Source organism: Mesoplodon mirus (genome assembly GCF_964341445.2).
Source record: "Mesoplodon mirus genome assembly, chromosome: 3".
NCBI classification, from domain to species: domain Eukaryota; kingdom Metazoa; phylum Chordata; class Mammalia; order Artiodactyla; family Ziphiidae; genus Mesoplodon; species Mesoplodon mirus.
The window spans coordinates 22,854,108-22,925,841 of NC_138978.1; the positions used below are offsets into that span (position 1 = coordinate 22,854,108).

General features: G+C 43.9%; 2 protein-coding genes and 1 pseudogene across 3 annotated transcripts; 1 reads left to right on the plus strand and 2 right to left on the minus strand.

Annotated features, from left to right (window-relative positions):
• Window positions 1-30,283: 30,283 nt before the first annotated feature.
• Window positions 30,284-36,392, minus strand: SYF2 (SYF2 pre-mRNA splicing factor). The gene is made up of 7 exons (XM_082612558.1): window positions 36,288-36,392; window positions 35,960-36,070; window positions 33,927-34,052; window positions 33,396-33,513; window positions 32,958-33,048; window positions 31,493-31,591; window positions 30,284-30,708 (listed from the first exon to the last, which is right to left on the minus strand). The coding sequence occupies exons 1-7, from the start codon at window positions 36,312-36,314 to the stop codon at window positions 30,543-30,545; spliced, it is 738 nt and encodes a 245-aa protein (XP_082468684.1). The 5' UTR covers window positions 36,315-36,392; the 3' UTR covers window positions 30,284-30,542.
• Window positions 36,393-39,338: 2,946 nt separating this feature from the next.
• LOC309799093 (pre-mRNA-splicing factor SYF2-like) lies at window positions 39,339-47,479 on the plus strand (annotated as a pseudogene). The gene is made up of 8 exons (XR_014296146.1): window positions 39,339-39,342; window positions 39,854-40,071; window positions 40,197-40,397; window positions 43,603-43,726; window positions 44,315-44,431; window positions 44,542-44,631; window positions 45,466-45,564; window positions 46,871-47,479. The product of XR_014296146.1 is annotated as a pre-mRNA-splicing factor SYF2-like (transcript).
• Window positions 47,480-51,269: 3,790 nt separating this feature from the next.
• LOC309799454 (arginine/serine-rich protein 1-like) lies at window positions 51,270-55,128 on the minus strand. The gene is made up of 5 exons (XM_082612632.1): window positions 54,972-55,128; window positions 54,159-54,729; window positions 53,589-53,740; window positions 52,316-52,399; window positions 51,270-51,740 (listed from the first exon to the last, which is right to left on the minus strand). The coding sequence occupies exons 2-5, from the start codon at window positions 54,667-54,669 to the stop codon at window positions 51,603-51,605; spliced, it is 885 nt and encodes a 294-aa protein (XP_082468758.1). The 5' UTR covers window positions 54,670-54,729; window positions 54,972-55,128; the 3' UTR covers window positions 51,270-51,602.
• Window positions 55,129-71,734: the final 16,606 nt, after the last annotated feature.

Sequence of the window (71,734 nt, forward strand, 5' to 3'; positions counted from 1 at the left end):
TTTAGAATATATACCTAACCACGTGGGGGCCCCGCTCGGCCACAAAAATCATTTGAGAAAAGAAAGACTTCATTACGTCACTACTGTCCTTTGGTAATTGTGCAGGAAAAAGGCAGGTGACAGATGACTATTACCTGCAGGGGCCAGGCGCTCCCCAAAGCAGATACACACTTGGTATGAGGAGGGCGCTTCGTTCCTGGGGGCTGTCATCTGCAGGGAAACGAATGCTCAATTGTCTGTATCTGGACTCACCGCAGCATTCCACTGGGGCAGCTTCCTTACTGGTCTTGGGAAGTTCTAGAACAGATTTGTTTTTCCCAGTCTGCAGCATGAAAGCAGGATATAAGAGGTCGTTTTTATGAACCACAGTGGAGTGTCTGTTGAAGGATGTGCCATGCGTGGAAAGGTCTGGATGGGAACATTATACAGTTTTAGGCACGGCTGAGATCAAACCACCATCTCTTGGTTTAAAATATGGTTGACTGGGCTTCCCTAGTGGCTCAGTGGTTGAGAGTCCGCCTGCCAATGCAGGGGACACGGATTTGTGCCCCGGTCTGGGAAGATCCCACATGCCGCGGAGCGGCTGGGCCCGTGAGCCATGGCTGCTGAGCCTGTGTGTCCGGAGCCTGTGCTCCGCAACAGGAGAGGCCACAACAGTGAGAGGCCCGCGTACCGCAAAAAAAAAAAAAAAAAAAAAAAAAAAAAAATATATATATATATATATATATATATATATATATATATATGGTTGACTGCCCACCCTTCCCTCTGCAAGCCGAGCTCACATGCAGAAGGACTCAGGACTCAGGCCCTCGTTGCATTTCCAGAAGGTGGTCGAATATGCCATCTAATGAGAATGGGATATGAGGAAGATAGATGAAGAGCTACATAAGCCGAAGAGCCAATTCCAGCTGATTCTCCATCTCTCACCTTCCTAAAAACAACAAGAATCGTTTTCATCCCTCACCACGTACCAGGGAGGCAGGGGAGCAGGTGACCAAGCCCAGTGCTTGGGAGCACATGCTCTCTGGGCAAGCTCCCTGTGCCTCATTTTCCTTGTGGGTAAAACGTAGATGATAATAATCATATCCGACTTCCTGGGCTGTTGTGAGGATTTAAGGTGATTACCCAGGTATGGCGTTCTTGGTGAGGGTATTTGGCTCATGGCAAAGGGTCCACACACAGGACTTATTTGTAGTGTATTCACCTGTTCCAGGCACCAGGTAAGCCTTGGCCTTCACTATTTCATTAAACCATCACGGCACCAAATGAGGTAGGTATTTTATTCTCCCCTTTTACAGAAGAGGAAACTGAGGCTCAGCCAGGTAAAGTGGCTTTGGCCACGGTCACACAGCCTCAAAGCCTGGTAGGCCCCTAAGGGTCACAAAAGCAGCTCTATTGGGGGCAACTTCCAGGCCAGGGGCCCCCACAAGGGGTCTTTGTGTGGGCAGGGCTCCCCTATCCTGAGCCACAGCCTGGTCCCCAGGGCCTCCTGCTCCAGCCCAGGCCAGGCTCTGCATCTCCACCTGTGAATGAGGCTCTGTTGAACCTCTTCTCGCCCGTAACCCAGCTACTAATTCCCACCCTAGCTAATGTGCTGCCAGCATTTCAGAACTAACCAGCAAATAAAAAGCTTTTCGCTCTCCATCAGCCTCTTAGGGCCTCTCAGCCACGTTCCCTCACCTGTCAGTTTCACTTACGGAGGCAGACCTGGGAATGGAACCACTCACCTCAGTCGACCACGCTGTTACAGATGTGTTTCATGGAGATGGGGAAGAGGGTAAAGTAAGTGTGTGTGTGTGTGTGTAAGTATGTGAGTGTGTGTGTACATGGGTGTGTGTATGTGTGTTTCCCAAGGCCTCCTGGTGCTGTGCCCAGAGGAACTGAGCTGAGGGATATGGTGGGGATGGGCAAGGGCTCCTGCCACTACTTACTGCTTCTGGAAGGCTCCAGGATCACCTGAGAGACCCCCAAACCTGAAAGCCTCTGCTTTCCTACCTGAGCAGGCAGAGGAGGGGGGTGGACCATTGTCTTCATTTGGCAAACGAAGAAACTGTGGGAAGGTGTGTGGGCCGACATCCTGGCCTCTTTTCCACACCCAGCACTCCTGATGCTCCTCCACTGCCTGGGCATCACGGGTTGACTGCCTGTCCCAGCCATGTGGCTGCCTTGCTCTGTGCCCCGGAGCAAGGCACTCAGGCTCTCTGTCCTTAGTCTTAGTGACAGCCAACAGCTGACTAGGCACCAAGCACGTTATCCTCATGACAGCCCTCTGCGGAGGGGATCTGAGAGCTGAGCATCCCCATTGTACAGTTGAAGCAACTGAGGCCCCAAGAGATTAAGTAACTAAACTTTTACACACATCTGTGTTTGTCTCCTTAAGATAAAATCATGGATGTGGAAAGGCTGGGCTGAAGGGCACTCACAATGAAGGCTTCTAATTCATCTTACCAGTGACCCTCCATAAGGGTGGTACCAATCTGTGCTCCTACCAACCAATTTCCCTCTTTGTTTGAAAATCTCATTTCCACCATTCTGGGGACCTCACCTGCAATTTCAAGTCAATCCCTTCACCAATTCTGCCAGAGGTCTCAGGGGTCCCAAGAGACATCCAGGTGCTCAGCTAAGTTGTCCCAAGCTCCCCAGGTGACAGACAGGTTACCCCCTCCCCCTTGCATGCACACACAAGCACACACACAGAGGTGTGCCTCAGCTTCTGGACACAAGCATGTATGTGATAAACGACTTCTATTGAGTCTGTTCAACAGGCTATGGGCTGGGGCTCCTCACAGAGCCCTTCCAACCCAGTGAAGAAAGTCAAACTCAAATAACAGTAAGCAGGTCCTGACACAGACAACAAACATCCTTGAGATGGGAATGGGGGCGCCCTCTGAGGGATGGGATAGGCAGGGTTTGAATCAAGCCAGAGGAGGTCCTCCAGGCAGGAGGGGGCCTAGAGTTCCATCAGTTCTACTTTACAGAATAACTCCTCAAATTGGAAAACTAAGCAAGATGCTGCCTAGTTCCCAGAGAGCCTTTTGAGATGGAGCAGCTCTGCAAAAACATTTTCCAAACTCATTAGCCCTGCAGAAGTCCAGTTTTGCTTGCAGAATTTCCCCTGGCCCTACCAACACTCTGTACGATTGCTCCCCTTTTCATTCCATCCGTCCCCCAGGATCTCTCCAACCTCTTCCCACATCACCTGGCAAAAGGAAGGCTCAAACATTTGCTGCCCACAGCAAAGAACTTGAACTTGGGTTTGGACGTGGTGTGAGAGGTAACAAGCAGGGAACCACCCTGGGTTAACAGATGTCCTTGCCCCTCATCCTCCACTGCCCGCCACCTGACCTTCATTAGCCAGCTTCTGTTTTCTCTTAGACCCCATACCTGGGACTGTTTTTCATATCTACAGCCAGGACGTGCTCTGCCTGGCTCTGTACCCCACCTACATCCCAGCCCCCAGAGCAAACACAAGCCAACAGCTGCCCAAAGCAGCTGCCTTGATTTACAGTCAAGCATAAGCACTGCAAATTCTATTTCCCCAGAAACACATGAAAAACTTGGCTCTTTCATTTGCTGGCACAAATCTACTCTTTTCTATTATTCCTCCCTCCCCAGTGTCCTCCCTCACCTCCCATCTCTGCCCCATTCACCAGCACATAAATGAAAAGCTGCAGTTGCAGGGGCAGGGAGACTAGACAAACTGACTCATCTTGAAAATCAGCTTCCTTCTGAGTCTGCATGTCTCCAGAAACACACATCTGTTATCACACGTCAAGGGCAGGAGGGGGCGTTCGCTGGCCTGGCTTGTTTGTTAGGCAGCTGGAGGGACCGCACGCTTCAGGGTTCAGCAGAGTTGGAGAATCCGTAGTCCCCGCACCCATCCCGAGGGCCTGGAGCCATGCAGTGGAGTTCCTTCAACCAGCCTGCCCACGGAATCCTCACCCATCTCCCCACTCCCTCCCGACCCATTCTCCCGAAACCCCACCATGTCCCATGTCCGAATCAGATGTATTTGGTCACTCCAAACAGGAAAGTCCTCTTGACCACCCATCCCCTGCAACACACATACACACAAACACACACACACACAGTCTCACCATCAAGCACAGCCCAGAAATGTCAGCACTACAAGGCCTCAGAGCACAGCCACAGGCCCGCAGCACCCTTCCAAGTCCTCTGCAAAAGTGCTCCCCCTCTAACCAACTTGTCTGGATGTTGGAGTTTGTTAGGCTGGGTGGGGGGCGTGTTTCGTAATTTAATGTGGCTGTTGAGTCTGAGGACTTGGAGGGCATAGAAACCTGATTAGGACATTTCACACATCACAGGAGGAACCCATCACCTTGACCAGGGCCTTCTCAGCTGGCAGCTCACAGGTCTGTGATCTGTGACAGGATCAATACTGCCCAGAGGTTGGGGGAAGAGTTGGGCAGCGTTGAATTTGGTAAGAATCTAAAGTGTCCCCCACCCCAACCCAGCATCCCCTTCAGGTCCACAGGGGAAATGAGAGATCTAATTAAAGAGTTCTGAGAGTTTGAGGATGGTGGAAATAAGACCCTGGCTTTCTCAGGCTCACTTTTCTTCCTGAGAGCCCTAAGCATTTTCACAAAGACAGTCGTGTCTGTCCTAAAGAGTTCTGTGAAGGTAGAAATGGACAGGAATTGCATCATGGAGTTGTACAACAAAGTTGAGGCCCAGAGAGGTTAAGTCACTTGTCCAAGGTCACACAGCATGATAAAAAAAAAAAAAAAAAAACTGAAGTTGGCTGTTTCTTAACAGTTAAACAGACACTTAACATACAACCCTGCCATCCTACCCCTGGATATTTACCCAAGAAAAATGAAAGTATATGTCCACATAAAGACTTGTACCCAAATATTTATGGTAGCTTTATTCATAACAGCTCCAAACTGGAAACAACTCACATGTCCATCAACAGGTAAATGGATAAACAAAGTGTGGTATAACCCTACAATGGAATATTACTCAGAAATAAGAAGCAAGAAACTACTAGGACATGAACAACGTAGATAAATCTCAAAAAAAAAACATTATACTAAGTGAAAAAAATCAGACTCAAAAAGAAAAAAAGTACATACTATAGATTGCATTTATACAAAATTCTAAAAATGCAAACTAATCAATAGCAATAGAAAGCAAGTCAGTGGTAACCTGGCAAATAGGAGGGATGGATTACCAAGGGAACTTTCAGAGGTGATGGATATGATCAGTATCTTGACTGTGGCGATGGTTTAACAGATGCATTAATATGTTAGAAGTCAAACTGTACACTTTAAATATGTGCGGCTCACTCTATGTCAATTTTACCACAAAAAAGCTGTAAAACAATTTACTGGCAAAAGGAGAAGGGGAGACAAAGCAAAGAGGAAGTACAAGTAGAAAAATAAAAATGCTAGAAATGAAATCAGGGTGCAGAATGTAAGGCATGCTGCCTGCTAGAGGCCCAACTCAAATTTATTTCTAAGTGAAGGCAAGGAGGGGGAAAAATGATTTTAACACAATAAAATAGTGTCCAGGAAGCTAGAAATAAAAATGTTTGGGTAAAGCCCAGTAGGTTCCCAATCCTGAGCACTTCTCTGGAGCCTAGTCATCTACCCCCACTGTCGATAAGATTCCTAAATCCTAAATTCCTGTTGGTACAGGTAGAAACAGAGGTGTGCTGGTAAGTGTTTAACAACCGGCTCCTGGGGTGGGGCCATCCTGGTTGCAGCGTTCGCCAATTTCTGGGGTATAAATACTCTCACCACAGCCAACATCAAACTACTAATGTGAAGTCTTTGGGCACAGGCTTGGGAAGGGATGCACAGTAACATCGTATAGTGTTTCCACCACAGATACAACAGCTGTAAATAACCTCAAGACCATAGATAATAACAAAATATAGGGAAATAATTAGGAAGTGGTGAGTTTTGAATACTTCTTGTCCTTGTTTTTAATATAATTTAATTGTAAGCTTACATAATGTAATTTATAATGATGGCTGGCTCATAAAATTCCTGATGATTTAAGGAGTGGATCTCGAGCTGGTACCAGCCAGCTGTAGCACACCACTGGGCAAAAGCTGGAGGATGCCACTGAAGACAAAGTCTCCACGTGACCCAAGGCCCCATGGTTGGATGTGGGACCAGAGCTGGGTAGCAGGAGAGGGTGACTGAACCCACCTATCAGACATGGATGTAGGTGGCAATACAGGTGGTGCTAAGGCAGGGTCCCTAACAAGGAGCTAGTCAGCTACTCCCTGGAAGCCTCGGAGGGATTGAGCACCTCTGAATATTAAGTGAGGGGGCTTCTGGCTGTGCACACACTTCAGAAAGGCCTTCATGCCCTGATTGTCTGGCCACAGACTCACAGAATCCAGGGCTGGATGCCCGGTGGGTCCCTAATGCACATATGGCATCTTTGGTAACTCTTTGCTTGAAGACTTCTGCCACTGGGGAACTCATGACCTCCCATCATTCGTTTACCGAAGATTGAGTGAGTGCCCTCTCTGTGCCAGGTGCTATAGAAGGTGCTGACCACACAGCCCTGAACAGGACATTGGTGACTCCCGATAAGGTGAAACTTAAAGTCTGCTCCAACGACTCATACAAAATGACACCGGGGGCTTTGGAGTCTGAACACCCCGGGCCCTCTCTCAGCTCTGTATCATCCTAGCTATGTGACCTTGGGAAATTGTTCACCCTCTGAGACTCGGATTCCTCACTCAAAAAATGGGACTAAGAGCCCCCTGTCAGATCATGTGTAAAGTTGTCTGATACATAGCCTGGCTCACAGCATGTATTCATGTGGGCTTTGTCCTCCAGAGCCACACAGAGAATGTCTGGATCCTTCTGTACATGAGATTCGTCCAAAAAGGTGGAATGAGCCCCAATAATTAATAATAATAATAACGGACACAGATTGAATTCTGTGCCTCAGGGACTATTCTGAGGCTCTCTGTGTATTCATTCATTTAATCCTTTCAACAACCATGGAAGATGGGCACTTCCATCATGCAAATGAAAAAATGGAGGCCCAGAGAGGTTTAGTTACTTCTCAAAGTCACACAGCTAGTAGGTCATGGCATAGGACTTGAACAGGGGAAACATCTTCAAGCTGGACATTCCCACCCCCTGAGGTGGTTTCAGGTATCACACCACCCTGTTTGCCCTCCCTAGTTCCCACAGACTCAGACCCAGACTCACTGCTGCACACAATGTCCCGGCACCCAGGGCGGAAGGAGCAGGGCTGGTGGTCCCTCCTCACTGTCGCGCTCACCCCATCAGTGGTTTCCAACCGCTGGGTCCCAGAACCTGCCCCCCCCCACTCTCTGCCCACTTGGACTCTCACTGGTCCAAGGTAAAACATGTTCTAAGAAAGTCACTAACTGTTCTTTCTTGGAAAATACTGTTCTTTAACGTGAGACTATGTCACTTCCCTTTTTTAAAATGTCCTTCCTTTTATGATATGATAATGGTGGTCTATTTTTGGCCCCAGTTTTAACATCCTCAACTGGCAAAATAAGAAGTTTGTCACCCCAAGGGGTCCCAAGACTGAGAGAGGTGGCCCTTACCAATCCACAAGGCCCAAAGTCTGGGGGGCTTGGCTGCTCCCCTTCAGCCAGACCCCCACCCCGCACGTCCCCCATGTCCTGACGCTCCGCCACTCTCCTGGCCCCACCCCCCCAGGCACCACGCTTACCTCTCCCTTGTCTACCTGGGGGTGACCCCCCGATGAATTCCAGAGAGAAGCACCCACACCACCACTGCCTGACCCACTTGCAAAATGATCTGGTGGCTTCACCCACTCAGCAGTGGGCACTGGGGGCAGAGGTGACAGGTTGGCCGTGAGGGGCCCCTGTAGGTGGGAGAGGATGTAACACTTCACCCTTAGAGGAGACAGGAGGGATGGTCTTGAGAGCTTAGCCTGAGAACATCCGTCCCCAGCCTACAGGGCAGGGGGCAGGAGGAGGGGACAAAGGGAGCACTGCTGCCGGAACTCAGGTGCCAGTGGGCACGGGGGAGCACCTCTGGGACCTGCAGGAACCGTGGGTAAAATCCACAGAGGGCCTCTCTGTCCCCCGTCCCCAGCGGAGGGCTCTGACCAAGCTCCCTCCTCCCTCTCACACCCTCAGTGCACACGCACACATACCCACACACTTTATCACACAACTCGCATGCACAAACATGGAGCCACACTATTTCATACACTCACATTCACTAAAGCACACTCACACTCTCACCTCCACACCTTCTCACACACCCTCCCACACACTCACACCCTCTCACACACTCACACCCTCTCACACGTGCTCACACGCCCCCTCCCGCGGGTGGTCCCTGGGACCCATCTTTGAGCCATAGTACCGAGGACCCCCAGGCGCGGGGCCTGCACCCAGCCCCGCATGGCCCCCCTCCCCACCCCGATCTAATGTGGATTAGGGAACCAGCCTTCCTGTTCCTCAGACACAGACCCTGCTTGGGTGATCAGAACCTAAGGAGGATTCGCTCTCTGTAATCAATGTGGCAGCTGGTCTGGTGGGGGAACAAAGGGAAGCGCGCCGGGAACAGAGCAGCGCCTGCCAGGCCTCCACCGCCATCCAGCGCAGCTCTCGAGCTGCTGGGCCCATGAGCAACTCAGGCCAAAGTGGCTCCTCGGGCATGTAACAGATGTGAGGCCACCAGGGGGAAGTGCCAAGGCCTCAGTTTCTTTTGGCCTTCAGGTCACAGCAACTCAAAAGGAGTGCCGGCATCCATGAGATGTTTTAAACTCATGACTAGTTAGGCCTCCTGAGAAACACCACCATCCCAGCCTCTGTTCTGTCTGCTGTCCTGGGGGCCCAGGGGTTTGCCTCTCATGGTTGCAGCCCAGTACCTTGCCCAGGAACCAAGTGAAGAACTAAGTCACCACAGAATTAGCTACCTCATCCCACTGGATCCTGGCTGCAGCCCCAAGAGTACCCATTTTGCAGATAGCAAACTGAGTCTCAGTGAAGTCAGATTACTTGTCCAGTGATCAGCCTCTGAGTGGTAGGAGCCCAAAGTGGAACCCAGGCCAGTCACCCCCCAAGCCTGAGCTTCTGAACGTCATGCCCATGAATGAAATAGTAGACACTCTGGTGGGATGAAGTTTTTAAAGTTCCCTGGGTGATCCTGATGAACAGCTGGGTTTGGAAACATCCATCCCGGGTGCAAATGCTCCCATCCAAACTCCCAGTGCATGCTGGACTTTCCCAAAAAATCGTGGCCTCTTTCTGCTTCCTGATAAAATAGCATCCTGTATGGAGAGCTTACTCTCCACCAGGAACTGCTCCGGGGACTTTACATGAAGGGACTCGTTGAATTCTCCCTTCCAGTCTTTCCAGTCCTGTGATATAGGAATTATTATCCCCATTAGACCGATGAGGAAACAGGCACAGAGCCATTAGGAGGCACAGCCAGGAAGAGGCAGGGATTGCAAGCCAGGCGGGGCAGCTCCACCTCCACCTGAGGCAGCGACCCTTAGCGCTGCCCCCTGGCACTTGGCTGGGCTGCCGGGCCCGGGCAGCAGCACTGTCGAGCACTGTGATTTTTATCTTGACAAGTGGCCTTCTCACAATTGCTATTTCCCCTCCACAGCCCAAAGCGGAAATGAGAAGGGGAGAAAAAGAAAGAGGGCGACAGCAGGGCCTGATGGATGTGCCCGGCTGGATCACACCTTGAAACCAAAACTTCATTCCCTTTGTCTACACCAACAATGGGTGCGAGGGGCGGCAGGAAGCACAAGCGGTCCACCCCACCCCGCAGGGGAGCTTGGCATACCTCCGGGCCATGTGGGCACCCCCTGCCCGGGAGGAGCGGGAGACACTGGAGGGGCAGGTGTACACAGGGTCCGGATGGTGAAATCACGGAGGTGGGGGAGCAGGCAGCATGACAACCCTGGGGAACCGGCACTGGGGAGGCCCCAGAGCACCCAGGACAGGCTGGAGAGAAGCCTTTCAGATCATCACACCCTCCCCCACTAAACAGCTCTGGAGTCACTATCAGGACAAAGGTTTCCTAGGTGGCCTCAAGTCTCCTGAGAAGCTGGATCAACAGACGTCCCAGGATACAAGACTCGGGGACCTGGCCCCGCCCTGGTCAGTCTGCAGTCGAAGTTTGTCTCTGGTTCCTCTGACATGTGGTGGGGGGGGCCTGTCTAGGGCTACAGAGGTGGGATCCAGTCTTCGAGGGGCTTCCGGGAATGAAACACACACACTCAAAGTGACACCAGGCAGGTGGTCTCACCACTATGCCTGGCAGGTGTGTGTTGGGTGAGTTGGTGATGAGAACATCAATAAAAAGCTAACATTTGGGCTTCCCTGGTGGCGCAGTGGTTGAGAGTCCGCCTGCCGATGCAGGGGACACGGGTTCGTGCCCCGGTCTGGGAGGATCCCACATGCCGCGGAGCGGCTGGGCCTGTGAGCCATGGCCACTGAGCCTGTGCATCCGGAGCCTGTGCTCCGCAACGGGAGAGGCCACAACAGTGAGAGGCCCGCATACCGGGGGGGAAAGAAAAGCTAACATTTATCAACCATGGACTATGGGCCAGACACGTGAGGATTATCTCTTGTAATCCTCCCAACAACCCTACGATGAAGGCACTCTGTAAAAACCCCTATTTTACAGATGAAAGATTGAGGCCCAGAGAGGTTAAGTAATATATCCAAGTTCACACAGCTGGTAAGCACAGAGAGAGGATTTGAACCTCGAAGCGTGGCTCCAGAAAATGAATACAAACAACGATAGGAATTCAGAGGACTGGAGATGGGGACCACTCAGGGGACGCTGGGGGCGTTCGCACAGAGCAGAAGCAATCTGGGTGGGTGGAGAGGAGGCAATGCCCTGCCCTTGCCTGTGAGTTGCCCATTGGGAACCCTAGGCATCCCCCTCTGTGTTGATACATTCAGCCCCAGGTTGTCCTAAATGGGCAAAGCCAGCCCCAGGCGGAGCAGAGGCAGCCCAGGGAGTGAAGCAGCGGGAAAAGGGCCCACGGTGGGCAGTGAGGAGTCACCCGCCCCAGTGGGGAGAGGCAGGCCTGGGAGTCAGGCTGAGATTGAATCCTGACTCAACCCCCTGACTGGAGGTGCTGAGTGCCTCCATAAATGTCAGCTGCCACTGGGCCCAGTAATGAATCACGCCGACAAAGCATCACTCTTTTGGACCCACCAGTGTGGGCACCTTTTGCTGCCTCGGGTAGGTGAGTCAGCGTCCTCCCTCCAACGCTTCCCCTGGTCACCTCTGGCTCCCGGTAACTCAGCTGTAAATCCTCACCCCGTACCACGTAGATGTCCGTCTGCCCCTGGGAAACCCTGCTGAATTTACGAGCTCACAAGTCCAGATTCACTGGCGAGGGAAAAAGGGATCGTGTTGCCCATGGGGGACCTGGTGCTCAGAAGCCATAAAGCACGCTGGTGACAGCGGCCTGACGGGTTGAGGGCCCTCCCGGGTCATTTGCGCTCGGCTTAATGGCCACGATGATGAGGCAGGCGCTGTTCGAGAACTCCACGCGGGCCACTACTGAAGCTTTAAATCAGTCACAGGAGGTTAAGGGAGCAGCTGCCTCTTTTCATCTTATTTTTGGGGTGCCTGATTGCAGCCCTTTTCCCTTTTTCCCTCTTGTTCCTTCTCGTTTGTCCTACCTTGGCCCACGAGATGGCCACAGCATTTCGAACACACACATCGAATTCTAACTTGGGGACACAGGGGAGCCACTGCATTTCCCAATCTTTTTTATTGTCTTTGGAACAATAGTCTGCTGTGTTCCAAAGCACACAGGCTCATCTTGCATGGGGCAGCAGAGGAATGAGGGCACTGGGGGGTGCGGCGGGGTCAGGAGGGCGTCCAAGGCAGCAGCAGAGAGCAGCCCGTGGGGCAATGCAGATCTGGGGGCAACTCCGGGAAGTCGGGTCCTCCGTGTCTCCACCGGCCCTGCCAGCCACAGTGTGATCTGGGCTACCTCCCTTTGACACCTCTCTCCCTGGACCCAACTGCCAGCCCATTAAATGGCCATTGAAAGGAGGAGCTAGCGCTAGTCTTCTTGCCTTGTGCTGGGGCAAAGAATATCCTGGTCTTATACAGGGAGTAATCTCAAATTACCAAAAGCCAGTGCTTTTATTTGATCTAAGACTCCGTGTGTGTGTGTGTGTGTGTGTGTGTGTGTGTGTGTGTGTGTGTGTGTGAGATAGAGAGAGAGAGAGAGAGAGAATTAAAGGCAAAAGGGGGTATTATATGAACTATCCATTGGCACAAGGAAAGAAAGAGCTAGCATCTCCGGCTGGCTGTGAACGCTCTTTAATTAAGCAATAAATTTGGAACCAGGGAAATGAGCATCAGTAAAGAAACACTCTGTTTAATTACCCATTCATCAGTTTGGCTCTGCCAGGGCACCTGTGCCAAGACACGCCAGCATATGGTCACTCAGGACAGAGGTTGCCCAAGTACACATTCCAATTTGGTTCCAGCTCATGCCATGTTGAGAGACAGAGAGAAACAGAGGCCCAGAAGCCAAGAGAGACAGAGGCGGGGAGACAATGACGGCGCAGAGCAACAGCTATAATTCCATCAAAGGGCTCTGGTGACACTGTAAACCACCAGACACAACCAGAGTGGTTTGTCACTAGAGCCCCGGTGGAATTGACTCAGAAGGCATTGTTGTAGATTTTTCCAACATGAGGCCAAAAGAAAGAGGCTGTGTGTGTGTGAAATACTGTTCTCTGTCATCTCCAGCCCTGCATTGCTGTTGAGGAGCAAACCCTGAGGTTTTGATCCCAAGTTCAATTCCAAGTCATTGCCGTTGAGCGGCCGAATGACACCCTGTCTGCTCTTACACCTCGGATTCAGAGTCCAGCGGGGAGTGAGGCAGGATCCCGGGGGGGCAGCTGGACACCAGGAGCCAAAGGCTTCAGGACTCTATTTGTGTGTCCCTGGGGGACCTTGGAGCTCTGGGCCTGATTCCAGAGCTGAGGCTCCTGAGTCTGCTCCACGGAAGCCAATCACAGGACTCCCCAAAAGCCGGGGGCCAGGATGCTGGGAAGAACTGGGGAGGGGGTGGGGAAGAGGCTGATCAATATGAACTCTTTCCCAGCTGCTCACTGTGTGAAAGGCCTCTGGGAGTCTGGGGTTTGGGTTCTGGAGCATTTCTAGAATCCAAGAGAAGAGCAAAGTGAGGAGGATTTCAGGCACCAGAAAGGGTCCTTCGTGTTACTACGGTGCCCCAGGGGTGACTGGAGAGGTACCTCCCACCTCCATCAGGGATCCCAAACCTGTCACTTGTTTCCAGAACTTTCTCCCCATGTGGAAGAATTTCTGGAGAAGTATGTATTATGGAGGAATATGTATTTCTGTCTGTGTAGGGGGATGTGCTTAGGGGATGGACCAGATCTTTCCTGCTTTGGCCTCTGAGCCCTAAAATCTGCTCCCATTAACAGCTCTCGCTCACCAGACAGCCTCGTGATGTGTGAAGAATAAGTGAATCTGAAACTGCAGAGGAGATGGGCTTCCAAAGACTCGACTTTAAAAATTAAGGTGAGGGGCTTCCCTGGTGGCGCAGTGGTTGAGAGTCCGCCTGCCGATGCAGGGGACACGGGTTCGTGCCCCGGTCCGGGAAGATCCCACATGCCGCGGAGCGGCTGGGCCCATGAGCCATGGCTGCTGAGCCTGCGTGTCCGGAGCCTGTGCTCCGCAATGGGAGAGGCCACAACAGTGAGAGGCCCACGTACGGCCAAAAAAAAAAAAATTAAGGTGAGGAGGAAAGCATTTGGCAAAGGACATTTCAGGTCTGGCCAAATTCAGGGCTTTGAAAAAATGTCTTGTGATGTTTCACTAAACCCAGAGCAAAGCTGTCAGGGCCCGGCTCTGGTCATTATAAGTTATTTGTAGCTTGTTTCTTTCCAAAGCAATTTTCTTTTATCTGCAAGCTAAGCTCTTCTGACCCAGCCTGATTTCTGCAGCTGTTGTGCCCAACTCCTGCCTTCAACAGCTGACAGGCGTTTGGAGACAGTTCTGGAAAGCGGCAGGAATGTGAGGGTCCTGGCTCCAGTCCGAGACCCCAAAAAGACCCTGGCCAGCTCTCTGCATGCTCCAGAAGCATCCAGAACAGTGCCACGGGGCCGGCATGCACATGGGACACAGCAAATCAGAGTTCTTCCAGGCGGGGCCCAGCCAGGTGAAGTCACGCCCATTAGAAGGTCAGTACCATGTGGGACCCGAACTCTTGACAGGCAGGGGCTCAGGACAGATGGCAGGAGCGCAGGGAAAGGGAAAGATGGAGCCTGGGCCTCTGAGGCGAGCTTCAGCACACAGGCCAAGTTGAGAAGACTTGTGGCTGGTGGTTGGGTCCTTAACCACACCACCCACTCATGGGGCTGCATACACACTAAGTGAGCTCCTGCGTGGGAAGTTTCCTCTACAGGGAATAGGTCTTTAGGCCTCTTCTTAGAGCCTCTCCATCTTTTTTAAGTTTTGTGATCTTCTTACCCCCGTCAGTCCATCCTCTGTTAAAACTGGATCAGTGTGTGCTGCTCTCCCATGCCTCACTCCATCCCCATGGACCTGCCCAGCCAGCAGACAACCTCTGCGGCTCCCAGGTCCCTCAAGGTCATCAGCTTCCATGTCCACCTCTCACCCATACAGGCTGGAGGGCACTTGTTGGGAACAAGTCCTCTGGAGCCTTCCAAGAGGTCAGTCTCACAGGTAAATAAATCCCCTGGGAACATGTCCTCTGATCTGCCTCGCCTCCAGGTGATGTGATCCTAAAGACCATGTCACCGACCTGTGTCCTCCAACAGGGTGGCTGGACTGGGAAGGAAGGCGGAGGGTTTTAGGCCATGAAAGTGTCCAGTTACCCATACCTGATGCTGTATAAGCCATGACCCTACTCCACCTTCAGTACCTCCTGCAAAAAATAAGGATGGAGGAGATCGAGGCCCTCAGGGTGGGTGTTTCTCCAAAGGCACCCACTCTTATTTATTCTGATTTGTACACCTGTCAACACTTCCCAAGATAACAAACTAAACACCAAGGAATAAAAGAGCAATGTGCTCCCTGGCACATCTATTTCCAGATGCCCTTGTAGGATTCTCTGCTCACCAAAAGGAACTCTGCCAGCTGCCAAAGTCAGTCTGAGGCTGGAGGTGGGGGGCCATTCCCAGGCCGGGGTAATTTGTTCTTCCACAGGCCGACGCTGAAAGTCAAGACCTAGAACAGAGTCTAACAAATTATCCTGGCCCATGGAGCTTGGTTTTGTCTGATTCTCTTCCTGTTGCCCAACGGTGGCAAGTTGCAGGTGCATCTGTTCTGAATACCGGCCTCTTGTCTTTGACGCCCCTGGCTAGCGTCTCTGAGATGTTTAGTCAGAGCCACCAATGAGACCGACACGGCTCACACAAGGCTCTGCTAAAGACCTCCATTTAACTTAATGGACGAAACAGGGAACCATTTCTATATGATTAATTAATTAGAGTCTTACTAAGAAGGATAATAATATAACAATTTAAATAAGACTGCAAGGCCTAGCTGCCAGTTCATAAAAAGAACACCAAGAAGAGCACAATTAGAAAGACATTCAAGGCAGAGGGAACACGAAATAGTGGATCCAGCTCTGACTAAGGCCACGCTTAGTTCATGAGGTTTCAAGTCCAGGGTCCACCTATTTGACCTAAAAGTTACCTGCCTTCTCTGAGCGGTTTCCTCTCTCAATAAATGGAAGCACTGAGATATATCTGTCAGTGCTGTTGTGGAAACCCAGTAGATGCCATGCATGAAAACTGTCCAGAAAATAGGCGTAAAATGCATGGAAACATTGCTCAAGAAATTCCACCCTAATAGCATGTACTAAGAATAGAAATAAATGGAAAGAGGTCTGACGAACATGGTCCATTCTGTTTGATCAGCAAACATCTTATTTTTCACTGCACTTTTAACCTGCTTGCCCACTCCAAGTCCTTTGAAAGTAAGTGAATGAAAAGTCCCCATAAGAATCATCTTAGTTGATTATAGATGAATAAATAGTTGTTATTTGCGGATGAGTCAAGATGATTCTAGTTAGTAGATTTGCTGGTTGGTATTTGGATGTGGGGGCATTTGTAGCATCTCAGTGTCCCTGCAACCCTCACGCAGCCCCCTCCTCTCCCCCATACTGCTCCTCCTTTCTTCTCCTCACCCCTCACACTTTTGCCCATATTACTACTCAAGGTCTCCCACCTTGGGTCCCTCATCTGTCCTGCGTCTTGTGACCCAATCCCTCAAGGCCTTGCTAGATAACTCTTTATCTAAACCTAAACCTTTTTCTGTAAAGGACCAGACAGTAACTATTTCAGTCTTTGCAGGCCATACAGTCTCTGTCACAACTCCTCAACTCTGCCTCTGCAGTGTGAAAGCAGCCATAGACAAGATGCCAGTGAGTGTGGCTGTGTTCCAATAAAACTTTATTTGCAAAAACAAACGAAGGGCCTGATTTGGCCCAAGAATCTAAATAGTTCTTTGGTGTTATGGGATTATAATGGTTAATATATTGGATCTAGAGGTTCACTTCCTCACTTCCTTCTGGGGTTTTTTATACTTTAACCCTAAGTCACGATTAATGGGGGACATTTTAGACACTGGGAAAAGTCCAGTATAAAAGATATTGAGAATGGGTGCCTTTTAGTGTCTCTCAATCACAATACTTGTGGCTAAAGCCCACCAGACTTTGTCACCTGTAATGCTGGCATTTTCAGATCACAGAAAGACCTAAGCTTAACTAGATCAATGGCTCTTAAGCTTGAGAGTATAACAGAATCACCCAGAGGGCTTTTTATAAATTTATTTATTTTTGGCTGCACTGGGTCTTCATTGCTGAGTGTGGGCTTTCTCTAGTTGTGGCGAGTGGGGGCTACTCTTCACTGTGGTGTGTGGGCTTCTCATGGCAGTGGCTTCTCTTGTTGCAGAGCACGGGCTCTAGGCGCATGGGCTTCAGTACTTGTGACACGTGGGCTCAGTAGTTGTGGCTCGCGGGCTCTAGAGCGCAGGCTCAGTAGTTGTGGTGAATGGGCTTAGTTGCTCCGAGGCATGTGGGGTCTTCCCGGACCAGAGCTTGAACCCATGTCCCCTGCATTGGCAGGAGGATTCTTAACCACTGCACCACCAGTGAAGTCCCTGGAGGACTTTTAAAAACACAGATTACTGGGCCCCATTCCCAGACTTTCTGATACAGTAGGTCTGGGGTGGAGCCAAAAGATTCACATTTCTAACTAATTCCCAGGCAATGCTGATGTTGTTGGTCCAGGTACCATGGTTTGAGAACTGCTGGGTTACATGTTAAAAAACCTAGAGGTATACTGCCACCTAGTGGGTAGTTCTTAGTGGTACCCTACACCAACTATTTGATTTTTAAAGTGTACTAAAAATTACACATTTTTGCCATGGAGAAGAATCAAATTCATAAAGCCAATTTGTCATTTGTATACTTTGGATTCCATAACCATATTCCAAGCTTCTTTAAAGAAATGAGATGTCACTTTATTTATGATAACATGGCAGCAATTTTAAATCAACTTAAACTAAAAACAGATTATTTTCCACAGGGGGAAAAACACTTAAAATATCTAAATAGAAAAAACCACTGCTGGCTCTGTTCTCTGGCCGCTCTCCCATTGTCCAGATGCACATACCTCTTCTGAAAGGCAAAATCCACACCCCAGCCCTCCAACCCCCTATCGATGAACCACTTTGACCTGGTGTAACTGAGGAAATTCAGCAGGAGATTAGCCAAAACGAACCTGTTTCAGACCCTGGACTTTGTGATCTTTGCACACACAAAACAGTAGCAATGGTAAAGGACCCTGTTAATGGGTAACTTGGAAATGTTTGCATTCCAACATACTGACAATGCAATGACCCACTCCCACCTATTCATCCCAGTTAGTTTCATCTAACTCCACCTGGCACAAAATGAGGGGGTGCTACAGTTGCCAATAGCAGATGACTTGGGATACCATGCTTGGCGGGCTGCTGGATCATTGTCATTGTGGAGAAACACATTAGGGCTGTCTGCAAAGGATGGCCTGGTACCAAGAGCACGGAAATGACAGGGACCGGAACGATTTTTGATGCCAACAGTTTATTTTTGATCTCCAGATGCAATGCAGCTGACAGCTAATTAGTTTGACTTAGATCTACACAGATCTTCCCCTTTTTTCCCACACATGCTGTGGGCATGCTAGTGTGAAAATGTGTCTGCCTGGGGTTGCGCTTTGATTGAGAATTCTCTGGAATGAACACACTTGGAACCCCTGAGAAGCCTGGAGCCCCAGCACGTGGACCATCTGGTGAAGACAGTCTTTTTCTCTCCTGCTTGGCCCAAGAGCAGGTAATGCAGTGGCAGTCTTTATTCCAGTGGCCGATTCCAGCCTAACAAAGCTGGCGTAAATCATGCAGCTTCATTTTTTCGAGTATGAGGCCACCATTAACTGCAAACCTCAGTGGTCGAGAGCTACTGGATGTGAATTCTGTGGCTATTAATGAAAAAGCAATCGCGGTGCATTAGCTGGTGAGCTGTTTGGGAGGAATAAGGAGGACGTGCAGAGCTACAGTTCCAGGGACAGCAAGAGCAGCAAGACCCTCCCCTCTCCTGGCCCCAGAGTATCAGAGCTACATTTATGCAGCCCTACTGTGCGCTGAGCATTTTTAGAAGCACGTGTAGTCTTCACAACAGGGGCTAGTGTTATCCTCATTTTACAGTTGAGGAATCTGAGACATGAAATTGATGGCCCCAGATCAAGCAGCTGGTATGTGGAGAAGCTAGGTTTTGATCCCCGAAGTCCTTCTCCAGAGACCATGCTCTGAACAACTACACCTTACGACTTCATGAGCCCGGCTTGGTCTAAGCCATTCATGGCAATCCAAGCCCTATTGACTGGTCTAGGGAAAGGCAGGTGTGGCCTTCACTCCCCAGAAGTAGGATTATGTCTCACCCCCTACCAGGACCTCATAGTGGACTGAGTGGGTCTCCCTGTCCCCTGACTTTGGGCTTGGCCATGTGACTTGCTTCAGCCAATGGGATGTTTCACCACGTGATCCAAGCTGGGGCTTGAAATGTGCTTGTGCCATTGGTGTACCCCCTTGTCCTCATGGGCCTCAGAAGGAGATTCATGGAGCCAACCCAGACTGGAGTGAAGCCCAGAGCCAGGCCCAGCTGAACCCAGACTTAATCATCAAACCCCGGCCACCCCACTGGTTGTATACATCATGCACTGATACAGCTCACCATCATGTTCTAGTCCATGATACTCTGGGAAATGTTTCTAGAATAAATTGAGCCTCCAGAGGAGAAATATTTTTATACCTTACCCCTCTCTTCTTCCCTGGGCACTGGTAAGAGGACATTGTACCTAGTTCTAGGCACCATCTGGTGACCACAGGAAACAAACACAAACACAAAAAGCCAATACACTAAGGATGCCAAAGTAGAAAAAAGGACTGATCCTAGGTCCTTGGTGATCTTTCAAGCCACTGAACAATTGCCTACCTCCACATTTTTTAAAATTAATTTATTTTATTTATTTATTATTTTTGGCTGCATTGGGTCTTCGTTGCTGTGCGTAGGCTTTCTCTAGTTGCGGCGAGCAGGGGCTACTCTTCGTTGTGGTGCTCATTGCAGTGGCTTCTCTTGTGGTGGAGCATGGGCTCTAGATGCATGGGCTTCAGTAGTTGTGACTCACGGCCTTCATTAGTTGTGGCTTGCAGGCTCTAGAGAGCAGGCTCAGTAGTTGTGGCACACGGGCTTAGTTGCTCCACGGCATGAGGGATCTTCCTGGACCGGGGGTCAAACCCGTGTCCCCTGCACTGGCAGGCGGATTCTTAACCACTGCGCCACCAGGGAAGCCCAACCTCCACATTTTTTGAGACAATCTTCTCTTTGTTCCAGCCAGCATTATTTGGAATTTCTATTATTTACAGCCAAAGCCTTTCTTAACTGCTATTGACTCTCTTAAGTATGGCAAAGAAGAACTTTTACAGAAGCTGTATCTTCACATCTCCCTCTATTTTCTTTAAGTTGGTCAAACCTCTCCAAAATAGCAGGAGGGAAGTCACAACTTCTTGCTAATGTCAGTCAATTGATAACTGCTGCCACTCTCCCTGGAGTGATCAGTTTAGAGCTGCCCACGTGAGAAGCAGCTTAACTAAAATCAACCCTTAAATTTTGTTTGTTGATGTAGTCAAACTTCTAGAACACTTCCTAACATACAGTAGGTGCTCAGTATAGCTTGTTAAATGAAATTTTTAATTGAGTTGTTGATATTTCTCTGGATGGGCCATCACATGTGTCTCTTGGGAATCTGCTTTGTCTTCTCAAGAAGCCTCTTGGAAATCACACCAAAGTGAATTTTGTGAAGCCTGCACACTAAACAGAACTTCCAAACTCAATGGAAGTCTTCTCACGATATGATTACAAACAGAAATCATAACAGCTTTACTGAAATATAATTCTCATACCATAAAATTCACTTTTTAAAGTGCACAGTTCAGTGGGTTTTAGCATATTCACAAGATTGTGCAACCATCAACCATAATATAATTTTAGAACATTTTCATCATCCCAAAGGAAACCTCATAACCATCAACAGTCATTCACCATCACTCCCTCCCCCAGCCACCCAGTCCCTGGCAACCCCTAACCTACTTTCTGGCTTTATGGATTTTCCTATTCTGGACATTTCATATAAATGGAGCCATACAGTATATGTGGTCTTTAGTGTCTGACTTGTGTCACTTAGCAAATGTTTTCAAGATTCATCCATGTTGTAGCAGGTATCAGTACTTTATTCCTTTTTATTGCTGAATAATATTCCATTATATGGATATGCCACATTTTCTTTATCCATTCATCATTTGATTGCTTCCACGTTTAGGCTATTATGAAGAATGCTGCTACAAACATTTGCTTACAAGTTTTTGTGTGGCAATATGTCTTCTTTTCTCTTAGGTACATACCCAGGGGTAGAATTTTTGGGTCAAGCTCTATGTTAACCTTTCAAGGAACTTCCAGACTGTTTCCCAAAGCAGCTGCCCCATTTTATATTCCTGCCAGTGGTGTATGGAGAGTTTCAATTTCTCCATGTCCTCACCAACACTTGTTATATCTGTCTTTTTGATTATAGCCAGCAGGTGTGAAGTGTATCTCCTTGTAGTTTTACTTTGCATTTCTCTGAGGGTTAATGGTTTTGAGCATCTTTTTTGTGTGTTTATTGGCCATTTGTACAACCTCTTTAGAAAAGTGTACAGACATAAATTTGATCTTATTTATATAGTCTAATTTTGCTGAAAACTTTTGTGAGGCTGCATTATGAAACCATAAATCTTTTTTCCCTAATAATATACAAAATATTATGAAAACCTGATTAACTCACATGTCACTGATTTAGAATGGCTGTATCCACAACAAAGGAAAAGATCATTGTTTTCTCAGCCACTAAAATCCCATCTCTTAGCACGTCTAGCAAAATAAAAAAAAAAATCAGTCTATAGAGCAAAAGTGTGATCAGAATTAGTGAAATGTTTAAATGTTAAATGGCTTTTAGAATTCCCTTTTCTTCTTTTAATTACATGTAGTAACAGAAACTACTGTGTACTTTAAAATTATAATGTCCCACTTTTTAATTTATCTACTAATATTTTTTTCTGTGTTGCTATATGTCAAGCATTATACCAGATTTATTCCAGCTGCTGGTTCATTTAAACTTCACAAGAACACTATGAGGTGGGTAGCATGTATTAGTTAGCTATGCTGTGTAACAAATCATCCCAAAACTTAGCAGCTTAAAACAACAGCCATAACTAATTAGCTCTCATAGTTTCTGTGGCTAAGACATGGGCAGGATGGCTTGACTCTGCTACACAACATCTGGTGCCTCAATGGGAAGACCCAAAGGCTGGGGACTGAAAGAGCAAATATCACTCAAACGTCAGGCAGTTGATGCTGGCTGTTGATTGAGACCTTCACACTGCCTATGCATGTTCTTCTTGACGTGGTGGCTGGATTCCTGAGAGAGAACCAGATGGAAGCCATATTGCCTCTGTGACTGAGCCTCAGAAGTCACTCAGTGTCACTTCCATCACAGTTACAAAGGTCCACCCAAGTTCAAGTAGAGGAAACACAGTCCCTTCCAGTTATGGATCGCAGTATGCACTGTGATGGTTACTTTTATGTATCGACTTGACTGGGCCACAGGGTGCCCAGATTGAACATTCTTTATGAGTGTGTCTGTGAGGGTGTTTCCAGATGAGATTAGCATTTGAATCAGTGGACTCAGTAAAGCAGATTGCCCTCCCCAATGTGGGTGGGCATCATGAAATCTACTGGGAGCCTGAATAGAACAAAAAGTGGAGGAAGGGAGGATCCATCCTCTTCCCACCAGCCTGTTGAGCTGGGACATCAGTCTTCTCCTGCCCTTGGACTGGAACTTACCCCTTCAGCTCCCCTGGTTCCCAGGCCTTCAGACAAAGACTGAATTCCACCACTGGCTTTCCTGGGTCTCCAGCTTGCAGATGGCAGATCATGGGACTTCTCAGTCTCCAAGATCATGTGAGCCAGTTTCTTATAATAAATCTATCTACATAGAGAGATTTATATAGAGATTGTATATATACACATGTACATAAAACTACATATACATGTGTATGTGTGTGTATTGGTTCTGTTTCTCTAATACACATGCCCCGACAAAATTCATATGTTGAAGTCCTAATCCCCATACCTCAGACTGTGACCTTATTTGGAAATGGGGTCATTACAGAGCTAATCAAGTTAAAGTGAGGTCAGTAAGTTGGGTCCTAATTCAGTATGAGTGGTATACTTATAAAATGGGGAAATTTGAAGACAGTTAACACACACCCAGGAGAACACCACATGAAGATGAAGGCAGAAATCAGGGTGATGCTTCTACATGCCAAGAAATGCCAAAGATTGCCAGAAAACCACTCAGAGCTAGTGAAGAGGCATGGAGGAGATTCTCCTTCACAGACCTCAGGAGGAACCAGCCTGTTCTTGGTCTCAGACACCCAGCTTCCAGAACCGTGAGGCAATAAGGGTCAGTGGTTCAAGCCAGCCAATTTGTGGTACCATCAGCCCGTATCCTCAGATGCGGAATCCACAGATATGGAGGGCCAACTCTGGAACTTGAGCAATCCCCTGCAGATACCAAGGGATGACTGTACTTTATCACAGCAGCCCTAGGAAACTAATCCACCACCTCTTGATGGAGAATCATCAACATCATATTGTAGGAAGAGCTTGCAGACGGGGTAGTTAGGGGTGTGGCCATATTTGGAAATTCCAACCTGCCACAGCCCATCCCCTGGCCAACAAAATTTCACCTCCCTCCCATAGGCAAAATACACTAGTCCCCTCCTGCAAACCGCCAAGTCTCATCCCATTACAGCACCAGCTTAAAGTCCAGGATCTTATCATATAAATCATGTCCAGATGGAGTTGAGACTTCTGGAGTTCAGTCAAGGAGCACAGCTCCTCTGGATCTGAAGTGTCGTCAATTAAATAAACCAGTTATCTACCTGCCCCCACGGGCCACAGGCAATAGGGGAACAGGTCATTAACATCTTCTCCTTTTTGTCATCCTCATTCTTTGAAGAGCCTGAAACTATCAACTCTAAAACTCCATCAAATGTCTCTCTCAAATTGTATTCTTCCCTCATTTCCTCCCTCCTTTTAGAACCAGATGATCTCAGAGTTGGAAAGGGATTTAAAGTTTAAGCTGGCCCTGCACACAACCTGGACAAATCTCACTCTAGACATGATGTTGGGCTAAGAAAGTCAGACTCTGAAAACTAGATACTGTATGATTCCACTTATGGGAAGCTCAAAACTGGCAAACTAATTTGAGGTGATAGAGGTCAGAATAATGGTTACCTCTGCGGGATGGTTTGACGGTGAGAGGTCATGAGGTATCCCTCTAGGTTTGACCTGGCTGTAAATATGTAAAAACTTCATCTTAAGATTGTGCATTTATGTAAGTTATACCTAGTTTTTTAACAAGAGGTTTAAGTTAGTTCTGTGGTTCCCATACTTAAGGATTTCATGAACTGATCAAACTCCATACTTCCTTCCCCACCTCCCAATTAGAAGAAATAATTTTCTAAAGTGACTATGGATTCATGTTATAACTAGGAAAAAGCCGAATGCTTTCTTCTTGGGTTTAAAAAAGTACAACTGATTTTGAAACTATGCTCCTCAAACCCCACAAGGAAGAGCTAAACAGTTGCCATGATCACTCCAAAGGGCTGTTTAATTGTCCCTGCTTTCCTTCCCCGCCCCTGTCTGCTTTCAAGCTCTGTCCCTGTGCACATGGGCCTCTAAGCAACAGGTGAGAGACAGACCCCTCCTTATTTGAGGGCTTCTATTACATTAATAAGAATGAGAAATGCCAAAGCAGGACTTTGTAAAAATTGTGGTATATTTTAGATGTTTTACTTTTACATACATGTGGTGACCGATATCCTATGTATGGAAGACTCCATACATTGTAGAGTATACCTCTGAGATTGTGGGGTATTTTCTGCATCTTTCCCCAAGGAGTCATTTCTAGCCAAAGAAACACACCTGCCCTTCCCAACACACACCACACATACACCACACACCACACACACACCACACACCACTCACTTGCATGTACACACACAGGTTTCAACCAGGTGAGATGTTGTCAGTATCTCCCAGTTTCTCGTGGTCCCTCCAGCCTGTTGAGCTCCCTGCAGGTTTCCAAACAAAAATCCGACAACCTCATCCGCAGGGACAAGATTGGATCCAAAGCTAAACTATTCATTCAAAACGTGAACATTTTTATAGATAAGGATTTTTTGTTTGTTTGTTTTTGCTTTAATGATTTGACCATAACTGCTGGTCCTATTGTAGCAAAAAATCCAGGAGGGACCTCTGATTCTCAGATCCCTGGGTTCTGCAAGTAGTTGTCGTTTGTCAGAAACTGGACTCTGTGGACTTCCCTGGTGGTCCAGTGGTTAAGAATCCACCTTCCAATGTAGGGCACGCGGGTTCGATCCCTGGCTGGGGAACTGAGATCCTATATGCGGCAGGGCAACTAAGCCCATGATGCGCTGCAACTAAGACTTGATACAGCCAAATAAAATAAATAAATAAATAAATATTTAAAAAGAAAAGAAAAGAAAAGAAACTGGACTTTGAGTCTAACTGCCTTGGATTGGAGAAGCAGCCCAAGGAGAGCTCAAGGTTAAATCTGCATTAGTGGTGAGCTTCTGAAGAGAGCTTGCCAACGGAGCAAGGAGCAGTGCTGCAGCATGCAGGCCTCAGGAAAGGCCTGAGGAAGGGTGACTTCAAAGCTCCTGGGTTTCCTATCTCTTCAAAACTTCAGATTGGCAGAAAGAGGAAGTCTCCACTGGTCCTAAAAAAAAAAAAAAAAAAAAAAAAAGACTTTTGGGGGCAGGGAGCAAGTCACACAGAAATCCTACCTCCCTTGGAGATTTCTGAATGTTCAATTTGGCATTATCTTGATTTGGAAGTGAGGAAAGTACAGGAAATATCCATGAGGACAGTATGTATTCATTTCATTATTACTATTATAACTCACATAGTACCCATTATAAACCAGACATGTCTAAGCATATTACACTCATTCAATCCTCCCAACAACCCTCAGAAGTAGGCATTATTAACAAGTTTTAGAGCTGGGGAAACTGAAGCACAGAGTAGGTAGTTGATGTTATGGACTGAATTGTGTCCCCCCCGATTCATATGCTGAAGCCCTAACCCCCAATTTGACTAGACTTGGCGATGGAGCCTTTAAGGAGGTCCTTAAGGTTAAATGAGGTCATAAGGGTGGGGCCCTAATCCAGTACAACTTGTGTTTTTATAAGAAGAGGCAGAGACACCAGGAATACACATGCATAGAGAAAATGCCATTAGGACAGCAAGAAGGTGGCTGTCTGCCAGCCAAGGAGAGAGCCCTCGCCAGAAACCAACCCTGCCAGCACCTTGAGCCTAGACTTCCAGCCTCCAGCACTGTGAACAAATACATTTCTGTAGTTTAAGCCACCTAGTCTGTGGTATTCTGTTGTGGAAGCCCTAGTGAACAGCGCCAGTGACTCGCCCAAGATCTTTTGCCTGGTAAATGGAAGAACTGAGATTTGAATCCAGACTGTATTGACACCTGAGTCCATGCTTTTCATGGCTATTGTACAGTGTCTATTGCCCTGAGAAAGGAGAGTCCCATTGGAGAACATGACGGTGACCACAGGAACTGCCAGCATGCATAAGCATTTACTCTGCACTGGCCCACCTCGCTAAGTGCTTTGCATGGATTATCCATTTAATACCAACAACAATCCTGTGAGGTTATTGCTATTAACCTCCCCCCCCCCTTTTCACTAAGGCCTTAGGAGGAATCCAGTGGGGACAAACTCACTCCAGAGCCAGCTGAGAACACTATGCTATACCACAATTAATTATAACTATTAGAGATCATTTTGTTATAGTCAGCTTCACCACCTGGCCAAAAGCTATTCAACTGGGTTTCCCAAGTATGAGAACACAGTTGAGCCAAGTGAGAATTATGAGCCAATGAGGAAGGTGTCCCCACTGAGATAGCACAGTGTTGAAGACAAAGGGCCAGTGGAGAGGCAGCTCTGCCCTGAGGGGCAGGAGGGGATAGGAAGGAGCACTGTCAGAGGGGCATACCCATCCAGGACTGCTGCAGCAGGGCCACAGGACCACTGTTTGCTCCTTCTCTCTTTGAATAAGCAATGGCTAACGGGGACTCAGCAGCAGTCAGGTTGGGGTCAAAGAGGGGTTGCTCACATTGCCTCTGTCTCCAGCCACACCCTCTACATCCCCCCAAATAGGCCTCGCTTCCTTTTTTAGGCACTCAATTTCATCAGTCCCATGGATGGGTTAGGAAGGACTGACATAAATCATCTCCATTCTGCTGGCACAGCATTTTCCAAAGGGCAAGATGTGTCTCGCAGGTGGGCCCCCGAGACAGGTAGACCCTTTTCAAATCTTTCTCAACCTTGTGACTATGTCAAGGAAAAGGCTTGGTGCTAATATGTCTTTCATAATGCCTCTCATATTTGCTCATACTTGAACAAAGAGAGACCAGACTTCAGACCCAGAGCCTTCCATGGGCAGCAGTGTCTGCTTGGTAAATCCAAATTACACATACAGGGTCCCACATCTTACTGATGCCCTGTTCACTTTTTAATTCTTTTACTTTCTATGTTGCCTTTTGGAAGGTTTCTGTTGCTGTGTCTCCAAGTCCACTACTTTCTTTCATGATGTCTAATCTACGATTAAGCCCATACAGTACACTTTTCATCTCAAGACATGTACTTTTCATGTTGAGAAGTTCGATGTAGTTCTTTTTTATATCTTCCTGTCTCTTCTTAACTTCTTGAACATGTGGAGTACAGCTATAGTAACTTTGATTTGTCCTTTTTTTTTTTTTTTTTTTTTTTGGTGCCCATACTGCGCAGCTTGTGGGATCTTAGTTCCCCAACCAGGGATTTAACTCAGGCCCTTGGCACTGAGAGTGCAGAGTCCTAACCGCTTGACCGCCAGGGAATTCTCTGATTTTCCTCTTAATTCAAACATCTATGTCAGTTCTTGCTAAGTTTAGATTGATTTTTCTTCTCATTATGAGTCCTACTTTCCTGTTTCTCTGTTAGATGCTGGACATCATGAACTTGATGTTTTTGGGTACTGGATATTTCTGTCTTTTTTTACAATGATTCTTAATCTTTGCTTTAGGCTGTAGTTAAATTATTCAGAAACAGTTTCTTTCAGGTCTTAACTTTTAAGATTTTTACGCAAGACCCAAGCAGTGCTTAGTCTAGGACTAATTATTCTCCACTACTGAGGCAAAACCTCACTATACTACTCCATGAATTACGAAGTTTTCCAGTTCAGCTGGTGGAAAACACTATTCCTGGCCACACGTGAGGGCCAGGTGATATTCTCCCCTCAGCCTTGAGTCGTCTCCTCACACATGTATTCTGCCTGATACTTGAAGAGACCCCTGCGGACTTTCAGAGTTCTGTGTGTGCAGCTCCCACCTCTCCAACACTCTGTACTGTAAGATCTTGCCACTGTGGTGTCCCCAGACTTTCAGCTCTATCTCCTCAACGAAGGGCACCCCTGGGCTCTGCCTGGGTTCTTCCACTATGCGCCACAGGCTGGAAGTTCTCTAAAGACAGTACGCTGAGGTGATCATAGGGCTACACCTGTTTGTTTCCTCTCTTAGGAACCACTGGCCTTCCTTGATTTCCATTATCTTGAAAACTGCTGTTTTTTAAAATTTCAAGTGGCAAGGTAAATCCATCCCGTCACTCCATCTTGGCTGGAAGTAAGTCTTAACTTTTTTTTTTTTTTTTTTGAAGTATAGTTGATTTACAATGTTGTACCAGTCTCTGCTGTACAGCAAAGTGACTCAGTTATACTCCTGTTCATTCTTTCATTAGATTTTATAATTTTCTTCACGTAGGTCCTATGACTTCTCATTAAATTTCTCAGTAGATTCTCCTATGACTTCTCATTAAATTTGTCTCAGTAGATTCTTATTTTTATTGCTATTGTAACTATTTCCTCCCATCTCCATTTCTATGTATTTATTTCTACAGCGGAGAAAAAACTATTGATTTTTGTATATGTAACATTTGTCCTGAAATTGAAATATGCATTGGTCATAAATTTATTCAGCAGCGAGGAACAGGAAGATGAGAGGTAGGCATCTGGTGCTGGTGCAGCTGCTCAGCAATGCCAAAAGGAATGCAAGCTCTTCTCCACTCTCCTCAGCACATTGACTTTGTCCTCATGCTTGTTACTTCATGGCACAGACGGCTGCTAAAACTCCAGGCCTCACATTATGTGATCCAAGCTGGAAGGAAGCGGGGGAGTGGCAACTCCCTTACCAGGAAAGCAAGATTTCTCAGAATAGATTGTGTCTTATTAGCCAGAACTATAACATTTGACCACCTGTAACAGCAAGTTGGTCTGGGGAAGCAAATGTTTAGCTGGAAATTTTACCACAAATTCACCAAAAAAATCAGGGTTTGGTTGGTTATGAAGAAAAGAGAATTGATATTGGACAGGTAACTAACACGTCTACAGGCTACTCTTGCATTCTTAGGATAAACCCTGCTGGCTCATAGTGAATTATTCTTTTAAATACCTTGCCAGATTCTTTTTGACAATGTTTCTTGACGTGATTTTGTTTAAGGCTATTGCAATACTCAGGACTAAAGACCTGAACTAAAGTTGTGCAAATGGGAAAAGAAACGTATTTATTTTCAGGGGCAGCATCAAGGCCCTGTGATCAGACCTGATTAACTGCACATCGATTAACTGCGAAGAAACAAAATAAGAGCAGAAATAGAAAGTACTACATACATTTTAAAAGGGAACCATTACCAGTGGTATTACATGTTCATGAAACACAAAAGCTGAAGTATTTGTGGAATTTTCTCTGCATTTCAGATTTTTCTTAATTTGGAACCTCCTAATTAGGTACTCCGTATTGTTACCATCACATAGAAAAAAATTATACCAATCTTTCACTCCTGACTTTTATTAAACTATTATTGCGATAATAGTACTGTGGCTTTTTAAGTTTTTATCTTTCAGATACATACTGAAATATTTATAGACGAAATTATATATTTAGTATTGGCTTCAAAATAACACAGGAGTTACACAGGGAAAAGTGGATAGAAATAAAGACAGAACAAAGATTGGCATAAATTGATAATTATTGAAGATGGGCATTGGGTATATGGGATTCACTGTACTATTCTGTCTTCTTTTGAATATGTTTGGAATTTCCTATAATAGAAAAAATTTTAATGTTTGTGGAATGGAAGCATGTATATTTGTGTATATATAAATGTACAAATATTTGTTTTAAATGATAAATTGTTTAGTAGGGATTCTATTCCACAAGACATTTCCTTTTTTAAAAGGGAACTGTGCATAGTCACTATTCATGGGAGGACAGTTCTGCTACTTCCTGAACGTGGTCCTAAGCAGCCCAGGTAGAGCCTATACCCACCCTCCAGCAGCCACTGCCCCCTTCCTCATCACCGTCCTTAGCTTCGGAGTCTACAACCCCAAATAGTTCCTGAGTCCAGCTCCAGATTTTGTCAAATTCATAAAAACATTCAAAGTAACAATGACTGCATTTACGTATGCTGCCAGCATTCTTAAAGCCAAAATGCTTCAAAGATTCAACAGTCATACACATTTAAAATACATAGAAAAATAATAGACTTTATACAAAGTAGATTTTTACAAAACAAGTACATTACAAGAAATACATCTTATATCCAAGCACAAAAATGTGGAAATATACATGGAAGTAGAAGTTTAAGAAAAAACATTTATTTTTAAATGCTGAAAGGGAAGGCATAGACCGAGTTCTGATTTACTGGTGTAACTCTGAAGAGAACTTCAATTTGCCAGTAGAAATTTTTACTCCATTCTCAAGCTTCTTAACAGTTCCTGAAGGATTAGACAGCTGTTCCTCTTTCCAAATTCTGTTTAATTTCAGCTGTATATTTCCCATAGAATCTTTCTGCCTTCTTGTTGAATTTGGCATTCCTTTCGTTAATGTAGTCAATATCTGCATCATCATTATAAGGACGTCTCCGACTGTATTTGTCTCGTTTTTCAATTCTGGGAGAAGAAAATAATTTATAAAATTCAAAACTGCCTCTTTTTCGGTCTTAATAAAACATGGCCAAATAGAATAGAATCAGTACACTTAAGACTAACACTTAAGGAAGGGGCCAGGGGAAGCTGAGTTTCATCAAGATGAAGTTGAAACTGCCAATTAACAGCACAACCCTGGGTATGAACCATGAAATTTAGTAAATACAAACTCATCCTTAGAATGTTTCTAGAAGAGCAATGCTACACTGCTAGGAACTCGACACATGAAGTATCACTTAACAGAAAATGATTACAACAGTAATTATATTAATAATAACCACAGCTAATATGAACAGAGTACACAGTATATACTAGACACTATTCTTAATCCTTAAGTGTATTAGCTCCTATAATATAAATTCATTTTGCTCTACCTGATCAGCATCAGGAAACACACTCCTGTCAGTATTAAGAAACATAAATATACGAAGATAGATTTACTAGAACATTTGTACTTCTTCAGATCAAAGAGTGGAATGGTCGTTAAAGTAAAAACAAGAATAATTTCTTAAAGAATTATTTTCTTTATAATTTTCAATTATAACAACTCAATTCCATCAATATTTTGCATCTTCATTCCAAATCATAGGCACTCAACCCATCCTTACTGTCTGTCCCCAAAACCACTAGAGATGCTAGGTCAGAAATTAGGAAGTATAATATCTGTCTTCTCAATTCATTCTAAGCGTATTATGTCCATTTTGTCATTAAACGTTTAGAATTTCAGGCTGCTACACGGAGTACTCACTGTTTTTCCAGGTCTACGACCATCCTATCAATTTCCTCTGTGGAAGGCACATGTGTCCCATGAAGAAGACTGTTGGATGTTGGGTAAAACTCTTCTTCACTGGAAAGATGGCAACAGGGACTTGGAGTAACACTGCAAGTGCTCCACGTTTTCAAACTAAACTACCATTCGCGATGAGAGATAAAATACTTACGTATCTTTATACTATGGGATCTTACCTTACCTTTGAAAAGTAACACAGAATTGGAAGGGACACAAGTAAGAAATCACTTACGCCAACACCTTCATTCTACAGATAAAAGAGCCCAGGGCCAGAGGTTAAAGGACTTGCTTCTAGGCTCAGGATATTTCTCTTTCCACTACAGCAGGCCAACAAACTGCAGCATGTTTCTATAAACAGTTTTACTGGGACACAGTCCATTTGTTTATATCTCCTCTACAGGCTGCTGCTGCTTTCACATCACAAGGACAGAGTGGAGTAGCTATGACAGAGACCACATAGCCCACAAAGCCTAAAATATTTACTATCTGGTCCTTTACAGCAGAAGTTCACCCATCCTGGCACTAAAGCATTCTGCGTCCCAAAATATCTGAATAACTATGATAATCTGGGTATTAAACTCTCAACACCCAGTCATAGTACGCTCAGCTAGAAAGATAACCAAGTGGTTAGCTTAACTGCTGTGGATGAGCATAAATAGTGTCATCACGACCAGAAACTCTTTTTTTGTGTGTGTGTGTGGTACGCGGGCCTCTCACTGTTGTGGCCTCTCCCGTTGCGGAGCACAGGCTCTGGACGCGCAGGCTCAGCGGCCATGGCTCACGGGCCCAGCCGCTCCGCGGCATGTGGGATCCTCCCAGACCAGGGCATGAACCCGCGTCCCCTGCATTGGCAGGCAGACTCTCAACCACTGCACCACCAGGGAAGGCCCAGAAACTATTCTTAAACAGCTGTTGGTAACCCATATCCAAGCACTGCAGTCTGTTTGTATTTATGTATGTACGTTTATATACATGCACAAGTACATCAATATCACTTCAGAAGGGCTTCCCTGGTGGTGCAGTGGTTAAGAATCCGCCTGCCAAGGCAGGGGACATGGGTTTGTGCCCTGGTCCAGGAAGATCCCACATGCCGTGGAGCAACTAAGCCTGTGAGCCGTTAACTACTGAGCCTGTGCTCTAGAGCCCACAAGCCACAACTACTGAGCCCACGTGCTGCAACTACTGAAGCCTGTGTGCCTAGGGCCCGTGCTCCGCAACAAGAGAAGCCACTGCAATGAGAAGCCTGTGCACCGCAATGAAGTGTAGCCCCCGCTTGCCGCGACTAGAGAAAAGCCCGCGCACAGCAACAAAGACCCAATGCAGCCAAAAATAATAAAATAAATAAATTTATAAATAAAGTGTAATGTTTTAAAAAAAATCACTTCAGGATGAAAAAGGACTGGCATTAGTCCTGTCAACTTACTGCTTTTCTCTCAGTCTCTCATATGTTTCCATGTCCGGTTTGATCTGTTTGGTCAGCCGATGGTACTGGCGAAGCTGGGCAGCAGCATAATCTAAAAATAAAATGAGAATCGGAAATGATATATTTCCTTGTATGGTCATTACTATTCAGAGAAAAATCAAAATTATTATTAGCAATATATGCACTAATCTAAGCAGAGCCTCTATCCTGAAGATGCTGATAATACAGGCTTTAATTTTAGCACAGTGAATAAAGGGAGCCAGCTGCCTCAAGCACAGCCTTTTTTACTTCTGCCCTATGAGATATGTTTGTATTTTTCTTAGGAGTAAGCTTCTTAGAGAATACTCCATGAAGGGGTATATCCTTTCTTAAAACCAGAAACACTGAAGGCAACGCTTATCTCACAGGCTCATTCAATAAAGTAAAGGTGAGTTTTACCTGAAAATCCCAGGTCAGGATTTTTCCTCCTCTTTTTCCTCTCCCATCTTTCTGCATCTTCTGCACTGATCTCTAGCAACTTCACTTTCTCGTAGTCTTCCCCTCTTGCTGCACATTCCTGAAAAAGAAAAGAAAAAAACTAATGCCTGCCCAAATGATTCAAGCAATTATTTGACCTATTTTAAATAAAGATATCAAGCAATACATTAAAAATGATTAATATTTGAAGGAAATTTGATAATCTGCTATGATATATAAGAAGTGAGTATATCAATCTAAAAGATAATACTTATTCAACATTTTTCAGGTGTCAGACCCTCTTTTAAATGTTTTACATGCATTGACTCATTTAATTCATAATTAACTCAAATAATTATTACAGGCCCCATTTTACAGATGAGAAAACATAGGCACAGAGAGGTTAAAATACTCACCCAAAGCTTGGCAGCTGGTAAAAAGCATTTTTTACTTTCTTAATACTATAGAAAGATTGGATAAACCACTTATGAAAATAGCGGAGTAGTTCCTAACCTTTTTCTTTTCTTCTTCTTGTAGTTCCCATTCCAAACGAGCTTTTTTGGCTTCCCAATTTGCAGGTAACTTAAGTCTTTTATCTTCTTCAACAACTTCCTGGTGATTTAATTTACGAGCTTCATTCTAAAACCATAAACGCAAAAAGGCTATCGGCTGAAACATGAAAATAAATCCAAACAAATATTTCCCTCTTTGAGGAGGGTCAAGACACGCTAACAAGGGGACTCCATTTTACCCTAAAAGAGAACCATCAGAGGATTTTAAGCAAGGAAACGGCCTAATTAGGTCTGCATTTGTATACAGTCAAGAAATGTGTTGAGCTGCACTAGTTTGCTGTGCCAAAGGCCTGGGCGTTAATGTCTCACATTATGAGAAAGATATTCTACTTTCAATTCTCTTTTAATCCTGACTGATGCAAAGAAGCAGCCTCAATTTGGGGCTGGGGGCTTTAATACCTATCATAATATCTCTAACCTTTCCCAAGTCCCCCCTCCTCTTTAGATATTTTAGTTTACATCATGTCAAGTGAAAGGCATTTTCCATTTAAATTACTGGATGTAGAGTCTGTTTTAAAATAACTGCATAAAACAAAATGAGTATACCATCTTAGGGACAACTTAAGTTAGATGTTTCTTGGGTTACAGGCTGGTGGCCGTTAGTCCAGGAAGACATGTCTCTTAATACCCAACCCCATGTTCTTTACACAGTCCCTCCAAGCAAATATGTAAGTGTGTTGAATTCTTTACTAGATTTTTCTGGGTAAAGAGAAAAACCCGGAACATTTCTCTCAACAACCATCCCTCACATACTCTTAGCTCTGGCAATGCCCTCCAGTTGAAGACACCAAGAACACATGTGTAGTCAAACAAAGTTGTGTGTATTGCATTGAAGGAAACAGCAAACCATGGGGAACTGGAGGCATTTCAGTGAGAGGGTGTTAGGAGGAGCCACTTACAGGATTTGAGTTTGTATCAGGTGACTGGAGGGAAAGGTTCAAGGAAGCATGGTTGTGCCCTGGATGAGGCCCTGTCAGAAAGCCAGGGCATGCTATGATCGGGTATCTTCAGTTTTAACACAGGAAGCAGGACTAACGGAGTGAGGCCAGTGCTGTATTTGTCACTGGGGTTAGCAGAGGTGGGTGCTGTGTGGTCCTTTCTGTGGTCTGAACAGTTTTGTTTTTGTCACGCTGTGATAGTCAGAGTGATGTTGGAGTTTTGTGAAACCATGGCCAAGCTATCAGTCAGGCCCCTTTGAGGTGAAACAGTCAAGAGCCGCTTTTTTGTTTCTCAGCTCCAACTGCAGCCAGTTGTTTGCTGGACTCCTATCCTTGATATGAATTCTCTTCCTTTGCATTTGTTCCCTCTGCTTAGATATTTCTTCCTCAAACTTCTTTATTTATAACATCTTAGTCATCTTTATAGCAGTACTTTAGGTGTCACCTCTTATACCAGGCGCTCCCTGGGGGCCCCTAAACTATACCAATCTCTCCTTTACTGCACTCCCAAGGCACTTTGCTCCTAACTCAAGCATGGCATTTATCACAATATAATTTCTAGCTAGAACGTTGTCTCCTCTACTTAAGAGCAGAGGATGTATCTTACTCATCTAGTTCCCCACCTACTAGCTGAACCACTGACCCTATAGACTTCCCGAGATTTGCTGATTATTTTGAATGAAGAGGCAACCAGCTCTCTTACTGGACAAGTTTCTTCCAGTCTCTAGCTCCACATATTTCCCTAGGTAAAATGAAGAGTTTACTAGAATCATACAACACGGAGGCGGTTAGTAACAGAGACCCCCAAACTAGCCCAACTAAGTTAAAACAGATGGGGGTGAAAGAAAGCTTGGTGAAAGCATGTCCCTTTCCAAAAGTGACTACAATGTGTTGACAGGTTGAGAAGCATCGGGACCGAACTTTCATGCAGCTCTGCGAGTCTGTCACACGCGCTGGTGCGGCTTCCTCGTCCCTCCACAAACGCGCACGGGCCTAGCCACGTGACAGGTCTCAGCTGGCCTCTGGGGCGACTCACCCGCTTCAGGTGCAGCTCCCGGAATTTGCGCAGTCTCTGTTCGCGCTTCTGGGCGGCCAGCTCCTCGGCCGCCGCAGGGGGCTGCTGTTCCTCCGCGCCGTCTACCGGCACCTGCGGCGGAGGACAGGCTGGAGTTGGGGCCGGTTAGGCTTCTCCCCGCAGAGCCCAGGCGGATTACCCGCGGGTCCCGACAGCCCAGGCCGACCCAGGCCCCAAAGTATCTGCGCCTTCCTGGCCCGGCACACAAGCACCTCCTCCACCTCTCGCCCTTGCCGTCCCTCAGAGCCCTCCCCAACTAAAATACCTGGAAAGAGCCGGCAGCACTTACCTTCTCTGCTACAGTCGCAGCCGCCATCACAACCTTTCCTCGCCCACTTCCGGCAACAACCCAGAGCACTTCCGCCAGCCTTCGTACTGCAGCGTCAATACAGATTAATAACCTACTATAAGCCCCGCCCCTTCCTGTCAGCCTCCGGAATTTAGGACCAATCCCTGCCCCTCTTGGCAGTGAGACGTTTTTCAATTGGGCAGGGCCTTGCGCAGCCGCAAAAGGCCTCAGAGGCGGGGGCCGGAAGGGTGGAGGCTAAGAGAGAAACGCTGGGGGTTTCGGTAGAGGGCGGCTAGGGAGGAATGGTGGAGTTGGGAGCCTCGTGGAAAGTCACCTCAACTGTGTGCTGCGAAAAGTGCTTTCCATTCAGCGCTTAACCTGTGTCACCTCTTCCGAGGCAGGTCTCCCCTGACTACGTTGTCTCGCGTAGGCCCTTAGTACTGTCATATGGTACCATTTTCATTCTCTTTAATATATGTAAGATGTTTTTCTCGTCTGTTCGTTTTCTTTTCACCCCAACGACGTGGTAAACTGCAGGAGAGCAGGACCCGTCCCATCCTGTTCGTTCTTCCATGCTCAGCGGTGAAACTGCGCCAGAATTAATAATAGTGCTAAAGTTATTAATATAATTCAGTTAAGGTGCTGGATACAAGAGAAATACATGAAAATAATTTTTTTCTTCACTAAAACCATTAATTAGATGTGGAAATGAAAAAGTAATCCCCCAAATGAAAAGATACCTGGGTATAAGATTTAAACGGTAATATGAAGAAAAATACGAAATAAAGTACAAAGAAATTAAATTTCAGTAAGTGATGAAGGATTTTCTGATTGGAAGACAATAGAAAAATAATATCACAAAAGAGTATCTCGAATGAGTATAAATGTAATATTATTCCATCAATCTCAGTGGGTTGTTTTTGTTTTTTTGGAACTGTAAAATGTTGTGACAAAAATCTGAAAGTTCAGTGAAACACTATCGGTGAGCCTGTGAAGTGCTACCAACCAGTGTTCTTGGATTCTTTAATCAATAGAAATTGATGAGGCCAGATGAGGAATTCAAGCAAGGCTTGAATTGGGACTCTTGCTGCAGCAGGAGGGAGTGAAAACAAGTAACAGGTGCCCTTGTTAGCTCCCTGAGGGAGTGGTGGAGAGGGGGCACGCTAGCTGGTCCTTTTAAATGGTAGGGGCGGATCCATAGGTTGGGCCAGAGGGTTGGCTTAGGTGGTCTGCCCACCTGCTTGGTGGTGCTGTGTTCAGGGATCATGCTGCAGTAGACTGCTTTTGCTCCTGATATCTCAGAAGTGGCAGTTGGGTTTTGGGCCTTTGTGTATTGTGTGGTTCATAATTTGCCCCAGCTGCTCATGTACCCAGTTATATTTAGTCCCTTATTGTTTCCTTGTGGTCCCAAGTCCCAGCCTGTCTCAGTAGGACTGAAAATTGGTACAACCCTTAGGGAGAGCAATTTGGCAATATCTATAAAAATTACAAAGGCATCTAATCTTTGACCCAGCTATCTGGGAATTTATCCTACAGGTACAATTGCACAGGCATAAACTGACTTACGTACAAGGTTGTTCATTTCAGTTTTTTGTAAAAGCAAAAAATTGGAAACAACTCAAATGTCTGTCAATAGAAGACCGGTTAAATACATGATGGTACATTCGGGAGAAACTGTAAAAAGGAATGGGGCAGGGAATTCTCTGGCGGTCCAGTGGTTAGGACACTGTGCTTCCAATGCAGGGGGCATGGGTTCAATCCCTGGTCGGGGATCTAAGATCCCACAAGCCATGCGGCACAGCCAAAATAAGTAAATTAATAAATAAGGAATGGGGCAGCTCTCTGTATACTAATTTGGAAAGTTCTCCAAAGTATACGAAATGAAAAATGCAAGGTACAGAACTGTGTATATGGTTATAGTATGCTACATTTAGGAGGCAATGGGCAGGGTTAGGGTTACTAAGAACATATTTTTGCTTTCCAAGAAGCTAATATAAGTGATAATCTGGGGGATTTACTATATATATACATATATAATTCAAATCATATTAATATATTTCCAATTCCAAAATTAAAAATTAATTTTTACAGAAACAGCCAAGAGTAGTTTTGGAAAAAAAACTGAGAAGGAACTTACCTTACTAGGAATTAAAACTTAATAAGAGGCTTCAGTAAAAACATTTGCACAGAAAATGACACATAATTGGAACAGAATAAGGTCATGGGTTCGGTCCCCATATGGGCCACCAAAAAAAAAAAAAAAGGAACAGAATAGAAAGTTCACAAGTGGATTTAGTGGGAAAGTCATGCTTTCTAGAATAGAAGAGAATAAATGGTCAGGATATCTATTCCCTGACTGGATTATGGGTTGGCTGCATTTCTTTAGTCACATCTTCTGTCTGAAGACTTTCTCCTATCCTATCCTTCCTTCTTCTTAGGATTAGGGGTAGCAATGGCTCCCCCTTGTTGCTAGCCCTGGAATGCTTCACTCTTTTGTTGGTTTCTCTTAACCCAGTCTACAATTTTGTAAACAGTCCCTTTATTAAACTCTCCTTAATTACTTGGTTTGAGTATGTAGGGCTTTGACGGATAAAATATTTTTACAAACCGTGTAATTCTGGTTAAGTGATCGTACTGAAAATAACTGACATTTCTGTATTCCTAAAGAATAAAAATACGTGTTACGACTGCTCTGTCAAATCATCCATAATGTAGAAAAAATATAAGCTTATGACTGCTAGATTTGCTGCTTTCATAGTTGTTAAGAAACTTGTCTCATTTAAATTAACTGCACTAAACAGTCAATTCCACGCTTATTTAATTACATTTATGTAGGCACCACAAAGAAGAAAGTATGAAAAGCTGTAACAGGGGACACTGACCCTTAAGGTGGTGAAGGTTAGGGCTTCCCTGAAGAAAAACATTTAAAGACATCTTAGGAGGAGGACACACCTAATCCCAACTGGTATATTGGTCATTTGCCATGGGCCAGGCACAAGTCACAAATATTTCACAAATATTGTCGAATTTTTCCTCAAACTACTCTGTAACATGGGTATTGTCTTATTATTTTTTCATAGATGATGAACCAAAGAATAGACGAGTTAAATAGAGAATGGTTATACAGTTCATTACTGAATGAATGGACAGATATACGAAGAATGGTGTCCTATGCAGAATTTTGAGAAGTCAATATCTCACATTAATCCAAGAAATCTTTCTGCATCTCGGAGATGCTTGAGGAAGAGATCCCAAATACCCTCGGTCAATTTGTTCCTTCCTTTCTTCATTCAAACAGTTCGGGGCACAGGGAATCCGCTCTGAACAAGACAGAAATAGATCCTGTCCTCTTGGAGCTTCCGTTGTACCGGGCGTTGTACCGCCACGCAAAGGTTAAGACAGGATGCTGTGATGGTGCCTGTAGGCCTGCTTTGGTCACTTGATGGGCACAGTCTGTGCTCTGGGTTGCTTTCTCACACTTTTGGTGGCGTTTTCTTCCTTTTACCCCTCTTCCTCGAGCAACACGCTCAGACGATTCCGCCGCGCTGCCCTGGTTCTCCACTCAGTGCGCCTGCGCCCAAGCCTGGCCCAATCGGATACAGCCCAAGGCTGTATCGAGGGCGGGATTGGTTCCTCAGCTGGGGAAGCAGAAAAGGGCGGGGCTTTGTCCAGAAACCTGTGGCTGCTGGCTGACAGAAGTGAGTTGGAGACTCGAAAAGTTGTCGCAGGAAGTCTGGGGGAAAAACGCTACCGGGTGATGGCGGCAAAGGCTAAGGCAGAGGAGGTGGGTGGGGCTGGTCTTGACCAGCGGTTGGGAGTGTAGGAGCGTTTGCGGCTAGACGAAGAGGTGGTGCCAGGGAGGCAGAGAGGGGGGCGCAGACACTGTGGGGTCGGGGTCAGCGGTGAGAGCGCCCGGCCTGTCGGGAACCGCGGGGAATCACCTGGGCCGTCCGGGAAGAAGCCGAACCGGCCCCGCCTCCAGCCTGTCCTCCGCCGCAGGTGCCGGTAGACGGCGCGGAGGAACAGCAGCCCCCTGCGGCGGCCGAGGAGCTGGCCGCCCAGAAGCGCGAACAGAGACTGCGCAAATTCCGGGAGCTGCACCTGAAGCGGGTGAATCGCCCCAGAGGCCAGCTGAGACCTGTCACGTGACCAGACCCGTGCGCGTTTGTGGAGGGACGAGGAAGCCGCACCAGCGCGTGTGACAGACCTGCAGAGCTTCATGAAAGTTCGGTCCCGGTGGTTCTCAACCTGGAATCACACTGAAGTCACTTTGAGAACTTTTAAAAGCTAGACATGCTTAGGCCTCACTTCCAGAGTGTCTGATTTGATCAGTTTCTAAACACAGACGTTGGTTTTTTTGTTTTGTTTTTTGTGTGTGTGTGGTACGCGGGCCTCTCACTGCTGTGGCCTCTCCCTTTGCGGAGCACAGGCTCCGGAAGCGCAGGCTCAGCGGCCATGGCTCACGGGCCCAGCTGCTCCGCGGCATGTGGGATCTTCCCGGACCGGGGCACGAACCCGTGTCCCCTGCATCGGCAGGCGGACTCTCAACCACTGCGCCACCAGGGAAGTCCCAGACGTTGGTATTTTTTTAAGCATCCTCTCCTCGCACCCTCCTCTCAGCTCAAGTGATTCTGTCAAACCTTTCTTTTTATGGAGGGGGATACCGTGGACCAGAAATGGCAAGTAACTTGTCTGTTGTCACGCAGCAAGTTGGCGTCATTCATCCAAAAACAGCCCCTCCCCTAATGGCCTCTAGTGTGCTATAGCCAACTATCAACAGATGGTGTTGATACAGCAGTAAATATGGTAAGGCTTCTGCCCAGTTATGGAGGCAGATCCGTAACCAATAATTACTTCACGACTTGGTAAATGGTATGTTAGAGGGAAGAACAAAGTGCCTCAGAAGTGCAGAGAAGACTGACAACTAGAGACTACGGTGACAACTAAGCTGCTTGAAAAATGAGTAGGATATTATTAGGCAAGTAAAGAGTTTGGGGAAGTGTATAGAACAGTAGGAACGAGAGCAAAGGAAAAGTCCTCATTAGGATAGGAGGTCAGCAGGCAGCTGGAGACAAGAGGAGGTATGTGTGAGGATGGTAGTTATCTCTATTTGTGCAGAAAAACGCATTCTAAAAACTAGTGGGACATACTTAACTCAATTGAAATACTGTAAAAAAAAAAAGGAGGCCGGATGATATGTGAAGAAGCAATGATATAATTCAAACATCCCCCTTTTGCAGTTTTTAATGAGTCACTGGATCACAGTCAGTGGCTGTGAACATCACAAAAAGGATAAAATCAGAGATTATGTGTCTCCTGATAGAAGTATGTAGCACCAGTTTCATATAAGTAGACTTGCTAAAAATAAATCTAACCTGAATTGGGGACTTCCCTGGTGGTCCAGTGGTAAAGAATCTGCCTTAAAATGCAGGGGACGCGGGTTCAGTCCCTGGTCGGGGAACTAACATCCCACGTGCCACAGGGCAACTAAGCCCACGTGCCACAACTACTGAACTCGCGCACCTCAACTAGAGCCCGTGTGCCACAAACTACAGAGCCCACACGCTCTGGAACCCGCATGCCACAACTAGAGAAGAGAAAACCCGCACGCCACAACTAGAGAGAATCCCGCACACCACATCGAAAAATCCTTGCATGCCTCAACAAAGATCCCGCGTGCCGTAACTAAGACCCGACACAGCCAAACATAAAATTAAATAAATAAATAATAAATAAATCTTAAAATAAATCTAACCTGAATTGGATGAAGCCACTAGATCTACTGACCAATTTACAGGAAATACGGGGGTCAAAAAATACGTTATAGGACATTATAGGGAGGCAACTAGCAGATGCCACTTTGGGAAACAATAGGACAGTCAACACAGTCATTTTCAAACTCCTCAGAAAAGCAATGGATAAAAAAGATGGAAAAGGAAACTATACATTAAATAAACCTTAAGAGGGGTACATACATATTGACTAATCGCAACATGTGGGACTTGTCTGAATTCCAATTCAAACAAATTGTAAAAATAATAACACTTATGAGACAATCAGGAAAATGTGAACACTGACAAGATATTTGATAATAAGGAATTATTTCGGGAGTGTGCTGATGGTATTGTGGTTAAAGAGATGTTACAATATTATAGATAGAAAAGAAAACCAGCTAGAAATCAGGAAATTTGGGTTCTTGGCCTAACTCTGCCACTAACTCTGTCACCTAAAACTTTCTGAACTTCATAGATAATAGAATTAGATTGTAATCCTTCTCATACCACCTTCATGGTTTATACTGTAAGTGTGACCACCTGTCCACTTGCTCAGTGTTTTTATTTTTTTAATAAATGTATTTATTTTATTTTTGGCTGCATTGGGTGTTCGTTGCTGCACGTGGGCTTTCTCTGGTTGTGGTGAGCGGGGGCTACTCTTCATTGTGGCGCACAGGCTTCTCATTGCGGTGGCTTCTCTTGTTGCGGAGCATGGGCTCTAGCCACGTGGGCTTCAGTAGTTGTGTGCGCAGGCTCAGTAGTTGTGGCTCGCGGGCTCTAGAGCGCAGGCTTCAGTAGTTGTGGCACTCAGGCTCAGTAGCTGTGGCTCGAAGGCTTTAGAGCGCAGGCTCGGTAGTTGTGGCACACGGGCTTAGTTGCTCCGAGGCATGTGGGATCTTCCCGGACCAGGGCTCGATCCCATGTCTCCTGCATTGGCGGGCGGATTCTTAACCACTGCGCCACCAGGGAATGCCCCCCTCTGTTTGTTTTTAAAGGGAGACTAAATGAGGTGTTAAGATAGGTGTTTTTAGAGGTGTTAAAACTGAAACTTTGTCTTCAACCCAATCTGAATTAAAAAAGGAATGAGAAATGGAATCACTTTCTCAGTATGTGACTGACATTCAGTAGTATCTAAAATCCTCTCAAGTACCTCTGTACAGTGGATCTCATACTTTGGGAAATGCTGTTTCAATCCAATCCTAAGCGACTTGCTTACATCACACAGCCAGGGAGTAGTCAAATCAGTATTTCTCAGGCCTTCTTACTCCCAAACTATTGCTCTTTCCATCTTTACCACATGGTTCCTTGAAGGCAGTAAAATAATACTTAAAGGTATAGATATTGGTGTTTACCTCTCTTCCCCCTACATGAAATCTCTTCAGTACAAACACACTCGCACACAAACTTCTCCAGTGGCTCCCTTCCTTTCAGGATAAAATCCATAAGTCCATTTTGGATGGCCTACCATACAAGAAGATAGGTAACATTTATTTGGATTTGTTTCCATACCTCTGCTGACAAACTTTGTGTCCTGGTGGTAGAATGAAGCTCGAAAATTAAATCACCAGGAAGTTGTGGAGGAAGATAAAAGACTTAAATTACCTGCAAATTGGGAAGCTAAGAGCTCGTTTGGAATGGGAATTGCAGGAAGAAGAAAAGAAAAAAGTAAGTACACTCGTGCCACCTTCATAAGCTGTGGATTCAAATATTATACTGTGTTTTGTTCAGGTGGTATATTGCATGGTAGTTAAGCATTAAGCATTCCAGCTCTGGTTTCCTCATCTGTACCTTAGAGAGTTGTGAGAATAAAATATGTAAGACATTTACAACACTGCCTGGCACATAGTTACAGCCACATAATGGATATTAGGGTAAAAGGTTAAGCTACAGTAACAAAAGCTCCAACAATAAGAAAAGGTAAACCTTATGAGTCTCTCCTGTATCAGTTCCCAGTTGAGCAGCCCAAGTCACCTGGCCTGATGCAGCTGCAAGGGACGTTGAGAAATGGGCGGCCATGAGCCCAGAAAGGAAGCGAGAAAGGATTTTGATGGACATCTAATGTGTCCCCTCCACAGCTATTTTTGGTGTCAGTTTTATAGATGTATTATTTCTTACAGATATAGCAGATTCCACAATTTTCTTTGTAAACTGGCCATTTTACTGTCTTGATGGCAGTCTTTAGGCCTTTGATTTGAAAGGAATTAAGGAATTGTATAAGGCAATAAAGCTAATGTTTTTTTTCCCTCGTTTTAGGAATGTACAGCAAGAGGGGAAGACTATAAGAAAGTGAAGTTGCTAGAGGTCAGTGCAGAAGATGCAGAAAAATGGGAGAGGAAAAAGAGGAGAAAAACCCCAATCTGGGATTTTCAGGTAAAAATGGCTTTTACTTTATTGAATGGGCCTATTAATGGCCCATTTAACAACAAGTCTAATAATGCCCCACCCAACATCTAAAATAGTATGGGTTCTCATTTTTTCAGATTATGCTGCTGCCCAATTACGCCAGTATCATAGGTTGACAAAGCAGATCTGACCTGACATGAAACATATGAGAGACTGAGAGAAAAGCAGTAAGTCGATGTGATTTAAAAGCATACATTATATATGTTACTGGAAGGCCTTGAATTTAAGAGTGCTGATTCTGGAGCTTTGCTTCCTGGCCTTGGGTCCTGACTCCACCACTTAGTAGCTGTGTCACACAATTTTTCTCTGTTTCCTCATCTGTAAATAGGGAATAACAACAGTGCCCACCTCACAGGGTTATTATCAAGATTAAATAAATTCATACAATGCCCTCAGTCAGTGCTTGGCACATAGAAAGCACTGTATATGTATTGGCTATTATTTGTTATCATTATTACTGTTGCTATTACCCTTATCCACAGGTAAGGGACACAGTAATACTTTCTTTCGTCATGCACAGTAAACAGTGCTAAACTGCACTCCTTACCTAATTATGTAAGACAGGTACTGTGCTAAAGATCAAGACTGTTTTAATAGTGATAGTGTAGAGAGTGGAGAGGGCTGTAAATTGTGCCCTCAATTGAGCATGTTACTCAAGCTCTCCCACTGTATGAACTTCGTTAATTCCATTAACCTGTGGTCAGCTAACTCATTTGGGCTTTGGAGGGTTTTTTTTTTTTGGTCACACAGCATGCAGGATCTTAGTTCCCAGATCAGGGATCGAACCCACGCCCCCTGCAGTGGAAGCATGGAGTTTTAACCACTGGACTGCCAGGGAAGTCCCAGGAGTAGATATTTCTTAGATATCTTTTCTTTGGTCTGAATTCTATTTCTTTGAAATAAAGTATCTCAAAGTTTTCCACTTTTGACCACTAAACATTGTCCAGTTCTGAAGGTATAGGATCTTTTTTTGTGTTACTCACCACTTCACTCTTTTTCAGTGGAGAGGAGTTCTACCCAACATCCAACAGTCTTCTTCATGGAACACATGTGCCTTCCACAGAGGAAATTGATAGGATGGTCGTAGACTTGGAAAAGCAGTAAGTACTACAAATGCAGCCTAAAGTTTTAGTAGTGATTCATGCTTAATAACAAAATTAACTATATGGTCTTGAAGTGTAGCAACTGGATTGAAGTTAAGGAACTTTTGAATTATTAGTTTGAAGAATGGTCCCATTCACCACCACTTTTATATGTGTGTGTGGGTTTTTTAAACATTTTTATTGGAGTATAAGTGCTTTACAATGTTGTGTTAGTTTCTGCTGTATAAAAAAGTGAATCAGCTATATGTATACATACATCCCATATCCCCTCCCTCTTGCGTCTCCCTCCCACCCTTGCTCTCCCATGCCTCTAGGTGGTCACAAAACATCAAGCTGATCTCCCTGTGCTGTGCAGCTGCTTCCCACTAGCTGTTTTACATTTGGTAGTGTATATATTTCAATGCTACTCTCTCATTTCGTCCCAGCTTACCCTCCCCCCACCCCACCCTCCTCCTCAAGTCCATTCTCTACATCTGTGTCTTTATTCCTGTCCTGCCCCTAGGTTCATCAGAACCATTTTTTTTAAGATTCCATATGTGTTAGCATACAGCATTTTTTCTGACTGACTTCACTCTGTATGACAAACACTAGGTCCATCCACCTCAACTCCAATTTCGTTTCATTTTATGGCTGAGTAGAATCCCATTGTATATATGTGCCACATCTTCTTTACCCATTCATCTGTCAATGGACACTTACGTTGCTTATATGTGTTTTGAATGGGGTAACTACTAGGCAGAATCTACAGAGTACGTATAAAAATTCTCTCAATGTAATATGTTACCACTCATATTTCAGCATGAACCTGGGTAATTTCCCAAACTTCAGACCAGATCATCTGATGATACTGTTAACTTAAAAGATTAAATTCAGGAAGAATGCTCATTGAACATATATCCTTGTAGGATGCTTTCTAAAGATATTGCTTTCAGTCTTAACTATTAAGAACAAAAAGGAGGGACTTCCCTGGTGGCACAGTGGTTAAGAATCCACCTGCCAGGAACATGGGTTCGATCCCTGGTCCGAGAATATCCCACATGCCGCAGAGCAACTAAGCCCGCGAGCCACAACAACTGAAGCCTGCGGTCCTAGAGCCCATGCTCTGCAACAAGAGAAGCCACTGCAATGAGAAGCCCATGCACCACAATGAAGAGTAGCCCCTGCTCACTGCAACCAGAGAAAAGGCTGCGCACAGCAACGAGGACCCAACACAGCCAAAAATAAATAAATAAATAAATTTATTTAAAAAGAAAAAACAAAAAGGAATGCAGCTTTGAATTCTGTATATTTGTTTCCGTTACAGAATTGAAAAACGAGACAAATACAGCCGGAGACGTCCTTATAATGATGATGCAGATATTGACTACATTAATGAAAGGAATGCTAAATTCAACAGGAAGGCAGAAAGAGTCTATGGGAAATATACAGCTGAAATTAAACAAAACTTGGAAAGAGGAACAGCTGTCTAATCTCCTTCAGGAACTGTTCTGCCAAATTGTACCAGTAAATCAGGACTCTTTCCTTTTATAATTTGTAAAGACGTGTTCTACAAATCTGTGTATTTTCATACTTATATATTTATTATTCATTTGTTTTAGAAAAATCTGTCTTGTATTTCTGTGTTTGAAGTGTGTGCTTAATGTGTGCACTCTGCTAGGCTTAAAATCCTTAGATACGAACACAAGTCATCATCATGCTGAAATCTGTCATACATTTGACTTGACCTGGAGTTGAACTTGGGAGCTTCAGAGGTGAGTTGCTAAATTGGCACTAATTCTTCTTATAAGCTATGGTAGGTACTGAAAGGAAGGCAGTGGTCACTGGAAATTCAACCGAATCCCTCCTTGCTCCAAGAGGTCACAATTAGCAGGTGCTTGCCTGTCCCATGTTCTATCCCATGGCCCAGGTGCATTTATGGGGCAAGCATAGAGGGTGGGAGACTGATTCTCCAATAGCATTTTACAAATATGCCATCCTTCAAAAAGCAAATATCCCTTGGAGAAAGGTAAGTTAAAACACTTGGTGAAAGTATTATTAAAATACACATAATACAATCTTTTTTTTTAAAGGCTAACTGGAATTCTAACCTTATTTCAACTGTAACTAAAAAATTAGGACATGCGATTTTAGTAGTAATTACGGGAAACAGGATAGAAAACCTGAAGTCAGGAGCATCCCATGAAAGTGAAGATTATTTGTGCCATGTTACGTGAATAAAAACATGCCTAGGATTGAGATCAGTATAAGCTGGGCACACTTATTGATCAATGAGTAGGAAGCTCTGATTTAGCTAATGACAGGCTTATAAAGATGGTAATATAAATGCTAATAATAAAAGTATATTCAGTGTACTGTGAATAGGGAAATTTTAACATTGTGGTACAGTCATACAACTATAGAATGAGACAGATCTAACATGAAAAGATGCTCTTACCTATATAAAGAGAGGTTTGAACAGGCATAGAAAAAAAATCCAGGATGTGCACCATACTACTTACAGTGATTGCTCCTGGGAATGGGAACAGATGTGGTAATTTTACTTATTTTTTAAAATAATTTGTCACAGGGCTTCCCTGGTGGCGCAGTGGTTGAGAGTATGCCTGCTGATGCAGGGGACACGGGTTTGTGCCCTGGTCCGGGAAGATCCCACATGCCGCAGAGCGGCTGGGCCCGTGAGCCATGGCCTCTGAGCCTGCACGTCCGGAGCCTGTGCTCCGCAACGGGAGAGGCCACAACAGTGAGAGGCCCGCGTACCGCAAAAAAAAAAAAAATAATAATAATAATAATAATTTGTCACAAATACACACCCATGCTGCCCAATCTTATCAAGAGTAATAACATGCCAGTAGTTTTTTCTTCTCCTGTATTTTCAAAGAAACATTTAATAATACCTTTCTACTAAGGGAAAAGGAGGGGAGGGAAAAATTAATAGGTCTTCAAAGACATCATACTGACTTGGGTTTAAATGACAAATAGGATTTCCCCAGAGGAGAAAAGCGCTCCCAGTAGCCAACCAAAAAAACAGATGTCAGTATGATCTGAACACTACTCTGAAGGTGACTAGGTGGATGGTAAAAGCCACTAATTCAAACAGGCAATACTGTAATAAGCTCAGTATAGGAAAGGTTGATTTTGAAGAGCTGAGGCAAGCTTTGGAAACTAGAGTTCAGAAATTGATACTCTTCAGTTAGTAGATGGTAGTTAAAGACAGAGTGGAGGAAATTAGCAAAAGAGCTTGTAGAGGGAGTAGGCTAAGGATAGAATCCTAATAGTGGGCAAAGGACAAAAAGCCACTGTAGATAATGGAAGAGGTCAAAGAAAAGACAAATGCATGGAAATCTCTGCCTGAATGACAGAAAAATTTGAGAAAGGACTCCATGAAGAAATAGTGAAAAGTGAGCCCTCATAAGAACAAGTTTTATTTTGCTAGGTAAGCTTAGTAAGTGCTTCAGCAAAGAAAACCAAAGGACAGCATGCTGTGGTTAGTTCAGTAATCATGGCTTCTCTAGAAAAAAAGCAGAGCATTACACACCTGAACCTACAATCTAGGGCTGTGCTTTCCAAAATGGTAGCCACCCACCGTATGTGACTAGTGATCATCTGAAATGTGACTAGGGCAAATTGAGGTGTGCTTTAAGTGTAACATACACACTGAATCACAACACCTACCCCAAAAAAGTAAAATACCACTTTTCTACATTGTAACTATTTTAACATCTACTGGGGTAAAAAACGAATTCACCTTTTTACTTTTCATTGAAGCTCTCCTTTCTATTGGACAGCACTAAATCTAGTCTCCTGGTACAATTTCTCACTGTCAGCGCTTGCTTGCTATATTGTCCACAGGTTATGTAATGACGTGGTATCACACCTGGGCAACTGCATCCCACTTATGTAATGACAGGCAGTCTGGGAATACGTACGAGTTATCTTCTGTGTCACAAAGCCTAGGAGAGACTGAACACAGTTGTCCTGACCACACACAAACAACAAGGTCAGGTTAGATAAGGACTGACAGGACTTCATGGGGTGATTATGGAAAAAAAAAATGGAGAAAGTGTACATTCTTTTCAGGATACTGGGTAGTAAAAAGAAAATGAACTAATAAAGAGAAAATAGGCAAGTCTGAAGGCTGAAGGAAAAGACCACTGTAGAAGTGAAATCTCAGAAGTGGCACATATCCATAGCAACTAGCCAAACCTCTTACATAAGGTCATAATCAAAGCAGGTGCTTTTCTGTTACCAGCTAAGTGAAGGTGGAAATGATCTTAGCATTATGTCATCAATTCATTGCAAAAGTCTCCCTTACAAGGAAATCCTTGAGTTCTATAGCTTTACTATAGTAATAGAAATTATATGTCCAGGAATGTATATATCCAAGTCTAAATTTGTACACTTAAATTTTTCATAGGGTCAAATTTAAGAGCAGCTCTTACCCAATATAATGTTCTACCATAGAAGTATTCTATTATCTGCACTTTCCAGTAAGTGGTTACTTAAAATTCAGTTCCTCAGTCATACCAGCCAACTTCTCAAGTGGTCAATAGCTACAGTGGCTGGTGGCTGTCTTAATGGGAAATGCAGGTAAAATACTGGACAGCACAGCTGTAGTTAATACAGTATTACATTCCACTTGAGGATTCTTCACCACCTTTTTAAAGTCCACTTCTACTTAAAAATTTAGGACTTAAGCCTGCTCATCTATTATCTAATTTCTGGGTGTTTGTCTTTTCCCAGGTTTTTTGTCTTGCCTCTAATATTCTCCTCATCCTATTCTCTAACTTGTTATCCCTGCCTAATGGAAGTCTATTTCATTATTTCCCAAACTAAAGAGTCTGTTCAAAATTATGGCAAGATTCCAAGAAGTAGAAAAGAAAACCATTCAAGCAATCAATAGTACCCACACCCATCACTAAAACAAAACCTCATGCATGTTTCTGATCTACTAGGATTTTTATTTTTTGCTTAGGTTCTAGCAAGACATGTTTTGTTGCTAAAGTCTAGCACATAAGCAAAATAAATTCATTAAGCTGGCATTTTACATTTAATCCAAACATTTGATCTATTAAGTCAAATTAACACTTGGAGAGACCATCTAAAACTGGCTTATATCTTCCTAGTTTTGGTATCCACTAGAATGTATTAACAGGCAAAACCACAAAAATCCATAATCAGCTAACGTTTAAACCAACTGGCCAGACCTTTCAGTTAAGTGTAACATTCATCTCTAAATTTTTATGTGCTTAGTTAAGGTCTTTCCCAGCTACAGTAAGAAGCAATGAAGAATTTCAAATAAATGAATACTTTTTAAAACATAAGAAAAAAATGCAACAAAACCTCTGATTTTATAGCCCAGTGAGGCATTCTGTTTCAACCCCTCTCTGGCTGAGCTTCCTGCCGTGAAGCTCAATTCTTCCAGGATAACATGCCAGTGTTCTTTTAAGTCTTAGGCCAAACTTCCCAAATTTTAATGAGTATCTACATCAACCGGGAGTACTTTACAAATCAGCTTCTAATTCAGTTCTGGGGTAGATTTGAGATTCAGCATTTCTCACAAACTCTGAGGTAAGATCACTGAGCCCTATGCTGTCAGTCCATGGATTTGGATCTGGGATTAGCAAGGCTTTAAACAAGAGATACCACCTCATTCTTCTTTATTAAATAAAAACCCATTATGTAAAATATATACAATAAAGTGAAACTAAAATGATAAAAACAAATTTATTAACAAAATATATACAACACAGTTCAATTACTGTTTGTCTTAAAAATTTCACTTCTACATAACCAATCCATATTATATAAAACATTTACAAGTATATATACAAGAATGCCACCTGTGCGTAACCTCTGGTCCATTTGTGCTATCTCCTATCTGCAAGAGAAATCTAAAATGTTAATATTTAAATATTAAGTATTTACATCTTTCTGTGTTGTCATCTGTAATTGCAACAATTATCAATAAATGGTTCAAAGGAATGGAATAATGCTGGAAACAAACTCGCAAAAAAAAAAAAAGTGCATTTCAGGCAACCTTAGCTATTGATGTTCTTTTTGACAGGTATCCACAGTCCATATGGACTTTTCTTCTTATCTATTTTTGGGGATCCTGAAGAGGTCTCTTCAGCAGTAGCTTTAGCTGATTTCTGAAGCAATGGCTTTGCTACAGAATTCTGTAAGAGAACAAGTTCTTAAGTCAGCTTCCCAAACAAATATTATTATACATATTTAAAATATTTGCTTTTTACAAAATACATTAAATAATTCCATTTAAGACTAGAACTTTAAAAAGACACCAACCAAATAAATGCAAAGCCACGGACCGCACTTGCAACTTGATTCAATCAAATCAGACATATGCAAGGCATGTGTCACTACTGCAGTAGTGAAGTATTAAAAATAGTTTTGAAATTTTATTAAGCCCTTAGCTGATTTTAAAATATTCTGACTACAGGATATTCTGAGACTTGTTTTTTGAATATTTTAACAGTTAAAAAGGATAATGGGAATAGTCAAAAGGAGGACAAAATATTGAGACTGAGAATGTAGATATTAAGAGTAGGAGCCCATTATATTGGTCACTTGTAAGAACCATACAAAAAAAAATTTTTTTAATTCTATTTATTTAGCAGCTTAGTAGGCCTCGAATTATCAGCATAAAAACAATGAGCCAACAAAAGTAAAAACCCACATAACAGAAATATGTTTAAGGCCAGTTTTTGAGTGGTCAATGCTTAGATATACTTACATTAGAGCTAAAAGCTATGCTTTTTTGCTGGGAAGACTTCTCGTTGCGATTTTCTGTTTCATCTTCTATTAACTTATCCGACAGCTAGACAGGTAAGAGAAAGTAAATTTTAAAAAACCATACCCTTGTAGGTATAAAAAGCAGCCCAACTGTATTACAAATTCACTTGTAGAGACACAAATCAAGTTGGATGTAACCAAATAGTTAACATCCTAAAATAAACAACACAGTACTCTGTTGAGTTTTCCCCATAACAAAGTTGATTCAATGATAGGCTTAAGACACTCTTCCCCATAATGCAGTACTGTATCCCCCTGATGCAAATTCAAGTAACTCTGAAAGTCAAGTCATACCAGAAAACACCTAGTTTCAAAGAACTAAGGCATTTGCCCATCCAGTTGGGCACCTAACCGTCTGAAAAAGCAACTGAACTAAGATCTTTTTTGTCCACCACTAATACTTAGGCAAACCCACATCTGGGTCTGAATGACAGGAGATAACCCATCTTTCCTATGTTAACTGAGTGTTATCAATTCCTAACTACCTTAAACCTTTAAGCTATGAATTTTATGCTGCACATTTCTGGAGAATTTTAATAAACTTATCTGCAAGTGAAGCAGGCCTCTTCTTCTGTAATCTCTCAAAACATCTGGAATATATTGCATATATTATGAAAGGGACACCTATATCAGATGCCCCACCATTACAAAGTACACTTTTGTTTTAGTACCTGTCCCAAATTCTAGCATGCATAGGGATCTACCAACAAAAAACTAAGTTTTCAGTGTGTCAACATAAACTTCAAATTAGTTAAACCTCTGATGCTTTTGCGCATGTATCAATTACCAACAGATTTTCTTCATCAATGTCTGGAGACCACATTCATGATTTCTATAAGACAGAAATAAAGCAGATAAACTATACTGTATGTTGAGTACAGAATTTGTGGGAACATAATGCTGCAAATGAGCGCTACAGATAAATACTCCGTAAAAAAACTAGCTAGAAAAACTTGGTAACTACATAGAAATCACCGAAATATCAGCTACAATTATGAAAGTAATCAGTACTGTGTCAACTGAAAATAAAGTTCATTAGTCTCCCATTTTCATGGGGGGAGACTATCTCAGTATTGTCAGATCTGTTATTTTAAATTATATTTAGCTAGCCTTTCCAGGAAGCAGTCTAAGGCAAATCAAATAAAAATGGCTAATCAGATCTTTCTGGTAGTAGTTTTCTGAAGATTTTGTTTGGATAAATCTAAAATACTTACCTCAGATTTTGCACCATTATTCAGTACAGCTGTTCCACGGTTGGTTTCTTTAGATACAGAAACAGTTCTGAGACTAGCTGGCAAGTCAAAGTTGGCTGTTCCTAATGCTTTTGCGGCATTGGCTTTTGCTATTTCTAACAGCTCCATTCGATCTACAAAAGAAACACAAAATGTCCATTTATCCTGCAGTATTTCTCCAGAAAACTCAAAAATCACAAACTATGTTTGTGATTTTAAACTAGTGATATCTAGACGTTTACACGGTACTTCCACATGTAAGATATATTTCTGTTGATGGAAAAAGAACTACTTATTTTGCTGAGAAAAACAAGCATCCCTAAATAATCAACAAAAGCACAGGGTGGGTAAATAACTAACTCCCTGACAATTTCAAGGCTCCACCCAGAACCGCCCTCCACCAAGCCATTTAACGTGCACAGCGTTACTCCCAAGGGGAAAGCATGCCGTCCATTTTAAAACTGGGCGCCCACGACAGTGTAGTTTTAACTATTAACCTACTGGAGTCCTTCCTCTTTCCCCTAACGCCTCTCTCGACGACCGACGACTCACCCTTCTCACTCAGACGAAATGGGGTTGGGCTCCGCGACCTGGTCCGGGATCGCCCCCTCCAGTCTCTGCGCTCCTCCGGGTGGACGGTGCGGCCGAAGCCGTAGTAACGGCGGTCCCGCGCGAAGGCGTAGGCCCTCCGGTAATGCGAGCGGCCGCGGGAGCGGGGGCGGCTGAGGGACCGGTAGGAACTCCTGGAGGAGCCGTGGTGCCTCTCCCGGTACCGGCGGCTGCGGGGGCGCGAGCGGCTCCGCGAGTACGAGCGCGAGTAGCGCCGGTACCTCCTCCGGTGGCGCCTTCGGGAGCGAGACCTCGACCTGCTCCTCCGCCGGGGCGGGCTGCGGCTGCGGCTCCGCGACCACGACCGACTCGAGACGATGGATCGGGACGGAGAGCTTCTGGGAGAGCGGCTCCCGGACGCCGAGGACAGCCGGCTGGACGGGCCCGACCGCGACGACGTGGGGGAGGCCTTGTGCGGCGAGCCCGGCCACAGGTCGTTCACGTAGCTGGACATCTCGGACGGCAGCTTCCGAGCTTCCTTTTCTTCGACGACCCCTGCCCGAAAACTCAGTTCCTAAAAACAAAGGAGAGGAAACAAAATACAGGTGAAGTCCCGAAGTGAGCCGCGCGGGCAGCCTCGGGCCGAGAAAGAAACGAGCCTCCCGGCCTCCGGAACTCCGGGTTGTGGCGCCGCCTGCTGCCGGCCTTCCAGCCCCGCCACCGTCCCCGTCCACGCCCCGCGGGGCCCAGAGGGCCCCGGCTACGCTCGCCTTGAGGTAACCGACCGCAGGGCCACCCCGTCACCAGAAAACCCACCACGGGCCGTCGACGCCTCACTCAAGAAGAGAAAGGTCCAACGGACGCCTTCCTTCTTAAGTTAAGGACGGAGAGAGGCTTTTCGCTGCGTCTCCTGAACGGCGGACTCACAACTACAACCTCCAACCTCCAACGTCCAAAAGCAAAATGAACGGGGGCGCGGCAGACGGGTCGAAAATACCAGCAGCTGGCACCCCGCGCCTGCGCAGAGACGTTGCGTGGTGGGCGTGGCTCCCCTCTCGTCCAACCGCCGCTCCCCTCCTCTCTCCACCCCGAGCCCCACCCTCCGCCTCACCCAATGGCCTCCAGGATGCGCATGCGCGCCCTAGCACGGAAAGGGGGCGGGGGGAGCCGCCGCTCCATCCGGGTAGCAGCCTGTGGCTCTTTGGTGTTCTTGGCTGAAATCGAGTGAAAACGAGGTGGCGTCGCGCCGGCTACACCGGGCTCTGGGACTGTGTGCCTGGCTGATGTTAACTGGGTCGTTTCCTCCCCTCCGGGCTGTGCCTCCCTGGACCCTTCTTGGCCACTTCCTCCTGACCCATGTCCGGCCGGCGGGCCGCCTTCCCCGGGACGTCACAGGATGCCAGTCAATGCATTATCTTAGAAAACGTTTTTCACTCCCGTGTTTTGGCTAGGAAAAGTCAGAAAGGTGGAGACAGAATGCAAAGGGCACTCATAGCTGACCTTTAAGTTAGTCTAAAGGTTCAGAATGACGTCTGAGATGTCTGTTCTGAGAACAGTGTTCTTGGTGCTAAGGATTAAACAATGGTGACTGTTTTATTTCCAGGGATTTATAAGTAGGATACATTTTAGACATATTTATTGTTGTTAATAAAGCATGACAATTGCCTTGAAATAATTTTTCATCGAATGAACTAACCACTTATGTAAGGAGAATTAGTCCTATGAGCTGCTTTTGCAAGTCAATGCTGCTTTGCAGGCATTTTTACAAAAGCTACTTTCTTGGGAGGTAGATAGGAAATCACTTATCCTGGATTATATAGGGTGGGCCTAATCTAATCACCTGAGAGATTAAAAGCGCAAGAAGAATTCCACATTTTATTGCTGCTTCTGAAATGTGGGGTCTCCACAAGGACCCCTGAGAGACGTCTAGGAGCTAAGAATGGCTCCAAGCTGGCAGCACCAGGGAAACAGAGATCTCAGTCCTGTGACCTCAGAAGTGAATTCCTCCAGCACCTGAAGGAGCAGTGCTGGGGATTCTCCCCTAGGTTTACGAAAAGATCGCTGCCCTGCTGACACCTTGACTTTACCTCAGTGAGACGTCTCACCTACAGAACTGTAAGATAATAAGTTGGGATTGATTTAAGCCACTAAGTCTGTGGCTTTGTTACTGAAGCAATAGAAAACTAATACATTCACCAAAATTTTATAGCTTTTTTCCATACACATTTTGTACTTGTCTTGCTAGGTGTATTCTAAAATATTTTTATGGTACTCGTGGCTTGCAAATAGTATCCTTCTGAGGCAGGAGATAGATGAGCCCCAGGCTGAACAGTTTCTCCCCTGTGGACAGAAACTCCATAATAGCAGAAACTCCATAAAAGCAGGATGATGGAGGAGGCTGGGCCCTGCCCAGAAAAGAGATAAAACACCACGTATTCCTCATTCTTGAAGTCAAGGAGACTTCACCGACTACACATGCACAGAAAGGCTCATTGGAGGTCAAAAAGGGAGGGGGCGCCACCTCATAGTAAGTGATGCCAACTACCCATAGGCCTCTATACTAGAATCCATCTTGGCTAAGAGACACACGCACACAGGGGAGGATGGTGAGAGGTACTAAATACGGACTCAGAACCAGGCAAAGCAAGATGATTGGTCAAAGGAAACCCGGAGGAAATGCCCCATAAAAGTGATTCAAACTTCCAGGAGGGCAAGACTGTCTCTCTGAGCCTGCCCGTGTGTCTATCCGCACGTACTGTAGTCTTTTTCCTCCTAATAAACAGTTTACTTGCTTCACTACTTTCCGTCTCCATGTGGAAATTCATTTCTACACAGCTGATGGGCCAGGGCCTTGTCCCGGGCCACTGGTCCCTTGTGGTCTAGTGGTTAGGATTCAGTGCTCTCACTGCCGCTGCCCAACCTCAATCTCTGGCCGGACACCAAAATCCTGCTGCAAGCCACTGCAGGCCAAGGCCACCCGCGATCATGTTTTGTTAAAGGTTCACTTTGTTTTATGTGTTTTGAAAGGTACACAGCATCTAGTTAGGTGAATAACACCTACCTGAGTGTTTACACCCAGTATGAAAGATTTTGTCATTCGATAGGTAAATTCAACCCATTTACATTTATTGGAGTAACTGCAATATTGATCTTATCTTTTCCATTGGTGCCTATTATTTATTTTATAATACTTTGCTTTTTTCACTTCTTCCCATTTTATTTTGCCAGCCTAATCAAGTATCTCTTTCTTCCTCCCTCCTGCTGTTCATTTAGAGGTTCTGCAATGCTTCATCATACAATTAATGCTTTAAGGGTTATCTTTTTAGCACTGTGAAACATATTTTAACCTGTTCCTCCTCCCCCATATCTCCTTCCATACATATTTATAGAATGTTTACTGTATTAGATGGTGTAGGATAGGTTAAGAAAAATTTAGTAGTCTTTTCCCCTACCAAAATTAAATTCTTTCATTAATTTTAATAACAGCTAATTTTGTGGCGGGTGAGGAAATCCAAAGATATATAAAGTAAAAGCTAATAATCCATTCCCTAGAAGTATGGAATCCTCTAAAAGAGGTCCCCATTCTTCTTCCCCATAACTTAGAAGTAACCAACGTTAACATTTTCAAACTCTTTCAAATATACCAGCATATGGTATTTTTTATGAATATGGGCTCATTCTAAACAAACTGATTTGAAACTTGTTCTTATAATCAATATCCTTTAAGACAAACCATTTAGATCTAATTTATTTCCAATCAGCTATCTAATATTCCATTGTCTAGAAAAACCAGAAATTAATCTTTTATCCCTTATTGCTTATTCATGGACATTCATGTGGTATCCAGTTTTTCCAACACTAAAAACTGTGCCTTGGAACCAAAGTCAGATTCCAAAAACATAAGAACGGTTGCAGAGTGGAGCTCCTCCACTGGCTCTTAATACATGGCTTCAAGGTCAACAGAGCCATGTCCAGTATACAACTTGGAGCAGCTGATTGCAATGAAGACTCCAGCACTACTGGAGGAGTTACCTGAGATAGTAGCTCAGGAAGTAAGCTTAGCTCTCTCAGACGACGGGATAAGACGAACTTGCAACCACGGAGCTCATCTAGAGAGTGAGAGCTACAAAGAGGAATTCTGACACAGAAGACATATTCATTGATCTTAGATCAGAGATGAGTTGAGATGAGACATCTCTGTTGTTAGAGCTGCTATAGAATCATTAGCTACAGTCAACCAGTGCAGCATTCAAGGCAGTTAACACAGAGATCAATAAACTCCAGCCTGATGTGACATTCCTGTCTTCCAAGATGTCCCAAGGAACTCCTGCCATTGATTGAAACATCACCCCATGTGGGCTTGCCACTCCACTGCCTGTGATTACTGAGCCTCACTATAACTAGGCTGTTATTCCTACTGCTCCTCCAGATGACTGTTTCTTGGGTTGGTAGCTCTAGCGTGGAAATACCAGGCTTGCAATGCTATTCAGGAGGCACCCCTCGATGTAGCAGCTTGACACAGCTGTTTCCTGCCGTGAAGACTTATCACAGGAGGATGTTATCTACAGTATCACCATGGAAGCTGACCACCGTGTCCCCACTGCAGCCACCATCGAGAGGTGTTAGGAAGTCTCCTGTACCATGTCATTTGGCTTTTGGGTGTCTACTCAGAAGCCAGGAAAAGCAAGCAAACAGCACACAAATCCAGATGTGTACCTGTCAATAGCATTCCCAATAACCCACAAAAGTGGTGTCATTACAATATAAGGACTGATTGGTGCCTCTGCCTAACTAAGAATGTGGCATTTGTGTCCATGCCTAATGGCCACCTGTATTGCTTGTTTGAGGATTGCTCTACTCTGCACAGCAATATAAGTCTTCAGTGCACACCTTTGCTCACTAGAGCGCTGCTCCTCAATCAGACGAGCCGTCTCTGCCATACCCACCTGAACCTCAGAGGAACCATAACTAACTGTACATCTGTGGATTATAAGACCTGCAGAAGGAATTTGACTCCAGTAAAGGCACAGTCAGAGGCAATGTAATAACGAGAATGTCAATGGGTCCAAATAGAAAACGGAAAAATACTGCACAAGGCTACACTATTGATTCTGTAAGAGACTTCCTTTTCAAAGGATATATGTCATGCAATCTACTCTGTGTCCTGCTCCCTCAAGTTTCTCACAGCCTTTACTTGACCATACTCAATTTTTGCAACCTTGGCTCAACAACCGAATCATCACAGATATTATCTCACGAGACTCAGCACTTGTCTTGCCCTGTGTAAAGGTAAACTATTCTGTCCTCAATCTAACAACAGGTGAGCTTTGCTTCAAGGTACAATGCAATGCAACTGTGATGTTTACCAATGGAACAGGATCTCATACAGCAATTTGCCTCCCATAGGCAAAGGACCATACATACCAGCCAGTTTGGCCAATATGACAAATGTGCTCCAGGTAGCCAGAACTAGCCATCGCCCCCATGTTCAACAACCATTTCATCAAACCCCATTAATGGATAACTTTTACTGGGAGACTTCCATCAGGACCTTATAGCAAGCTTTCAGGTGCTGGATACTTTGTATTATGCGATTGGACCTAAATCTTACTTCTCTGGAATGTTCTAAGCATCTCATGATGAGTCCACCCACCTGAATATTTTTTAATGACATACTGGGTTACCTGCATTTGCTTTCCTCAATCCACCAGTCTGGCTTGGAGATTTGACCTCTTGGGCATCCTGGCTTAGTGGGATATTATACATTATAATGCTTGCAACTTTACTAGGAGCAAGAGTCACACTTTAAGCCACTTTAAGTACTGGTACTTTTATTGTTATCTGATAAAGTCTCAAAAGTGGGATTTCTGGGTTAAAGTTTTTGTGTGATTTAATATATTGCCATATTACTTTCCAAAAAGCAACGATGTCTGAGAGAAAGCCTTTCTGATCCCCCAGACCAGTTAATATTCCCCAGGATAGGTTATCCTACTTTCCTGTGCCTCATATTTTTAGCATTTATCACAATTGTAATAACGCTTTAATTCATTTTGTAATGTGTCATTTTCCTGCTAGGATATAAACTACATAAGGACAGGCTTGTTTTTATTGTACCCCAGTACTCCAGAGAGTACTTGGCATATGGAAGGCACTCAGTTGATGTTTACTGAATAAGCAAATGGCATAGACTCTCAAATAAATCTTGAAAGGCAGGCAGAGGGAAAGGAAGGAAATATTTTATTTTATTTTATTTTATTTATTAGCCACACTGCGCGGCTTGCAGGATCTTAGTTCCCCAACCAGGGATCGAGCTCAGGCCCACGGCAGTAAAAGCACCAAGTCCTAACCACTGGACTGCCAGGGAATTCTGTAAAGGAAGGGAATATTTTAGACAGGAACAAAGTTCTTAGCAAAATGTTAGAAATAGAATTGCCCATTTTATAACTTGGAGACAGAAAACAAACCAGCTTGGCTAGAGCAACGAGTTTGTGGTGTGGAATTTTGGAAGATCAAGCTGGAGATGTAGAATTGGGGCAGATTATGGGGAACCATGAATGTGAACATCTGCTTATCAAGCAGCAGGGTCCTAGTTTGTCAGAAATACTGAATCTACCTTTCAAAAGCTGACTGAATACACTGAGATGGTAAATAGCTTTACTTGATTGGAAGGAAGAAAACACTTGCAGGATTTGGGGAATAGGGTTCAAAAGGCTTTTAACCCTAACATATGCTCCCTGTAAACAGACACCTAAAACAGTCAGCTATACTATAAAAATGCATAATCTCCCACCTTATTATGTACTATAGAATGCAACGATAAAATACTGCCCATAATGAACACCTTTAGCTTCCTTTCTATAACTTTCAGAATCTTCTGTCATGAGGAAAAATTCATTCACTAAAGGAATTTTAAACTATTTTTCCTTGACATTCTGTGAAAATGTTTTGATTAAAAGTACAGAAAACAACAGGGCATAGTTGACATCGACAATAGCAGTTTCCATGGGTTACTGGGAATGAAAACCAGATTGGAATAGACTCAAGAAAAAAAAAAATAAGAAAAGAGGATGTCAAGATAGTAGGTTTGGGCAAATTAGAGGAGTTTTTAAATTGAAATATAATGTACATATCAAAACATTCATCCTTTTAAAGTATACAACTCAGTGGTTTTTAGTATACTCACAAGGTTGTGTAACCATAACCACTAATTCCAGAACTCTTTCATCCCCCTAAAAAGAAACTCCTTACCCATTGGCAACATGCCTCATTCCCCTCAGTCCCTTGCAACCACTGATCTACTCTCTGTCTCTATGGATTTGCCTATTATGGACATTTCATATAAAAGGAATCCTACAACATGTGGTCTTTTGTGTGTGGCTTTTTTCACTTGGCATGTTTTAAGAGTTCAGCCTTGTTGTAGCATGCATCCATACTTCATCCCTTTTTATGGCTAAATTATATTCCACTGTATGTATATAACACACTTTGTTTATCCATTCACTGGTTGATGGACATTTGGGTTGTTTCTATTTTGGGGCTATTATGAATAATGCTGCTGTGAACATCCATGTACAAGTTTTTGTGTGAACAAATGTCTTCGGTTCTCTTGGGTACATTGCTGGAGTGGAATTGCTGGGTCATTTGATAACACTATGTTTAACTTTTTGTGGGACTGTCAAACTGTTTTTCACAGTGACGGCACCATTTCACATTCCTACCAGGCATGTATGAGGGTTCTAATTTCTCTACATCCTTGCCAACAGTTTTCCTTTAAAAAAATTATAATCATCAGAGTGGATATAAATTTAGAGAGTTTTGCTATAAAGAGAAGCAAAGAATTGGGCTGGTGGCTAGAGAGGGTGGTTCTATCAAGGTGTTTTTGTTTTTTTATTTTAAGATGGGATATATTATAGCATGTTTGTATACTGATGGTAATAATCTAGTAGAGAGGGGAAAATGGGTTATGTAGGAGAGAGATTGTACAGTTGTGGAGCCATGTTCTTGAGTAGGAGAGAGGGTAGGTCCAGAGGACAAGTGGAAGAGTTGGCCTTACATGGGAGCACAGACAGTTTCCCCAATATGGTGGTGCTGTGGTCTGAATGTTTGTGCCCAAGTTCATATATTGAAATCTAATCCCCAAGGTGATTAAATTAGGAGGTGGGGCCCTTGGGGTGATTAGGTTATGAGGGTGGGGCTTCATGATTGGGATTAGTGCCCTTATAAAAGGAACCCTGGAGAGATTCCTCACCTTTTCTACCATGTGAGGACACAGCAAGAAGTCAGCAGTCTGCAACCCATAAGAAGCCCTTTACCAGAACCTGACCATATTGGCACCCTGTTCTTGAACTTTCAGCTTTCAGAAATGTGAGAAATGAACTTTTGTTTAAGCCATCCAGTCTGTGGTACTTTGTTATAGCAGCCCGAATGGACTAAAACAGGTGGGAAGGCAGAGCAGGAGTACAAATGAAGGTAAGATGATAGCTTGGTGGTGAGCACTTGTGGAAATCCCTTTGTGATTTTTACCTCAGTGAAATGAGCAGCTGAGATTGAGGAGGGGCAGGAGATATTAAAGATCTGAAGAGAAAAAAGAAGGTCCAATGTAATCTTTTAGGATGAAATTGACTTGAGTAGGACAGCTAGGCATCACTTGAAGTTAGTAATCATGAGTTCAAAAGAAGACCAGTCAGTACCATTTTTTTCTCCAACATCTGATCTTCTCTTACCATAGAGGTTTTCAGTATTTAAATGAATGAAAAATAAAGTGAGTTAATACTGAGTTTATGTTGCATGCACAAAGAGAAATGCTTTATGACAGATTTTATTTAAATTAAAGACCACATAAGAGCAAAGAATAGCACATCCTAGTTCAATTTTTCTGATCAAGGTAATTAGATTAAACAAGGATTTCATTTTAGTACATTTATTTCTCTTGAGGATGATGTTGCTGAATAAAGAAAGATTTAAAACTGACAACTAGTTTTGAATCTGTCCATCTACATGTTATTTTCAGAAAACGAGGAAACTAGAAGTAAATGGTAGTTGTAGGACCTGCTATCCTCTAGAAATTTCTTTCTAAAATTCTGAACTGTGCTTGATTATCCATTTATTAATTCATTCAACAAGCATTTTCTCCATATATCCTTTTTGACCAGTTACAGGAAAAACAAAACTCAATTAAACATGATTCCTAACTCGAAGTACATCAGTGAAAGTGGAAAGTGCTAACCACTGAACCTCCAGGGAATTCCCGAGGCAAATATACTTTTATTTGAACAAATTCTTTTAGAGAACTTGGTCCTATGTACCATCATGTAAAATTAGCACTGATAACTAGAAAATGTTATGAAATTTGTAGAATAAAAAGCTCAAACATTAATAAGCTTAATACATTATATATAAAGTCTTTCTGACAGGACTTCTACTTTTTTTTAACAGTAAACATGCTCATAAAGACCACTTTGTATATATGTGCCACATCTTCTTTATCCATTCATCTGTCGATGGACACTTAGGTTGCTTCCATGTCCTGGCTATTGTAAATAGAGCTGCAATGAACATTGTGGTACATGACTCTTTTTGAATTATGGTTTTCTCAGGGTATATGCCCAGTAGTGGACATGGGGAGAGGGGAGGGTAAGCTGGGACGAAGTGAGAGAGTGGCATGGACTTATATATACTACCAAATGTAAAATAGCTAGCTAGTGGGAAGCAACCATATAGCACAGGGAGATCAGCTCGGTGCTTTGTAACCACCTAGAGGGGTGGATAGGGAGGGTGGGAGGGAGACGCAAGAGGGAGGAGTTATGGGGATATATGTAACTGTATAGCTGATTCACTATGTTATAAAGCAGAAACTAACACACCATTGTAAAGCAATTATACGCCAATAAAGATGTTAAAAAAAAAGACCACTTTGTCACACTACAATCATGTGCTTCATGGAACTTTAGCTAGGATACACTATTAGAGTCTTAAGATTTTTATACTTCCCTTTTTGAAGTCCATTTGGTGTTTTTGCAGAATTAACAATCTTGTGAACCTGGTAGTGCTTGTAATTCAGACTGCCATTGAGACCAAGGGCAGAACACACAGCTGGACACTGTGGCTGTGTTTAAATACTCTTCCAAAAGCTAATGCCACAGCTCTGTGCATTGATTGCAAATGCAGCCCAGGGTTACATTTGTCTTTTCTATTGCTGTTTGTCGCATTTTGTTTGGATAAATGGTCAAAATGAACGCCATTGCTTAAGAAAAGCATAAACACAATTTAGTCACTGAATATAGCTGTAAGTAGGTTATTACTGTGGGGAATCTTGGTTTGGCCAAAGTATTATTTTTAATGAAAATTCTGACAGGCCAAGGTGTTTTATGTTTCCATAACACTTAAAAAAATGAACAAGCTATCCAATTACCAAGGTTTAACTTGTATCAATGTAGTTGCACATATAAAACTTGATTGTGAATTTATTTTTCCAGGACTTTTAAATTATGAACATTATTTGAATGAAAGAGAACCAATCTATTTATTTACAACTGAAATACAATTTTATTTCATAGATATCTTCCCATATAGTACATAAAACAATGAATCTGAAGCCACCCCCAAAACACGGGGTGGGGTGTCTTCCTCATTGTCCTTCACCTTCTAAGATGATACCACTCATAGTGACTGAAATCAGACTAGGTGGCTTAAAACCACAGACATTTATTTGCTTACAGTTCTGGAGGCTGGAAGTCCAAGATCAAGGTGCTAGAGGGGTTGGTTTTGTGAGGCCTCTTCCTAGCTCGCAGATAGTGGCCTTCTCACTGTGTATTCACATGGCCTTTTCTCTGTGCACACCTGTCTCTTCCTCTTCTTATAAGGACACTAGTTCTATTAGATTAGGGCTCTGCTGTTATGACCTCACAACCTTAATGACTTCCTTAGACGCTCTATCTCCAAATATAGTCATAATGGGGGTTAGGGCTACAGGGGGAGGGGTGGGGCACGGAGACACAATTCAGTCCATAACAGTGTTATTAACAAACATTATATAATTTTAATGTGATTATTGTCCTCATACATAAACTTTCTCAGTATTCCTCTGCCTTTCAGATACGCTGCCATCACAAAGACTTTGCTTTGCCACATTGCCGATTTCATTCCAGTTAATTATAATACAGGTATCTCTAGTGAGTGCTCAGTGTATGAAAGGAATTATCCTAGATTCTGGAGATATATCCATTAATGAACTATCCCCCTGTAAGTAATTAGTAGTCTGACCAGATCTTTAGAAATTCAGAAAACTGCCACCTTCAAAGATATCTAGGAGTTCAGGAGTCCCAGATTGTGAACCACCTTACCTAACAACCAACTTCCTTGTAAAAAAAAAAAAAGTATTTATTGACTAATTAATGTAACCAATATTTATTGTTAACTTTGAGCCTAAGATACAGCAATAAACAAATTGTATTAAATGCTTGGCCTCGTGAAACTTGTATTTTAATGGAAGAGACAGACAATAAACAAATTAAGATGTAGAATGTAATGTCAGGTAGTGATATTTTGAATTTAAAAAAAAGTTAAGGAGAAAGAGGACAACTTGTGGGGGGAGGGCTGCAAGCTAAGGTGCGAGGGAATGCCTCTCTGAAGAGGTGACATCTGAGCAGAGACTAGAAAGAGTGGAGGAGTGAGCCTGTGGCTGTGCAGGGGAGGAATGTTCCAGGTAAAGGACAGGTGCAACGGTCCTAGGGCAGGAGTGCAGTGTGTTTCAGGGGCTACAAGGAAGCCAGTGTGACAGAGCAGAGTGAGCCGGGGGAAGAGCGATAAGTGATGAGAGCATGAAGGATCCTGTAGTGTATTTTAGTCTACAAGAAAAGAAGCCATTGAAGCATCTGGAGACCAGAAGAAATAGAAGCTGATTCATATTTTAAAGCCTCTCTGGCTGCTGTGTGGAGAAAAGATGAGGGGAGTGGAGACCCAATATAGAGCAGAGAGACAACTGCAGTGATTACAGTGAGAAATGATGCTGGCTTGCACTAAATTGATAGCATGGAGGTGTTGTGTGTGTGTGTGTGTCTGTGTGTGTTTTAAGGTAGGCCCAACAGGTATTGCTATCACAACTGATTAGTAATTTTTTTCTCTATTTGGTCACGTCGTATGGCATGCGGGATCTTAGTTCCCCAACCAGGAATTGAACCTGTGCCCCCTGCAGTGGAAGCACGAATTCTTAACCACTGGACCGCGAGGGAAGTCCCTGATTAGTAATTTTTCTTTTTCTTTTTTTTAATGATCACCACTCTTAGGTTCTTTTTTTTTTTTTTTTTTTTTTTTTGCTACACTGGGTCTTCGTTGCTGCGCGCAGTCTTTTCTCTAGATGCGGCGAGCGGGGCTACTCTTCATTACAGTGCGTGGGCTTCTCACTGCAGTGGCTTCTCTTGCTGTGGAGCACAGGCTCTAGGCATGCAGGCTTCGGTAGTTGTGGCACACGGGCTCAGCAGTTGTGGCTCCCGGGCTCTAGAGCTCGGGCTTGGTAGTTGTGGTGCACGGGCTTAGCTGCCCCACAGCATATGGGATCTTCCCAGACCAGGGATGGAACCTGTGTCCCCTGCATTGGCAGATGGATTCTTAACCACTGGACCACCAGGGAAGTCCCCCTGATTAGTCATTTTTAATCATGAAATGTTACATACAAAAAATAACCAACACCTACAATATTCCTGACCAGTACTCCTCAAATCTGTGCATCAGAAACAAGGAAAGTCTGAGAAACTGTCACATTTAAGAGGAGCCTCAGGAGACATAAATGTAATGTGCTGTCCTGGATGGGATCCTGGAACAGAAAAAAGACATTAGGTAAAGACTAAGGAAATCTGTAGTTTATAAACCATGGACTTCAGTAATAATAATGCATCAATATCAGTTCATTAATTATACCAAATGTACCACACTAATGACAATGTTCATAGGGAAACTGTGTGTGGGGGGGTGTAATATGAAACCTTCTATACTACCTGTTCATTTTTTCTGTAAATCCAAGTTAGAAAGGAAAAAAAAAAAACAACAATGTAACTTACATCCATGTATCCATGGAGATGGCTGGTGGTGATGTTTGCACAATGTGAATATACTTAATGCCACAAAACCATATACTTAAAAATGGTTAAAATGATAAATTGTATGTTACGTACATTTTATTGCAATAAAAAAAGATGTTTGACATTTTTGCTTCAGTTTTTTTTGTTCACAAGGTTTAGAATTAGATGATTTCCTCAGTCATAGTATTATAAGTGACAGAACTGATATTTGAACCCAGATCTGCCTCCAAAGCCCATGCCTTATCCACCCTGCTTTATTGTCCCTCCATTAGTGTCCGTGGGACCCTTCCTCCCCTTGCATTTCACATATATTTCAAGGTCTTACCTCCCCCACAGAGCTCTTAAGATTACTAGCTCATATTCATTCATTCAACAAATATGAATTGAGCTTTTCCTAGGTCCCAGGAACTATGCCAGTACCTTTTCCGTACTCGTGTAATTCTCATCACAGCCCACAGTGAAAGAGGTAGTGCTATAGACCTGAGAAAACTGCAGCTTGGAGAGGTTACATCACTTGTTCAGTATTATAGACCTAGTTGTATCCAAGCCAGGCATTAAACTCAGGTGCATCTAGCTCTAAAGCCAAAGCTTTTAATGGCCTTCTTGTTCATTGGAGACAAGAGTATTATTTTTATTATTTCTGGTATTGTGTTTACCATGAGGGAAGGTTCATACCTCACACTGTTAGTAGCTTGAGTCGCCCTCATTCTCTAATTGTCTATACCTGTATTTTATGATAGATTCCTCTGGTTATTGATTGTTTCTTCTGTTTATGTCTTTTATCTCTCCCATAAGATCCTCCCTGTGATATTCAGTGCAAAGTCATCCTGTTCATCCTGTTAAGGATCCCATGCTTCCTTAACACCTCTTGTCTACATCTTTACAGAAGTACCTTCGGGGTCTCTGGATCGATAGTCTAATCCTACTTCAGTGTAACCTAGTAACTGGTTCCAAAGTATTCGTAAGGTCAGCTCAGATGATTTCCCTCTCCTCTGCAAAAGGACTTTAAAGGGAGTCCATTGCCTACTAACTCAAATTGGGCTTTCAAAAAACCCTTTATGAGCTGGTCTCAACTGACCTTTCAGGTCAAATTAATCTATCTCATTTTCTTTTGACAGGTCTGCACTTCTCTGTACTTCTGTACTTTTTCCTGATACTCTTCCTTTTTCTAGAAAGCCTCCCTCATTTCTGTTAAGACCTGTCAAAAATAAAATCAGATCAAAGTAAAATGTTAAGAGTTTACTGCACATACAAAAGAAGAGTTCGCAAACTGGCAGACTTCAGATAGAAAGTGGCAAGAAGCTCAGAGGCATGTCCCTACAGGATGGCTTATAACACGAGAATAGGAAGTTGTTCAACCTTTACAATGATTATTACAATAGGGGTTTCCAGACAGTAGGAGATTGGTTAAAAGTGATTATCTTATACCATTTTAGGAAGACAATTTAAATTTCATTTATGATTATCAGAGGCATTTACAAGAAATAACCTAAATTGAATTTCATTTACATTCATGAAATAAGCTAGATTAAGTTTCCCTTGCATGGCCTAATTGGTTTTGTCTGCTCAGGGGATTTTTTTTTTTTTAATATTTATTTACTTGGCTGCTCTGGGTCTTAGTTGCGGCACTTGGGATCTTCGTTGCGGCACTTGGGATCTTCGTTGCCACATGTGGCATCTTTAGTTGCGGCATACAAAACCTTAGTTGTGGCATGTGGGATCTAGTTCCCTGACCAGGGATCGAACCCCTGGCCCCCTGCATCAGGAGGGCAGTCTTAGCCACTGGACCACCAGAGAAGTCCGTGCTCGGGGGATTTTTAAGGCTGGTCTCCACTTTCAGTCATACTCTCAGGAAGTTCTTGTTCCTGTATATGTTCTAGTATAGGGTTACTCTTGGGTACCACTGTTGATGTTGGTAGGATGGATTGGTTTTTTGTTTGTTTGTTTGTTGGATGCACCACGAGGCTTGCAGGATCTCAGTTCCCCAACCAGGGATTGAACTCGGGTCCCGGCAGTGAAAGAGCCAAGTCCTAACCACTGGACCGCCAGGGAATTCCTTTCTTTTTTTGCGGGGGGGTGAGTGTGTGGATGGATTGTGTGCAGTCACTATTACTGACAGTTGTATAGTCATGGTAGACATGGGTGGTTGGATCATTGAGTTCTTCTAGTTGCCTAATCCTGATGGACATCATTTGATGCGTGAGTAGCTGCTGAAAGGTATATAAATCTCTTGAGAAGATGCAACACACTAGGGAAATTAATGTGATGACTATGAGAATAATAACCAAGGACTGAAAAATTCCCTAGGGCAGAGATTCCCAGGAGCCAAGACTTAACTAAAGAAATCAATGGATGAACCGTGTCACCTATTTGGCGAAAGATGAACATCTGACCTTTAAGATCTTTTAAATTTTGGGTAACAATTCCTGATTTATTAACATGGAAACATTTTTGACCAATGACAATACAGGCACCTCCTTGTTGGGAAGTTAGGTGCCTAAGACTCTTCTATTTGTAAGACTTCTGAAGCAAGGCTGGAAACCTTGGTATCTAAGGCTTGGAGAGAATTAGCTGTGTCACTGAAGCTTTTTTTTTTTTTTTTAAGTTTTAGAGATATATAAAACAGCCTTTTCTAATTTACAGGTGCCAATATGAAGAATTAATGCTCTGACAAAGGAAGGAATCCAGCATTGTGTGTAGTGAGAGGGTTTTGGTGCTTCATGGATTTCTCTTATGAACTGTTATCTTATGAATAAATGAATCAAGATTGGTGGTTTCATGTGCAGATATTTATTTTGTTTCTGACTATTGGGAGTTAATAGCTCTAACCCACAATGACCATTCCAGTTTAGGGGAAGATCCTGATACAGGGTGGTGTTGCATTGGAAATAAAGCCCCACTCCTCTTAGGGACAGAGTTAAATTTTGATGGTATTGGCTTGGGCAATCTGTGGATTGGTTACCAGAGGTTTCTTCAAGAACCATGAGCAAGCAGTGCTTCGATTACTGAATTTAGATAGAAGGAAGAATTCGCCATGGGATTAGGGATTGGAGAACATCCAGTCAGGGAAATTTTATTGTGGTCATAGTATTGGTAATGAATATAAGTAGAGAATCTTTTAGGGTTCTGTTAAGAAAGTCTAATCTGAACAGTTTCATTACACTATTGAGGAGCGATAAGTCCCAAAGAGGGATAATCTATTTGATTACTGAAAATATGAAGTGGAAATTTTTCTTTTATTGAAGGATGAATAGGAAATATACTTGGGAAGAACTGGTTAGTTTGGCTTTAGGAATGTGTCCATAATCCATTGGGTTGATAAAAAACTGTTTTGTTAGCAAGATATAACTGTAAGAATACATCAGGTTCTTCATCAATCTGGGTACATATCCAACATTCTACTTAATTAGTCACTGATGCTATTTTTTTTGTACAGTGTCAATTAAGAGGTGTTTACACTTAACATTAGTAAAGTCTTAATAGAATTATTAATAATAAAAGCATGTTAATTTTGGCACCAGTGGTCTTGCTCCATTGACTTGGGAAAGTTGTCTACCTCATGTGGTTGTCTGCTTCTGGGGAAAATTTTTCCCTGATATCCTTAATTTTAAGTCGGCTGTAGGTTGACAAGTCCAAGAGTCTGAGGGAGTTCTTTTTAGTTGAAAGATATGAACTCACGGTTCAACACGCTGTAATTTGACTACTATCTGAGAGGTTAAAAGAACCTGATGGGACTCCATCAAGGTTCAAGTGCAGCTTTTGGTTGATGTGTTTTCCTGAATACTGTCACTGGGTTCCAAAGTGTGGGGGAGAAATTCCTCATCAGGTTGAGGGTCTCTAAAGGCCTCTTTGACCTCCTGGAAATAAGCTTCTAATATTGCACTAGAGCCTTAGAGTACTTGGTCATATCAGAGTTCACAAGAGCTGGATGAGCATGTGGGGTTCTATCATTAAGGGCATGGGTCACCCAGTAATGATTTCATCAGGCGTCAACTTATTTTTTTTTAACTTCTTTATTGGAGTATAATTGCTTTACAGTGGTGTGTTAGTTTCTGCTTTATAACAAAGTGAATCAGCTATACATATACATATATCCCCATATCCCCTCCCTCTTGCGTCTCCCTCCCACCCTCCCTATCCAGCCCTCTAGGTGGTCACAAAGCACCGAGCTGATCTCCCTGTGCTATGCAGCTGCTTCCCACTAGCTATCTGTATTACATTTGTTAGTATATATAAGTCCATCAGGCGTCAACTTATATTTCCCAAAAGGTGTTGATCTTATTGTCATAAGAGTTAAAGGTAACGCTTTAGGCCAAGGAAATCCTGTGGTCTCAGTTAATTTCGTCAATTTTAATTTTAGAATGCTAATGGTGCATTCAACCTTTCCTGAAGATTGAGGATGACAGGGACAGTGGTAGTGCCATTACGTTTGAATAACCTTGTCTAGTTGTTTTATAACTTGTCCAGTAAAGTGAATCCCTCTATCACTTGAAATTAAGTTTG

What these genes read in the sequence shown, in the direction of transcription:
- SYF2 (XM_082612558.1), bottom strand. Translation starts at nt 36,314, where the DNA reads ATGGCGGCTGCGACTGTAGCAGAGAAG. An exon ending in CTGCGACTGTAGCAGAGAAG is followed by an intron (nt 36,071 to 36,287) that starts GTAAGTGCTGCC and finishes CCTCCGCCGCAG; the next exon opens with GTGCCGGTAGACGGCGCGGA. An exon ending in AAGAAGAAGAAAAGAAAAAG is followed by an intron (nt 33,514 to 33,926) that starts GTTAGGAACTAC and finishes TTTCTTTTTCAG; the next exon opens with GAATGTGCAGCAAGAGGGGA.
- LOC309799454 (XM_082612632.1), bottom strand. Translation starts at nt 54,669, where the DNA reads ATGTCCAGCTACGTGAACGACCTGTGGCCGGGCTCGCCGCACAAGGCC. An exon ending in ATTTCGTCTGAGTGAGAAGG is followed by an intron (nt 53,741 to 54,158) that starts GTGAGTCGTCGG and finishes TTTCTTTTGTAG; the next exon opens with ATCGAATGGAGCTGTTAGAA. An exon ending in ATAATGGTGCAAAATCTGAG is followed by an intron (nt 52,400 to 53,588) that starts GTAAGTATTTTA and finishes TTACCTGTCTAG; the next exon opens with CTGTCGGATAAGTTAATAGA.